General features: G+C 33.4%; 1 protein-coding gene across 3 annotated transcripts; it reads right to left on the reverse strand.

Moving 5' to 3' along the window:
- Positions 1–1,419: 1,419 nt before the first annotated feature.
- LOC145296789 (uncharacterized) lies at positions 1,420–59,476 on the reverse strand. Of its 3 annotated transcripts, none has more exons than XM_080142855.1 (8): positions 59,319–59,476; positions 51,893–51,932; positions 43,259–43,311; positions 42,989–43,050; positions 39,054–39,181; positions 37,511–37,689; positions 4,093–4,247; positions 1,420–2,400 (listed from the first exon to the last, which is right to left on the reverse strand). In XM_080142855.1, the coding sequence occupies exons 2-8, from the start codon at positions 51,920–51,922 to the stop codon at positions 1,496–1,498; spliced, it is 1,512 nt and encodes a 503-aa protein (XP_079998981.1). In that variant the 5' UTR covers positions 51,923–51,932; positions 59,319–59,476; the 3' UTR covers positions 1,420–1,495. The 3 variants fall into 3 exon arrangements, with proteins under 3 accessions (XP_079998981.1, XP_079998980.1, XP_079998979.1); XM_080142854.1 differs by lacking the exon at positions 59,319–59,476 and adding an exon at positions 58,892–59,006; XM_080142853.1 differs by lacking the exon at positions 59,319–59,476 and adding an exon at positions 58,888–59,000.
- Between the last annotated feature and the right edge of the window lie 11,360 nt (positions 59,477–70,836).

The raw sequence follows: 70,836 nt of genomic DNA on the forward strand, positions 1-70,836 counted from the left end.
GGATGGTCATCAAGAATTTGTTTACATTGAACTTGAAAACAACCATATGTAGTCAGCTGGAATGTAGGGAAATGTAAGAGTTCCATAGGTGTGTAGTTCTAAGAAAGAAGCTTTCTTCATGGAATCTATGTTTAGGTTTAGGCACCGATAAAGAGTGGGGGGAATTATTGATAGTGGTTTCAGCTAGATGAGTGTTTTTCGTGAAAGTTTGGCGAGGGAGGACCATAGATTGGAGCTCAGATGAGCACTTGCCATGAAAATACTGATAAAGCAGAGACAGGCTCGCAACGTCTCTTCTGTGGGAAAGAGGTTGTAAGGAAGAGAAAAGGGCATCCCCTACTAGGTCATAAAGTCTATTTTGAACTCTTGGAAAGGAAGGATAAGGTCTTTCTAGCAGCTTCTGCCCAGATGTGGCAACAGAATACTCCATCCTTGGATGTATTTGGTTCTTATACAGGTATAGAATTGCATCAGCAGTGAGATATCTACTGGAGCGATAGAAGGATCGCACCATTTTTCTAGCGATCTTGGAAATAGATTTGATGTACATGTTCCATTTCAGATCAGAAGTAAATGTCAGACCTAGAAGCTAGTCAAAACATGGAGACTCCCCAAGAGGGGAGCCATTCATTTCAATTGATGCCAGACAGAGATCAGAGCATTTATGATGTAAAGATAGATACTTGATTTTAGATGCATTAAAATCACCTTTTTCACCATTGTATCACATGCTCAAGATCAGAGGAGAGAGAATCAGAGAACTTGGTCATTTATGGCCTTTGAAGTGTTGCCATAGATGAGGGTCATCAGCATAAATGTTTACAAATGATCTTAGGATGTGATTTGGAACATCGTTGATGTAGATCAGGAAGAGAGTTGGGCCCAGGATGGATCCTTGAGGGACTCCAGCATTAATACTGTAAACTTCTGATTTCTGCCCATCAACCACTATTCTTAAGAACCTATCAGAGAGAAATGATTTAATAATTAAGAAGTCATTTCCAGCTATACCATAGCTGGAGATCTTTATGCCATACCCTATCAAAGGCCTTTGATATGTCAAGTAACATATCTTCATAGTTCTTCCAATTTTGGAGTTAAAAAAAAAAGTAGGTAGCTTTATTTTGGAACAATCCTTGTATGACAAAGCGTGCTCCAGACGTCCATACACAGCCATCATTCATCGCTGGGAAAGAGCATTGAGAATGGTGGTGACTATGTAGGAAAAATAAGTTCTAGACCACAGAAATTTGCTAGTTTTAATGGTAATACTCCTGTCTTCATAGCTCTTCAACTTTTTGGGTTAAAAAAAGAATTTGGAGGCTTTACTTTTGAAATAACCCTTGTAGCATTTTTTTTTGGGGGGGGGTGAGATTGTTAGAAAAAAGATAAAATGAAGAAACACTAGAAAGATGAAAATGTGATGAAAAATATTATTTAATTAAAAAAAAAAGATGATAAATGAAATATTATGAGTACAAGTTTCAAATCTAGATTAGTCGTCAGTTTCTGAAGTGGCCATCACTGTACCATTGTCATTGTTTGCAATATCAGTGGGCATATTATTTTTGTTACTTGCCAAATTGTGGACCTCTGATTCTTCTGTAGCCGACTCAACATCATCTATCAAACACTGATCCATCTCCATCAATTCATACTCGACTTCTTGCCCATTTTTGGGACTCCATGCTTCGTTAGAAACATCAGAATTATCAGAAGGGTTCAAATTGGCATTTTGATTTTCTGAGGGCGAAGATACAAGTTCGGTTAGCCCTCCTTCCTCTTCCTCCTCCTCCTCTTCTTCTTCCACTTCTTCTTCGACATCGCTCGACCCAACTATTTCTGCGGTCGAAGAAGGCAGGTCGGAGATTGGCGGCAAATTATTTTCAGATTTCTCTTCCTCTTGTGATTCATGGTTTTCCGAGTCAACGTCTTGTGCACGAGAACCTTCCTCGGTTGAATTCATTCCAGTAGCACTCGTCTCAGATATAGGAGCTGGGTTTTCATCAGTAGTTCCGTTAAAATTAACATTCTCATTGTCGGACATTGATTGGTTAACGTCATCGTCATTTGGTTGCAATCTTTGATGGGTAGCTTTTTTGTCAGTCTGTGATACACTTTCATTATCAGGTGACGAAGATGTCGCCGCTTGGTTGCTATCGTGATGCGATATTGTTTCTTGGGAGAATGGTTGCGGACTAGATTGCAAATTACAGTTCGTAGCGGCAGCGTTGTCTTCTGTGGGACTAGGTTTGCTCACAGACATTTTTAACTGTTTATTTTCTTCTTTTAGCACAGCGATTTGTTCTTTCGACTCTTTCAACTGTTGTTGGAGGAGGTACATCATACTCTGCATGCCTTCAACGTCTTCATCGATTTCAGCTAAGAATTCATCCAAGTCTAAAAAAGAAAAGAAGACATTTTTAATAAATTACATTGAAAACTTTTACATAAGATTTTAAATTTCACTGATACTATTCACACCTCCCCTCAACCAAAATGTCAGAAATTAAACAAAAAAAAAAAAAAAAGAGGAAATAAGTTTATTGACAGAACAAAAGTATAGAAAGTTATTCCCTAATGCACACAAAGGAAACTAAAATAGAATTGTTAATCAAGGTGTGGCAGCAACAGGAACAAAAGGATGGAACAACGGAGGTCAATATGTTTACAATTAGTTTACGACCAGTTTTAGGAGTGTCAATAAGTTGAAGAACAATTTATAGACAGTCTTGGGTTTGAAACAGTTCATGACAATTTCTAGTTAGGCACAGTCGAATGCAAGTCGTGGCTTGGACCAGATCAAAAGAGCTTAAGATCAAGAATACCATTTTTTCGCATATGTTACGTTTATATATGATTTCTGAATCAATTCATTGATATATATATATAGCCATGTTATATATCATTTTGAAGCGCATTTTTCGTTCTATCTAATCATGTTATTCGTTACCATTCTCAATCTCTTCATTCAGTTTTTGCAGGCTTTTCGATAGCATGGACAAAATTCAAATCTGCACAAATTTCTTGTTCCAAGTCAAACTAGATCGAAAAGCTGCCAAGGCAGCTCGTGATATTAATGTGTTTGGCCCAGGAACCATTAACGAGCCTGTGGCATAATGGTGGTTCAAGAAATTTTGCAATGGTGACGAGAGTCTCAAAGACGAAGACAGTCATGGACGGCCGACTGTGGTTGATAATAAATATTTGAAAGCCTTAATTGAAGCCGATCCTTGCAAAACCACACATGAAGTTGCTGTTGAACTCGAGGTCAACCACTCAACAGTTGTTCGACATTTAAAGCAAATAAGTCAAAAAAGTTGGATAAATTGTTGCCGCATGAATTGAACAATAATCAAAAACATTGTAATTTTGAGGTGTCTTCTACGCTCCTTCTGCACAACAAAAACGACCTATTTCTCGAGCAGATTGTGACATGTGATGAGGAGTGGATCCTCTACGATAACCAGCAACGTTCAGCACAGTGGTTGGATGCCGGAGAAGCTCCATAACACTTCTCGAAGTCGAAATTGTACCAAAAAAATGTTATGGTGATTGTTTGATCGTCTCATTCATCACAGTTTCTTGAATTCAGGCAAAACAATTACGGTGGAGAAGTACGACCGACAAATTGACAAAATGCACCAGAAGCTCCGAGATTGGGCGATATGAAGGAACCAATTCTCCTCTATGACAATACTCGCCCGCATGTTGCTCTACTGACTCTGCAGAAGCTGAACAAATTGTGATACGAGATTGTCTCATCCACCATATTCACCAGACCTCTCGCCCACCGATTATCATCTTTCAAGCATCTTAACAACTTCCTGCGCGAAAAATGCTTCAAAAGCCGAGATGATGCCAAATCGGCCTTCGATGACTTCATCGCTTCAAGAACTCCGGATTTCTATGCTAATGGGATAAATACACTTGTTTCTCGTTGGCAAAAATGTGTCGATTCTAACGGTTCTTATTTCAATTAATATTTCAATAATTATGAAACGAGTTATGACCTTTTGAAGTTGAATGTCAAAAAACGTAATATAATCGTGAATCAAAACCATCCAATCACGTCAACATATCAAAACATACCAGCTTGATTTTTTTTCATCTCTTGGACGAGAGTTTTTTCCAGTGCGATCTCGCCTTCCAATTTTGCAGTTCGTCCAGATGCTATCAGTTTCCCAAGGTCTTCATTCTCTTGCAGCAACATCCGACATTTTGCCATTAGCCGTTTTCCAGTTTGGCTGTAACAGATAATAACAAAAGAAAAGAAAAAAAAACAAAAAAACTGTGAGATCAATTTTTCTAAGTTGAAAAGAATGACAAATCTTTAATTAACAAACTTTGATTTAGTATTCACTAGCCTGGGTGCCCGGCATAGCCCAGGTGTTTGGAGGTGTGTGTTGAGCAGAAAAAAAAAAAAAAGTGGTAGTAGACAGGCAGGCTTGAACCCGTGACACGAAAGTGGAAAAGAAAGTGAAAGAAAACCCGACATCTTACCCCTACTCCATGATGCAACCGGATGTTCAGAACATTGAAATTAATAAAGTCATCCCAACCGATATGATCACTTGCAAAAATGGCGGCGAAAAAAAACAAAAAAAAACGGCAGTCCTTGTAGAAAACTACCCAATTGAGGGTGAAGGAAATTATGTTTTTAGCCAATTTTTAAACAGACAGGTGAGATTTATATTATAGATTTATTAAGTGGAGAGGGGGGTCGTTCATTTGGAGTGAATGATTGATAATTTATATTATTTGGATTATTCGGACTACTATCAACTACTAACAACCAAGATTAGAATAATCCAATTCATATTTAAATTATTAATATTTAAATTGTATAAGAGCCAAGTACGTCCAGGGATGGAGTACTGTTGCCACATCTGGGTAGAAGCTGCTAGGAGCAGTTTTACCTGCCTTAACAGGGTTTAAAATAAACTTCATAGCCTAGTGGGGGATGCCCCTTTCTCTTCCCTGCAACCTCTTTCCCACAGAAGAGACGTTGCGAGCCTGTCTCTGTTTTATCGTTATTTTCATGGCAAGTGCTCATCTGAGCTCCAATCTATGATCGCTCCTCTTGCCAAACTTTCACGAAAAACACTTATCTAGATTAAACCACTATCGATAATTTTCGCCACTCTTTATCTGTGCCTAAACCTAAACATAGATTCCATGAAGAAAGCTTCTTTCTTAGAACTGCATATCTGTGGAACTCTTTTCCATTTTTCTGCTTTTTTAACTGATTACAATAGAGTTGTCTTCAAGTCCAACGTAAACAAATTCTCAATGAGCCATCCTCTTAAGTAATCTAATTTACCAAATTTCCACTATTAACAATGACTACGACATGTTCCCCTCGACCACTGTACACTCATTAACCCTTATCCTCAAGTGGCCTCTGGACCTTGATAAGTGGTTCCTCCTCTGTAAAAATAAATAAAACTAAAAAAAATAAAAATAAATTGCAAATAACTTAGTTTGAATCGAATCATTACTAGAAATTGTTTAGTTTTTCGCTAAACTTTCTAATGTTGTCAATTGGACAATTGGTATCAGTTTTGCTAATATATCACTAGAAAGGAGAAGGCAATCCCTGGATGGATGGTACCAGGACCACAAAACATATGTTACTCTCCCTTCTTATCCCCCCAAAAAAGAAGAGGTAACATCTGGGAGGGTAATATTATAATGAATAAACATATTATAATGCTCCCCCTCTCCACAAAGAGGAGGTAATCCCTAGGAAGGTGGTATCATGACGAATGAATTTATACTATACTACCCTCTCACCAAAGGAGAAAATAATGCTTGGGAGGATGGTTTCATGACAGCAGAACAAGTTGAGACAGACAAATACCAAATTCCCATTAGTAATAGATATAAATCCACAAACAACGCTGCGTTTTTGGCCTTTGGGTCAAAATCAAAGTGTAGTAATATCTGTTCTTCAGATGCTACACTTCAATTTCTTGTACTCTGTCAGTGGATGAGAAATCCTTCACGACTGAGACAATTTTTATTTTTTGTTCATTTTCTCCACATTAAAAAACGACCCTGGTGTCTAACTCTGTCCCGTGGGGAGGCATTGTAAATAGGAACAACGCTGCGTTGTTCAGCTAGTTGAAAACCAATTTGTATTTACATCTTATTTTCCACAAAGTAAGGACAATTATGATGGGGAAATATATAAAGAGTGTTTTTTTTTTTTTAGAGGTAGTGAATTTTAAATCAAAATAAATCACAGAAAAATATTTTTATCATACAAATATGCAGTTTATTCCAAAGATTAATTTTTGGCATTGATAATTTAAATACAAGTTGTGTATCATGTGTATATAGTATAATCGAGGTTCGATTTTCACAAACTATGTATTAAATTAGGTTGTATTTTGCCAATAACATGTTGAATATTGTCTTCCAAGTAGTCTATTGTGTCTGGTTTACCAGCATAGACATGGGACATTACATATCCCCAAAGAAAATAATCTAATGGGGTTAAGAGTCTATGACAATTTTAAATGCCTGCACAAAAAAGTCTGGAAACTTATTGATGGCACATTGTATCTGATTTTTATGTAGGGAGCGGATTTCATCAAGGGTCAGATACTTTCTGAAGTGTTATCTGAAGGCAACAAAACATAATATAAACACCTGCTAAAAGTGAAAGAAAGAAGGGAAGAAAAAGAAAGGTGCTATCCAAGTCTAACGACAACTTATGTTTATCCTTTAATCTGCAGATTTAAGAGGATTATTTTAAATGCTATCACAGAAAACTATGATGTATATTTAAGCTTTTTAAAGCGATTTCTTTTTATCTAAAATTTGACTTTCATAACGTGTGATTTATTAGATTAACGGCAAAAGGGCTGAGTGGATTGAGAAGAAACAAGATTAAGTCAGAAAATGGGTTGGAATAACCAGTGCTCACATGTCATAAGCAATGATGATGATGATAACAGCATTAAACTGACTTAACTTTAGAGAATTGGCCATCCATTGGTAGGTCATGTCAATGAATACTGGATTTCAATACTATCTGGATTTACCCAGCATCATCTAGTGAAAAGCTCAGAGAAAAATTAGAGAAAAGAAAAGAGAAAAAAAAAAGGTGACCCGTTTGGTCACAGATTGTGCTTGGATTAGATTGTTTGAATCAGGAAAGACATAGTTTGCAAAGCCTGCTAAATATAGTAAGTTATTATAACTAACAAGCTGCCCAGCATTGCCCGGTCGTTAGATAAGCTTAAATATGATATTTTAATTCACGCAGATTACCTATTTATTATTATAGAGACAATTCTCTATCGATTATTATATTAAACCTAATATATAGTAGTGAGATCAAACTAAAAACAAAATATATATATGACTTTGGTGCCATCAGCTAGAATTGAAACCAAAACATATAACTCTACACCCTCATCCTTTAGCCTCTGAGCCACACCTATATGCATATATATTAATTCACCTGTCATCCCTTTTTTTAAAAGATGGAATCGCCAGATCAACAAAGACAAGATGCAAGCAAGCAAGATCTATCGAGTTTCATAATTATATAATAAATAAAAAGATAAAATCCAAAACGAGTTCCTTTCTGCCCTTTTTTTTCTCTTTTTACTCAACTGAGCTTCATTCTAGGACCCCTCAGTAAAACATTCGCAACAAACACTTGTCTAACTAAAACCACTGTCAACAATTTCCCTTGCTCTCTATCTGTGCCAAAAACTAAACAAAAATTACATGAGGAAAGTTTCTTGCCTAGAACTACCCGTCTGTGAAACAACACCATGGGACTGCTTCTCAGCTGACTATAACATGGTTGTTTTCAAATTCAATATAAACAAGTTCTTGTTTCTTCGTCCTCTAAAATAATCAAATTCTATGCAATTTCCACCATTACTGATCGTCACGGTGTGGTTCTCATCGGCCACCTGAGATTCATTAACCCCAATACTTGAGTGATCGACCATTGGGCCTTGATAAGTGGTAACCCCCTTAGTAAAAAAAAAAATTACAGATTAAATATTATTACTGCTTGTAGTGATAATCTCTTTCGTTTATAATGGACTATTTCAAAGATTTTGAGAAAAAATAGGAACAAAGACAAATTAATTAGAGAAAAGCTACAAATTACAGTTTTATTTTTTTTTTTTATCTTCATCCAATTTTTAATGGGGGCAGGGAAATAATTAGAAGTGCGTATTAATATTTTGTCTACAAGCAAAGCATATGCGTATTACTACAATTTATTTTAAACCTTAGATGGACAAACAAACACTCCACAACAGAACAACAGCAAAATAATAACTGGTTGAGACAAATAAGTTTCAAAAAGGCGAAGTATTTATTTACCCCTTCTTCAGGAGGTTAGACAATAGGTTAGATGTGGGTTAAAAAGTGTTTCTGTGAAATGTACCGGATTTAAATCTGGCACACCCAATGTCATTAACCACTTAGCCACTGTCATGAGAAGCCACTAGCAAAAAGATGAATTTCTCAACATGGGGGTCAAGGCTCCTTATCTGTGTGTGTGGAGAGAGGACAACTTAAGCAACTCCAATTAGTTTCAACAAAGTGAGAATTAAGAAAAGACATTGAGTGTGTATATGGGTGCGTGAGAAACAGGAAGTCATTTTTTGATAAAAAGCAAAAGCCATCATTAATCGTTTGAAGTCTTAACCTTCACGGCAAAATTAACGTTTTTAGTTTTCATAAAAAAATTGCTATAAGAGGGGGGAAAAAAAAAATCAATATTTTTTTAAATGGATTTTTAAAAAAGTATTTAATAAAAAAGTAATAAAAAAAAATTTGTTTTTTAAAAAGTGAATTTTAAAAAAATATCTAAAAAAATTGATTTTAAAAAAATATTGAAGAAAAAGTGGATTTCAAAAAAAAAATACTTTTAAAAAGTGGGTTTAAAAAATTCTTAGAAAAAAGTGGATTTAAAAACAAAAATTGTTTAAATATTAAAAAAGAAAAGTGGATTTCAATCAAAAAGCTTAGGATTCTCACCTATGAGAAGAGGCTCTCACAGTTTAAGCAGAAATCCACTTTTTATAGATTTAAAACAGCAGAATTCTGCTAGAAAGTATACAACTCAAATTCCCAATATTCTGAAAGCAAATCTCATTTTTAATAAATGAGAGAAAGAATTGCTACTGATTTTTTTAATTTTGTTACTGATGAACGTCGTCCGAAAAGAAAAGAAAAAAATTTAATCAGTGCTTCTAACTAAAAAAAAAAAAAAAAGGCTGGTCAAAAATAAAAATGTAGAGAGTTGCAGTTTTCTGTAATTAATTTGTTTTATTTTTCTTATTCTAAAGGCCAATTCAGGCTGACAAGTGAAGTATAGATAAAATATTACACGCATAATGCATTCAAATTCAAATATAGATACTACTACTACTTCATCATCATCATCATGTGATGGTGGTGGTTTTAAGTCCATTTTACATGCTAGCATATCTTTGTTCTATTTTAACCTGTCTTTATTTATCCCTCAACCTCAAAGTGTAAGGGAGATAACAATAAAACTGAAGCATCTTCGTTACATTTTTAGTCTTTTATTTCCTTATTTGGAAATGTATTCATTGTAACAATCTTCCTTGCCAGAATAATCATCATGGAAAAAAAAACTAAAATGAATTACAAGTTTGGGGGCAAAGAACAACAACATGTAAGGATAAAAAGGAAGAAATGGCTAGTTAAAATCAAATATCGATTTGGCATCTACATTGATATTTAGATTTACATGGAAAATCCAACAATATAAATTAATATATTCAGCCTATTATTATATTTACTTAGGCAGCATTCTTTACGTTAAGCATGTTTCATTCAATAATATAGACAATTCTTGTCTACATATTTTGGTTTTCTTGCTGTCTTTCATATTTTTGACCTTACTAACCAACATTCTTGTCCCCATTCCCCATTCCAAAAACTTTTAGTGGACAACACATCTATTCTGGAAAAAAACAAGCAAAAAGTTTCATATACTAGAAGATCTACTAATTAAAGCAAAACAAAAATTAATTTTTATAACAGTGATAATATTCTTAAATTCCTTTAAAATAGCATAGAATTTATTAATGTAGTGGATAGCATGCAATTTACTAGGAGTCAAAAAAAAAAAATCACTTCCATAAATATTCCAACATCTCTATTGTTAACCACTCTTGAAGATGAGTCTGGATGGATCTGAAAGTACTCGGAGACTAAGCAACTATGGCAATTACATCAGCCAGTTTTTGTCAGAAACAACAAACCTACACTCTTCCATCCCTCTCTAACCACTTGAACATGTTTGGTTATCTCCCACTTTGCCATAAGGATTCAAACAACTAGAAGATGAGAATAATAGTCCAAATAATTAAATAAAATAAATTATACAAATTACTTATCTCCAAAATAATTCCAGATTAATTCAGGAATTGTCTATATATATATATATATATATATATATATATATATCTCAGAAGTAAATATACCAAACCAAAGATGCTTTTACATCACACTCATTTTATTTTATTACTAGCAGGGGTACCTGGCGTTGCCCGGGTCGACATAAAGTTCCGTTTTGAACACACCTAAGGATATTAATCATTTTCATCGTGGGTAACACCGATACCCCCCCCCCCGCCACACACACACACACAACAATTTCAAAAATAAAAGAACAGATAAAAACATGTAAATGTAATCGCCCAAAAAAAGAAGTATGTAATACCCTCTCCACCAGGTGAGATTCTAACAATAGTAAAAATCATTTATTTATGGGCGTCTGAAATGGCTACCCTTAAAAATATGCGAAGGGAATGCGGTATTATATCGGAGCACACTTACACATTTCCTTTACCCTATCTCCTCCCTTTTTGCTGTCGATGCCCATTCAACAGTCAATGGTCGTTCAACAGTCGACCAAAGTAAAAGATTCCAGTACTCTTGCATAATTTGACCCAAATTCTCGTGAATTTCCATCAAGCATGCATCGGACGAGACCGGCAATCATTGGAGTCAGCCAAGCGTTGTACAAATGTTGAAAAGCTAACTCGATTTTTTATTTTATTTATTTTATTTTTTATTTATTTTTTTTTCTGTGATGTTTTTGGTAATTTTTAAGGTGATGTTAAGGGGGGGGTGACTTTTTAATTTCTGATTAGTTCCTTATTTATCATTTATTTTATTTATTTATTTTTTTTCTTTTTGTAATTCAATTTCTGTGAGTTTGATTAGCCAATGAAAAAGTGCTATCTAAATGGAAGCAGAACCACATTCGAATTGGAAGAAAGCTACTAAACTAAACAAAAAAAAAAGCTGACAAACAAATATATTTTCAAACTCGCCAAACAGCAAAATGACAGGCAAGGAAATAAATCTATGCGTGTTAGAAAAAGAAATAAAAACGCCGATGCAGACAATCTCATATTGCTGTCCAAAAATATCAGGTGCAACAATTGTAAACACAAATGTTTGCTTAAAAAAAATTCTGTGTTGGAGATTCCAACCATAGAAAAAATCATTTATGGGTTTCAAAAATGGCAACCCTAAAAAATATTTCCTCAACCCCATCTCCCTCCCTCTTTGCAGTCAACGACCGTCGACTGAAGTAAAAGATTCCTAAGAAAATATTCCAATCTCAAGAAAGTTCTTCCACCGGCAATTAACAACCGGAAAAAAAAAAAAAAAAAAAGAAAATCTTAATTTTTCTGAAAAAAAAAAAAAAAAAAAAAAAATTTTTTTTTTAAATTTCTGTGCCCCCACCAAAAAAAGTTGTGAAAACAAAATACGGTTACAAAAAAAAAACTTGTACTTACACCTAACAATTATATGGTAAAAAATATTTTCTTGAAGAAAAAAGAAAACCTTTCTGTTGATAAATATTTGAAACCGGTTTGTTTTTAAAGCGTCTGTTAGAACGCTCGGCTTAAACCGATGATTGCCAGTCTCGCCCGATCCATGCTTGACGGGATGAAAGAGTATGTAATATTTAAGACTAAAGCAAAACATCTTTTTGTCTACACGAAATTAGTTTTTCACGCTAGAAACGTCTTGCGATTACCAAATTAATTTATTTGGAAAGAGTTTGTCTTTTTATCTTTCGAACTTCAGAACGTATGAAAAAAAAAAACTCATCAAGGGAAATAAGTCTACTCGTTTAATAAAAAAAAATCGATGTCGGAAGTAATAATTCCAAATAAATTTAATTAAATATATTATCAATATAATTGTTATTTAGAGTTGATGAAATAACAATCTTAAATAGAACAATTAAAACAACTCTCTCGCTAGAAACTTAAACTAAAATACAGCTATTTAGTACAATTGATTTTCTTTAGTACAATAAACAAATGAGGTGACCTCTTAATTGTATATTTTTAAAGAATCATACTATATATAGAAATAAATTAAATACTAAACTAACGGACCTTTCATATATTATATATTATTTTTATATATTAATCAAAAAACAGACAGGAATACAAATTTATATATATAGATTAGTATAATTTGTCTTACATGTGTTTCGTTGAATGGTAGAAATTCACCAAACAACTCATCAGAGACAAATTTATGTTCCTTAGAAAAAAGACAGATTTTTTTTCCTTAGTAAAAAAGGATAAAAAATGTAAAGAAATAGAAATCCTTAAAATTCATAAGAGAAAAAAAATCTTACTTGTTATATAATTTGTCTCTGATGAGTTGTTTGGTGAATATATTTCAGAAGTGTAAATTCAGTTTTATTGAGCTTAATTAATTATGGCAATTTATAAAAATATTTATTGAAATATATATTAAAAGTATATATTTCTTTATAATTATATATTAGTGGCCTGGCAGGAGCATAGGACAGACAACCGAAGCATCAAAACTGAAGCTGGCCTACGGGACACTATATATGCAAATGTAGGCAAATTTGGGCATATTTTATCTGGTTTGAAAATATAGGTTCTTTTTACCAATTGTCATACAATTTTAACTAGAGAATAGTATTATAATCTTCAAAAAGCCTGCAAATTTTCATGTAGTTTTGTCCCATAGAACCAAATATATGGGCATTTCAATATTCAATTTGGCTACCAGTATAGATATATTCATAGATACACAACCTTTTTTTGGTAATTTTATAATTTCCAAATCTCAGCGACTATTGATCAGAATTTAACAAATAAAGGCCCATTGGAAAGCTAATGACCTGAACTATGTAGTGGGCTATGTGACATTTGCCCTTAAGGTTGCACTTACAGGAGATCATCCATCATCCAGAGCTTATTTTTAGCATTTTTTTACAGTCATAAAATGTTTCAATCATAGTCATTTTTTTCCTAGTTTTGTATTTGAATTACAAAATATCTGATATTTTCCCAAAACCTCTGGTCTTGATGGGGGAGAGACTAAAACTTGCTGATATGGTTTCAAATGATCTGAAATAGAAGCAAGAGGAGACTTGATTCCAAATATTTCTCATATGTTTTATCTCCCCTCTTTGGTTTTCATACATAAAGTAAATTTCACAGTGCATAAGGCTTATTTGATACTGGAGATATTCATGATTGTACCCTATTTCCAAAAGATGATTGTACTCTATTTCCAAAAGATGATTGCACCCTATTTCCAAAAAAGGGGAGATATAACATATGAGAAATATTTGGAATCAAATCCTCCTTTGCTGTTATTTCAGATCATCTGAAACCATAGCAGCATGTTTTAGTCTCCCCTCCATCAAGGCCAGAGGTTTGGGGGAATATATATATATATATATATTATATATATAATGATTTTTTTCTAAGGGGGGGGGGATACAGAATTTTAATATTGCATTTATGAAGTCAAGATTTGGTTTTTGCTTTTTTATAACAGTCATAATTAAAAGAGAGAATAAAGTCAGCTGACCAGTTTCGCCCTCATTCCTTAAGAGCTAAAATTTTTCCCCCTTTATTAAATCATAATACTGCTTGATTTTAAATATATATAGTTTCCGCTTGTTTTTCCCCCCACCCCATTTAATAATTAAAAAAAATAATCCTTCGATTCAGCTCTTGAGAAGTGAGGGTGAAACCAGTCAGCTGACTTTTGTTTCTGTTTCTCTTTTAATCATGAAATCATGAATGTTAAAAAAATAAGTCTTTTCTTTGTAATTGCAATAAATATATATATATATATATATATATATATACACACACACACACACACAAACATATATGATTATTAAAAATGGATAAAATCCAACGGTATGAAATTTGAAATGGAGGCGGAGAGACCTAAAGGTTCAACATTTTGTCCGTCTTATGCAGGCTTTTTCAAGAGAGATGGTCCCTCTAGGCCTCTCCGCCTCCATTTTAAATTTCATATTTATCTCCTATATATAATATTTTGATTGCAGAAATTCCCCTCTGGACCAAATTACGCTAGGTTTCCAATAACAGATGGCACATACAAATTTATTACGTCTAAACTTTTTACCCACCATCTTACGCAACTTTTGAACGCCGTTACAGACACATAATAAAATCCTACCTTTCTTCCTATGAGCGACATCATCACGATTGCCAAGATCTATAGATGGAGTAGTTCGTATTTTCCCCTCTACCTGCAAAGTCTTCCAACTCTCCCAGCCAAGATCAGGTAAACATATAACCATTATAACTATATTGACCTGACACCCTTATTAACTGGATTACACACTCATATACATACAACTACCATTACACTTCACTATTTGAAAATAATGATTTCTCCCCATTAACATTCTTGCCTATTCTAATTGGCTGTGGACATGAAATTCTATTATTCCGGATTATACACAATCATACAAAAAAAAAACAACACATCATTCCTAATTCAATATGGCCGCTCAATCGCCGTACATTGTTTTAAATCTTTGATACTTTCCTATCGTCGCTTTTCCTCTATTTTAAAGTTACACCAACAAAATAGTGTAACTTTCATATAAGTTAGCGCATCTACCTCTCTGGTGATGGTTTCATCTACTGCAAATACCATTAAGCTGCGGCAACTATTTCGTTTTTTCCCCCTTTTTAACAATATTGGTAAAACATTTGTCTTCTAAATAAAAAGAACAAAAATCACCCCAGCTTTGTTCCCTTAATGATTTGATTCCACAATTTACACTTTATTCACGTTAATCTTTTCAATTACAAACTTACCTACTGGATTAAAAATTTTCTTATGACTTTTATCATCAGGGATCAGTTTTCAATTATAACGTTCTACTAAATTTAACACATACTTTGTGACCATCACCAAGAAAAATATTGCAACAATATTTTTCTCGGCGATGAAAAAACAAAAAATTATTTTGCACTTTCAAAATCATAAGAACTATTTCTTTTTATATAAAACACAGTTTTACACTGACATACATAGATAAACTATCATTTTCATTACTTTTCGTTCAGTTTGTATTTGACTACATTTACGCCACATTTTCTTTTTACTTTCTTTGTCTGTCAAATAATTTACGCTGAAGTACAAATTTCACTTTTATTACATTGCCTACAGATATATTTATTCAGTTTTTTTTTTTTTGTACTATATTTGTCTTTGGTTTAGTTCTCAGCAATCATTTCTACATTGCTTAGATATTAACTTTTTTTTTTAATACTTTTTTTTTACCTTAGCACCAACTACACTATTTCCTTTAAACTGAAAACTTCTATAAAGAATAGATATAATGACATGCATTATGCACTGTAATTCACTGTTCTACACATGCGCAATAAAAAAGTGTACTTCTCTCCGCACGACACTGCCACCCACAACTAATTTTTTGCGGGAGGAGGGGGTTAAAGTCTTTGCAGGTGGGTATCTTGACAACATATATCAAGGTTTTAAATGGGTGTCTATTCCGAAAACCGTTCTTACCATGGCAAGGTTGATTGTGTCTATTCCATATGACATTCTTAACATGAGGAGGTCAGGGATGTCTACTCCGAAACCCATTCTTAATATTAGGAAATTGTGGATTAGCCATCACCAACCACCATAATTTATTTTTTTACGAGGTGGGTGCATGTTTCCACCGGGCAACGCTGGTAAACGGGTTCCGCTAATATATAAGTGAATCTTGTCTGTGTGCAAAATGGTCTTTACGAAACTACTGTCATATTTTCGGTCTACAGATTTGAAACTTGATATACAGAGGATTTGGCTTTTGGAACAAATTTGATTTAGTTTTTAGCCAGTAAAAATTTGATTTAGTTTTTAGTAAAAATAGCTGCAAAGAGGTCAAAATTGAATAAACTTGAAACTTTATTCTAGTTTTTGTTTTTACTTTTGAAATTACTATTGAAATCATTATATAATAAGCAATAGAATATTGGCTCTATAATAATATGAAATTTGCATAAATTAAAATATCATATGTAAGCATATTTTACGACCGAATGGCCCATTAGCATAACAAAGTAAAAAGGTTAAAAAAAACAAAAAAAAAAAAAAAAAAAACAACCAAACTAAAGAACTCTTTCTCTGACGAAGGATTTTAAATCTGAAATTAATTATTTCAACTTATAAAAAGGAACAAAATAAAATTCTGTTTTTTGAATCTAAATGTGCCTTAAAACAGTTTGTCTGTTTGTTCTATACTTTTTATTTATTTCAAGTGCTTCTACTGGCCAACACATTTTCAATTAAAATATATATATATATATATATATATATATATATATATACACACACACACACACACAAACACAAGATTGTTGAATTTTTTATTTATATTTTTATTAGCGATTCCGTACTAATTTCTACCTGAGCGTTTATTATAAGAAAGGAGTTATTTGCCCTTTGTTTACATTTCCCCCCACCCAAATTTTTAGGACGTATTACTTTTTTTTATTTATTTAAATATTATTTATTAATAATTATTACGTGCATAAAAGTCATATATATATACATGCATGTTTCAGAGTTTACTCCTGATCAGTATACTAGTATACTGATCAGGAGTAAACTCTGAAACATGCAGGTATATAGATGACTTTTATGCACGTAATAATTATTAATATATATATAATGTATTAACTGAAAATGTGTTGGCCAGCAGAAGCACTTGAAATATATATATATATATATATATATATATATATATATAAATGCATATATGTATGTACACGTATATACATATATATATATATGTATACATGCATATATATATATATATATATATATATACATATATGTATGCATATATATATATATGTATGCATACATATATATATATGTACACATACATACATTATATATATATTTATATCACACAGTCTATTTTTATATTGGATAACAATTAATAAATACTAGTTCAAATTTATAACCTTTGAACAGTGAAATGTTGTCTTAGCTACATAAAGGTTATGAAAAAATACCAATGAATTTCATTAAAAATTATCAATAGAATTTTCTTAATGTAACAGCTGTCCGCTTGAGTTATAGGTCAAAACTAACAATGGATATTGTAGAAAAAAAATGTATGCAGAGATAAATGGGAAAAGTGTGGATACCAAATCAACGCATACAACTTTTATATTTCATTCTTAAAAGACTTCCTCAGTACTGCATGAAGAAAATGTTATTTTTAATTTTTAATAAAATACTAGCTGTAATTATTCAGTGCTGCATGGGGAATCTGATTTTATTTTACTTTTTTTTTGTTAAATATGCATACCATTTTTCTTTTTAGGATTTTGTAAATTAAATTTAATTATTACAGTAGAATTTAGTGGTTAAATTATTAATTAAACAGAATTGTTATCTATATAAAGGTTAGTTTTTTTTGTTTTCTCGCTCTGCTCTGACATTGATATTAAAAACCCAGTTTTTCTATTTATAAATTATTAAAACAAACTTCTTAATATACTCAGTTATGGATATGTGAATGCCTTTATGAAGCTTAACTAATTTGCATATTTCTTTAAAAATGAGTGTTAATTAATTATTCATTTTTTTATGGTTTCTTAGTTGATTGGTTTTATTTGCGAATTACAGTTAATTTTTTTATGCAATGTGCATAATTACATAGAATTTAGAATGAAAACATTCTAGTGCACGGACATGTCTTTATATAATCTTTGCATATGAGTGAAGCATCTCTACCAAACTCTTCTCTGAATATTAGGTTTACAGGCTTGAAACTTGATATATAGGGTATTTGGACCTCGGGAACACTTTCAATTTTGGTTTTTAACCTATACAAAGAGCCGTTAAAGAGTCAAAATTGAAAAAAAAAAAAAGAAAGAAAAAAAAACAGTTGACCTTGGCAGTAGTAAATCGACTCACTTCTGAGCATGCGTACATATATATTTTTAGCTTGAAGTCACTTAATTTTTAGATATTTTTATCCACCTAATGATAGCTCAAACAGTAATAATGAAGGCTAAATAACAATGAAGGCTGGAGCAGTGAATGTTTTGGTTTCGATTCCAGCTGATGGTACTGAAGTCATTATTTTTTTTAACTTTTGAAATCATTATTATATATATTAAGTACAATATAATAATCAATAGAGAATTGGCTCTATAATAATAAATAATAATAAATACGAAATTTGCATGAATTGAAATATCATATTTAAGCATATTTTATGACCGGGCAATGCTGGGCTGCCTGCTAGTAAAACTATAACTTTATTAAGTTGTTCTTTTTTTTATTTTAACTCTTATTCATTCCAAACAAGGCAAAATGCCACGGAAGTAAAGGGCTACTATTTGGGACCATATTTACAAGGACACTATGTAGGGAGTTAAGCAGCAAGATGTCTGTTTACATTACATTTAAGTTTCTGCGTGGGTATACAGTCAGGGAACCAAGAGACCGGGAGGAAATTCCAAAGTCTAGCAATTCAAGGGAAGTAACTATTAAGAGTAGAAGGCTTTCTAGCATGTAGTGATCTAGCTTAACAAGAATTTGATAACATTGAACTTGAAAATGACTATATTGTAGTCAGTTGGGAAGCAGCTTCATGGTATTGTGTTCCACTGACAAGTTGTTCTTGGAAATAAAGTTATCTAATGAAAGTTCCATTTAGTCTGATCATAAACTGCCCCACCCCTCCTGCCAATAAAAATAAAAGGGATGGCACCAGCCCCGCCTGATCACACAAATAGGGTCAAGGAGGATAGAAAAACTGAGGACGGAGAGCACTAATCAAACCTCTACTAGAAAGATGCAAAGAGTTCTGAGATCTTAGGAAGGCTTATTGCTATTCAAACTCCAGAAAACATAAATGGTCGTTGCCAGTAAGTAATTAATGGTAAACAGCTGTTGTGATAACACAAAACGGTCAAGATTACAGGAAATCTGAGAAGACTTGTTGTCACTTAAACTCCAGAGAACATCACCAATTATTGTTGGTGAACTTAATGACCACCTGTGAAAGAACTCCTAGTGAGTTGATATTTATAAAGATAATATAGAAGTATCATTATTTTTAGTTATGTCTTAAAAGATGTCACTATTAATAAATGCCAGAACAGGTACCAGGCCTGTGTGAGAGTGGGTATTTCTCGTGTAAACGTAACTTTACACATAGAATTTAAAAACATTTTTATTTACTATTAATCAATTATTTCTGGAAGTAAAATGCATGATCTTGTTCAGAATTCCCTGTATGTTAAAGAAAACAAAGAAAAATCTGTAGGATGTACATACCTGTGATGAAAGAAAAATATCATATTCCAAAAATCACGTTAATTGATCAAGGGGCTCGATTTTTAAATAAGAAAACCATTTTTGACATTACAACATAAACCTAGTAAGTATGAATTATTGTTCAGTTATCTCCCCTGTTTCTTGAGATTTTCTGATTTTTTTCAAAATGGTGAGCAAGACAGCCACTTCTTGGATTCTCATAAATTTTATTTTCTTTTTTAAAAATAAAAGTATGTGATCAATTTACATGATTTTTGGAATACGATATTTTCCTTTTATCATGAATATGTGCACCATACAGATTGTATAAATTGGGTGCTTGCCCATAATTCCCCCTTATATGAAAAAAATAAAACTAAAGAAAAAGTTGTATGATGTATGTAGCCGTGACAGAAAAAAATATCATACACCAAAAATCATATTAATTGATCAAATAGTTTCATTTTTGAATAAGAAAATAAAATTTTATTGCGACGATCACACAACGCCATCTTGAAAACAGCCCAAAAAAGCAAGGGAGAGAACTCCAAATTGAGATTTTGAAAAGACATTCTTAACATGAGTAAATGAGGAGGGCATTGGAAAAACTCAAATTCGTTTAAAAATGATTTTCTTTATAAAAATAAAACTACTTGATTAATTTACATAATTTTTGGAATATGATATTTTCTTTCGCAGATTTTTTCTTTATTTTCGTTTTTTTATATGAGGTAAACTCTGGGCAAGTGCCATAAATTATCTATCTGTATAATAATATGTTAAGGAAGAAATTTCATGTTTGTACATACGTTATCACCTTTCACACATATAACTCCAGTGAATAAAGTGAAAATTGCAAGCAAGATATATAAAAAAAAAAAAAAAAATGGATATTCCTCCTTACAATTCAGTATATTTCCACATTGTTATGGCTTTCTATAAATTATTTTTTTTTTATAAAGTAATTTAATATTTACTAGAAAATGTATCCAGTGTTGCCTGGTATTAAACGTAATGTTAAATTCCATTAAAAATATGAAGTAAAAAAAAAAAAAAACAGCAAAAAACTGAGACATGTGCATGCGAGTATGTTTTTTCTAAACCGTTCACTTCTTGTAGTAAAAAAAAAAAAAAAAAATACTCGAGCTAAAACCAAAACCTAAAGAGAGTGAGTCAAGTACGATAACCATTAGGCCAGCTTGACACAATCTTTAAAAAGTGTTTTCAAACCTACTTGTCCTTAACATAAGGAAGCTGTTATGTGAACGATTCATGCATGCGCACTCATGAAACAGTTGACAAACAGATAAAAATCCAATGACCCTCCCCACGTACCAATTTTTTTCAATTTTGACCCCCTTAGCAGCCCTTTCTTCCAGATGAAAACCAATTAAAAAGTTTTCCACATGTCTGAATAACGTATATACCAAATTTCAAATCTGTAGATCAAAAATTTGTTGAGTGTATAGGTTGAAAAGTGTCCTCACGCACACATTTTCACTTTTATAGATATATACATTTTTTCTAGCTCAATGATTAAAAAGAAGAATAAAAAAAATTCATCAAAAACAAATAAAAAAGCATCAAATGATATGATTCATCCGTAATTCTCCAAATTTTCGATCAATCTTTATCATTCTGAAAATAAAATATTGCAGAGCAGTTCAACAGTTATATTCAACACGAACACATGTCAGCATGTATAAAGGTCCTATACATCCTAAGATGGAGTACCGTTGCCACATTTGATGAGGAGCTGCTAATGTTATGTTTGTTTACTTGTTTTACGGCATATCAACTCTTTTCAAGTTATTTAATGCCAAATCCAGTGATTTTGAAGAACATTTTTTTAATAGAGTATATTTGTTATTTTTTTCTTAAGTCAGTTTCTATTTAACCCATAGTTGTGACCCTAACAGGTACTACCACTCCGGGTCAGAGTGGACCTGGGAGCAATGGCAATTAAAGGGTGGTTCCACACTCCCCAAAGCTCGCAAGCTGGGGCCTCACCATCAGATATAGTTTAAGGTCATATCCAGGAGCGCTAATGTTATGAAAAGGGATGGACCCCAGTAAGTTGATAGCGTGTTTTTTTGTTTTTTTTTTGCATGACATGGTCTGTAGGTTCAAACTCCGCACGTAAATTTCTTTATTTTTTTTTTTCATTAACTGTAAATGTTATGAAAAGGGACAGACCATAGTAAGTAAGAAAGCAAAACTAGATAAGTTTGAAAATGATATTAGGAAAAGGCTAGAATCGAACCCAGTGGGCAAGAATAAAAAGATAAGATATTAAAATCCTAGGAATGCAGAAGGATTGTCATTGTTCTCGTAAATAACTAAATATTATTTATGTCAGAAATAGATACTTTACAGTTGATTGTTCATTCTTTTAGAAATAACTGGATATTAAATATGTCAGTTACAAAAATGAACAATACGAGTTTTAGAAATAATTAACAAAATAAGTTAAAAGAAATACAATTAAATTTAGAAATTTCTTTTGTTTATCAGAGGGTGCAGATACACGTGTAAAGGGTATGGATAAATTGAAACGTGATAAAGTCATATTGGTTGACCACACCGCTGATGTCATAAGGAAAGGAGATTCTCAATATATTGAGACAGGGTTCCAAGTTAGAGACAAGAGTTAGAGTCAGTCAGACAGACAGTGAGAAACAGAGCTAGGGCGAGCTAGAGTCGGCCACACTGGGAGCTGACGCCCTCTTGGAGGCGAGAGGGGGAAGATAGGACAATGTAATTGAGAAGGCTTGAATCCCTGACAATCATCATCATCCAGCTGGCATGAATAAAGTATCATCTAATATTTGTAAACTTGTCTTCGTCTGTTGTCATTCCACCAAATGAAAAGGTAAATGTGTTTTGTCTGTCATCTCTTATAAACGAACTTTGTATAGCCCCCCCCCTTCAAGTATTGTCTGCCTCCTCCATCATCAGTAATGATTCTCCCCCTCCGATGCAAGAGAACTGTATTACACATTCCCTTCCTTCAATAATGAATTCGCATCTCCTATGTGTTATAAATATGAACTGTGTGTAATGTATATAAATGTCATTATCATCCTCTATTTAGAATCCCCGTTATATGTTCTATGATATATACACACTCCAATATGAACCCCCGTCATTCTTCCAATATGTACCTGCTACATAACACTAAGAGTACCCTTTCCTGCCTTGACAGGGTACAAAACCGGATTTGAAATCTAGTGAGAGAAGCCCTTTTCTGCATCCTACTTCCTCTTTTTCACAGAAGAGACGTTGCAAGTCTATCTTTACTTTATCACTATTTTCATGGCAAGTGCTCAACTGAACTCCTATGCTCCCCACACCTCACGTAGAATATTCGCAGGAAGCACTCGTCTAGTTACTACAACTGCCAACAATTTCTGTTATTTACTCTATCTGTGCCTACAACTAAACATAAATTCCATGAGCAAAGTTTCTTTCTTAGAACTAACCATCTATGAACATAATACTACGGTGCTGCTTCCCAGCTGACTATAACATGGCCATTTTCAAGCCTAATGTGAACAAGTTACCAGGGTTGGATCAAATACTGACTTTTAACAATTGAAATACAAATACAAATACTTTCGTTAAGGTTACCAGAAATACAAATACAAATACTTTTATTCCTAACTCTAAAAATACAAATACTAATGCTAAAAATACAAATACAAATACTTTTATTCCTCAATCTCAAAATACAAATAAAAATACAATAACTGATTTAAACAATCTGAAAATATGCGAAGAAAAGAAGAAAAAAGAAGAAATATTTCCTTCCAAATTTGACATCTACATTACACTCTATATCATGTCCTCATTGCATTTTATCATCATTAGAGCTCTGAAAGTTTCCGATAAAGTTAGGTCATCAGAGCAGGTACTACACTTTAATGTAAGCATTGATTGACAACGGGGACAGATTACATAAAAGAGATGTTTATAAATGTTTTTTTTTTTACGATTATGATATTAGTAACCATTTGGAGTTACAATCTATTTAGTATTACACATGAAATCTGAAGAAAACACTTACAATGAGTAAACATGCGAGTATAATCGACAGATTTCTAAGATGACAGCATAATTGAAAAGTAGTTGGTTATTATCTTAGACTCCACATCTACTTACCATTTTTACTAGTGCCATTTTTTCCATACCATATTTATTGGTACAATTTGTAAATAAGTTTCTATTTGTCAATCATATTCTTAAAAGAATTATGTCAGTTGTCAGAAGACCAAATTTACTCAGGGGATTGGAGGTATCAACTTAAAATATCTCTAAAATATTGATAAATTTAATTTTAGTCATAACTCTAAAACTAGACTTTGTTTCCAAGAACAATCTATGCGTCATTATTAAGGCAAATGTGTCTATTAATCCAAGATAGTTAGAAAATCTATAATTATTGACTTTTAATTAAACTTTTGGGACTACTCAGCAAAAAGTATATGAATACTTAAAAATATTCATTTTAAATACAACTTTAAATAGCTATAGTTATAAGTTTTCAAATTTCTATAAATTGAAAATAAATTAATTCAATTAATTTCAAAACACTACTTTTAAAGAATTTCAAACGAAAAATACAAGAATTAATTATTTCAGAGGAAATATACTCAGTGACCTAATTGGCAGGGACAAGGCGCCAGCACTAAAAAATGTCCCCAAAATGGTTTCATATTCAACTGTGAACTCTTTGAAAGGGTCCATATAGACATTTAGTAAGTAACTGTGAAACCGGATTAAACATTTAGGTGTGAGATTCGCTTAGTGCGAGAGGGTGTAAATCCATGAATGGGAGTGGGAGGTCAAAAGTTTTTTTTTTTAAATCTACAAGTTTAGACATCCAAACAACTGTTTAAATTACTTTATTATAACTTTTTCTTTAATAATCCATATTTAATAAATATTTATATAAAATTATCCGAAAAAGGCCAAATTTGAAGCATAAATTTGAAAAAAAAACAAACAAAAATTTTGAAAGCCAAACTGCTTCAAAAAAAGCCAAATTCGCGAAATTTGGCCTTAAAAAAGCCAAGCTGGCAACCCTGAATTGAAGCTACTTGACTCACAGACTTATCGTCACTCAACTAGCAGCAGCGTGTGTGACTGGAAGTGGACAGGGCTGGTAGACTGGTACACGTATGCAACATGTATGTGAACAGGGTTGGATCAAATACTGACTTTTAACAATTGAAATGCAAATACTTTCGTTTAGGTTACCAGAAATACAAATACAAATACTTTTACTCCTAAGTCTAAAAATACAAATACAAATACATTTATTCCTAAATCTAAAAATACAAATACAAATACAATTACATTAAAATTGTATTTAAATACAATTGAAATACAAATACAATTGTATTTGATCCAACACTACAAGTTACTACTCATCACAGTTTTGTCTGAATTGTCTGACACTCATTGACCCATATCCAAGTGACCTTCTGGTCTTGATAAGCCTTATTAAAAAAAAAAAAAAAAAAAAAAAAAAAAAAAAAAAAACAGACATCAATCAAACTATTCATCATCACCTTCTACATAATAATGCATTAAAATGTTAATTTTTTTTTCCTCTATTCTATACCTGGAGCTAAACAGAACTTCGATGAGCAGAGTTTCTTTCCAAGAAATATGCATGTGTGGAACACAATACCATAAAGCTGCTTCCCACCTGACTACAACATGATTGTTTTCAAGTCCAATGTTAACAAATTCTGATTGAGGCGTCCTTATTTTTTGACCTCGAAGTAGTATTCTTTTTAGCTCCTTACATTAAGTGGTTTCATACCTTGTCCAGAGCGATTTCTATTTAAAAAAAAAAAAAAAAAAAAAAAAAAATCAAATTCTACTCAGTTTCAAACCATCATTTTCAATCCTCAACATGTTTGTCTCGCCATCCACCTGGCAAACTCATTAACCCTTATCCTCGAGTGGTCTTTTGGTCTTGACAAGACATAACTCATTAGTACTAAAAAACAAAAAAAAAAAACAATAATAATGATGATCATTTTTCTATTTATTTTACTAAAAAGGATCGCTGCATATCAAGGCGAAAAGCCACGCGAGGATACGGATTAATAAGATGAAATGATTGCTAGTTGAGATAGACAAAAACCTTGCGAGAGGACTCGGAAAAATTGATCAGATGAACTAAACTCTTAATTACTTGTGGGGATCGTGCAACATAGTGCATATGAACGCGTGGGGAAATATCAGCAGCAGTGAAGGATGGCTGGCTTGTGAAGAGATCAGCAGTAGCAACAGTAGCCGAAAAACACACATATGCAAATGAAGACGTGTGCACGAGAAGAAAAAGGAAAAAAAAAGGAGAAAAAATGAACCACGTGGTCGGTGGAAGAAGTTGACGTCAAAGAAAATGGACATGCAAAGACAAAGACGAGAATGGGCCGGCTGTTACTGGCATGTGGTCAGAGGATGAAGAAAAGTGTACATCGGGCAAGATGGACAATGGTGAGAAACTTTTAAAGTCGTGTCGAGATGGGAAAGTATCGGTAATAAAACCTTTTGTTTAAAAAAAAAAAAAAAAAAAAAAAATGCCGACCAGGATTTTAATTTCTTTCCAGTTTTATTTTTATGAATTAGTAAAGTGTAGCACCTTGCATCGTTACAATCGTTTGAAATAGAAATTTGTTGACATTAGATTTGGAGACGACCACGTCACAATCTGGTATACATTCTTTCAGTTCAGGGGATTCGAAAATTAAATAAAATACTGATAAAAACTTATCCAATAATAAGCTTTGTATGGTTTAACTTTATTTTGTAATGTCACAGTGACATTACAAAATAAAGTTAAACCATGCAAAACTTATCCAGGTAGGTAAAAGTGTATCTTATCTTGTCTTTGGTAACATTTGTTATGTATTTGTCTTTTACCAATTTTTCACTTTGCTGCCTATAAAAATAATTTTCCCTGATTCCCGTCTTTCACGAGAAACACCCGTCTGGCTGAAACTACTGTCAATAATTTTCCCCACTCTTTATCTGTGCCTAAATCCAAACGTAGATTCCATGAGCAAAGCTTCTTTCTTAGAACTGCACGCCAGTGGAACTCTCTGCCGCTTGCTTGTTTCCCACCTGACTACAACTTGGACGTCCAACATAAACAAACTCCTGACAAACCGCCTCCTTAAGTAAGACACTCTATCAAAACCCCTAATACTAATGATTACTACAATACTATCTCATTGATTACTGTACACGCAATAACCCTTATCCCTGAGTGGCCTTCGGGCCTTGATAAGTGGTGACCCACATGTAAAAAAAGAAAAAAAAACAAAAAAACACTGATTTGATAAAACCGCATGCCCAAAAAAGATCTGAGGAATGGATAGATTGAATCCAATCGATCATTCACGTTCATCGATTTGGAAAGTGACAGTTCAGCTACCCTCGGACAATTAGTGTGCAATGATAGTTGCACCATGTTGGGACACACCATACATAAATCACAAGATTTTGTGCACGTCATAATTTGAAATCAGAATTCAATTCGAAATTTACATTTGAAAGTTTTCAATTGCATCAAAACAAACACTTGTTTTACGCACACCCTGCATATTTTATCTAACCAACAAAATATATTAGAATATATAGATCAAATTCTTTTGAAGGAATTTATTTCTCTTGTACGGTAAAGAATGTGATACTAGGGTCAGAAAGTGCCCAGAGGAGGGGCACTCTGACCCTGCAAAAGATGTCTGAGAAGTCCTGTCGGTATTCCCGGTAGAGGCACTTTAGGCAATTAACAATAAACTAACCCCTTCTCAAAGAAAGAAGGCGGAGTCTGGGAAGGTGGACCACCTAGAACTACACAAATCCAGCATTACAATGCAATCAAGAGGGAAATAGTCATTACAAGAATGATCTAATCTAGACTAGTTAATTTGGAGGCAGAAGGAAAAAATCCCCGACCTAGTCAAATCCTTTGGAATATTTCATCAATGGTGCTAGTTCATTCTTCCACAATAATTTCTGAATTTATTTAGATGATTCTTAGAATTGTATACAACAAAACCTTGGCAGCTTGAGAACTTTCCAATATCAAATGTCTTTTCAGAGGGTGGAAGCTTATCTCTAAATTGCCACATTTAAAGTGTGTTTTTATGTTTTTTGATTTGCAATTTTTCCCATCTTTTTAAGCACCTTTCTTCCTTCTAATTTGTTTTTGCACACTGTTAGTTTTTTTTTTATTTATTATTTATATTTGATCATCTCTGAAGAGCAGCCAGATAGACTAAAGACCACATAAAATAGTAAAAAAGTAAATATAGGTATTCACCAAAATAAAAAAATAAATTAACATTGTGGACAAATTATCTCCTTTGGTTATTGGAATGCAATCAATTGGTATATTATTATTAAATAACTAGCCTGGGTGCCCGGCATTGCCCGGATGTTTGGAGGTGTGTGTTGAGCAAAAAAAAAAAAGTGGTAGTAGGCAGACTCGAATCCATACCGCGAAGGAGGAAAATAATGTGGAAGGTGCAAAGGTTTAAATTAAGGCTAGTCAATCAAAAAGAGGGGATGACTTTCGAAAATATTGACAAAAAAAGCGACCCTCTCCTTGTAGAAAAGTGCCCAGTTGAGGATGAAGGAATTAATGTTTTTGGCCAATTTTTCAATATTTGTCGTCCGAAGCGTCAAGCTTCAAAACGATACCTATCTTGTGAAAATCCGTCGCCTCTCTCGAAAGTTTTAGGCAGACATACAAACATTCATACATACATACATACATACATACACTTAAACAGACAGATGAGATTTCTATTATAAACTAGCGGGGGGTACCCGGCGTTGCTTGGGTGTTTGGAGGTGCGTGTGATTTTGGGTAAATCAAATAAAAAAAAATTTTTTTTTAATTTGGGTAGATAAGTAGGAAGAATCGAAGTTGAAGCCTTGAGGCGCAGTTGGAAAATAATAAAGTGTGAAAAAAAAAGAAAAACGTGTGACGTCAACCGTTCGCCGACCAAGAAATAGTAACGAAAAGATGTTTGAATTGACAGGTGCCCACAATAAAGTTAACTCCGTTACTTTTATCTGACCTCATTAATGAGGTCAAATAGAAGTAACGGAGTTAACATTTACTGCGGGGCAGTTTTTTTTTTTTTTGGTTTGTTTACTCAACGTTGGCTGGTTTTGTTTCCCCAAGATGTTGGGGAGAAACCAGCTCCCCATAAAAAGGGATTGTCCAAATTGAATAGCAATCGTCTGGTATAAGGAATTTTCCTCGCATTAAAGCTGGACGTTCCCGGCGATTGCCTACCGAGAACAATGTCTTAGCTTCGAATTAGTTTTGCTTTTTATACGAAAAAGCCAAATCAACATGTGAGAAGCCAAAATAGCAATAATTTTGTAAAAGTCGCTGTAAATTGACACACGACGCACGTTCCCAAATCCTAGATATTATTATCTAGGCGGTATATAAACACTTCTAAACAATAGTAAGTGAAGTGTAGTATCTGTTCTGATACTACACTTCACCTTTTCTGCCCTCGGCCAGTGAAGAAGAAATCTGAGGCAATTTCTATTTTTGTTCCTATCCAGAGTTCCCCTTTTTGGGGAGCTGGATTTTTTCCTACACTAAAAACCGACCTTGTGTCTAACTCTGCCTTCGTGAGGAGGCAAGTAAATAGAAATAACCTCAATGGATGTTAATGTTTTTTAACACCAGAGCATGCATAAATAAACCTAATCGAATGTCCAAAGAAGATTCAACCTGCATATATAATTGCTTTAAAATGTTAGTGTTGTTAATATTGGTTTTATTATATGATGTTTTCAAACATGTTTTTTTCTTTTTGAGACATTCCTTATGAAGAGTCACACTTATAGAAGATCCAGGGTATATAGCTATATTTTGGTTGTGTGAAATGGTTTGAAATTGTAACGAAATGGTTTGTCAAGTAACTGGATGTTTTTTTCTGAAAGTTACTGGAATCTAATTTCATATTATATATATATATATATATATATATATATTTTTACACAGTGATCACCACTTATCAAGGCCCAGAAGCCACTCAGGGATAAGGGTTATTGCAAGTACATTACGTTAGTGTGGAGATTTGATGAAGTGTTTAATTAAGGCGGTTCATTAGGAATTTGTTAACATTGGACTTAAAGACATCCAAGTTGTAGTCTGGAGGGAAGCAGGCAGACGGAATAGAGTTCCACAGGCGTGCAGTTCTAAGAAAGAAGCTTTGTTCATGGAATCCGCGTTTTGATTTAGGCACAGATATAGAGTGGGGGAAATTTTTGACAGTGAATTCAGCTAGACGGATGTTTTTCGTGAAAGATTGGCGAGGGGGGACCAGAGATTGGAGTTCAGACGAGCACCTGCCATGGAAATAACGATAAAACAAGGATAGGCTCGCAATGTCTCTTCTGTGGGAGAGAGGTTGCAGGGTAGAGAAAAGGGCATCCCCCACTAAGCCACGAAGTCTATTTTGTACTCTGTCAAGGCAGGATAGGCTGTTTTTAGCAGCTCCTGCCCAGATATGACAACAGTATTCCATCCTTGGACGTACTTGGCTTTTATATAGATAGAGAATTGCATCAGTAGTGAGATATCTTCTGGAGCGGTAGAAGGATCCCACCATCTTTCCAGTGACCTTGGCAACAGACTTGATGTACGTGTTCCATTTCAGATCAGGAGTAAAGGTCAAACCCAGAAGCTTGTCAAAACACGGGGCCTCACCCAGACGAGAGCCATCCATTTTAATTGATGCCAGCTGGGGATCAGAGCGTTGATGATGTAAGGATAGGAGTTTGGTTTTGGATGCATTAAAGGTAACCAGCCACATCTTCCTCCACTGAACCATGCGCTCGAGATCAGAGGAGAGAGAATCAGAGAGAACTTTGTCATTTACAGCCTTTGATGTGTTGCCGTAGATGGTCGTGTCATCAGCATAGATGTCAACGAATGATTTAAGTATGTGTTTAGGGAGGTCATTGATGTAGATCAAGAAGATATATATATAAAATCTTTGTTGATTTGCGTGATATTTTTGAACAAATTCAATTATTTATACAAAAAAAACATTTTTACCTTAATTCTAGTTAGGAATAATTTTCCCTTCATTAACGTAATGTCCCAAATGGGTTAGATTCCATTTGATTTAGCTTAATGCAAAGGTGGTAAAGATGGATTGAAGCCCTTTATGAAAATTCAGATACATTTGATTTGGGCAAAATTTTAATAATAGGTATTAAACAAATTTCCAAATTTCAGTTTTTTTTTTGGAATATTTGGACATTCCCAAATTTCATTTTTTTTGGAATATTTTAAAAGGTTTAAGAGGCATAATTTGGACACAACCTTCCAATTGAATATTCAAATATTTCAGATTTGCATTGACTTGATCCACACTTATTTGATACCAATATAGCAAAATTCCTGGAATTTCAATTTCTTCATAAAACCCCTAAGCTTAAGCCTTACATTTTAGATATTTTGTAGACTCCAAATCATGTAATAGATTTTGATTAAAATTAGAGTAAGGAGTCTAAACATAAGGTTTAGTATCATTATATATTGATTTTAATCTTTGTAAGGTGACATAGAAATGGTGCAAAATCCTTCTATCTTATTTGGGAGGGGGTAGTTTTCAAGAATATACATATATAAACTTTTCTTCATTATTATTGTTGCGAATACTGTTTAGTATTACTATGTACTACTTGCTATAAAACAAGCTGAGCATGCATCCCCCCTCCCTCCGCGAGTGAAAAATTTACTTTCACCATGACTAATGTTTGTGCAAAATTTCAGAAAAATCTAAGGTGTGGTTATTGAGAAAGGCGCAAAGAAATGAACAGATGAATGATTTGGAGGCAATTTCACCCCTACAATGCCCAATAGGGGGGCAACCAGAGTTATCTTGGAAAATCCGTTTTGGCAAAGATTTACTTTCACCATGACTAATGTTTGTGCAAAATTTCTGAAAAAATCCAAGGTGTGGTTATTGAGAAAAGTGTGAAGAAATGAACAGATGAATTAAATTACTAAATTATGATTTATTTGCTCTATCTGGTATATTGAGCAATTTTTATTTAGCTAGGATTGTCTTTATAAAATATTACAGCCAATAATATTTTGTAATAAAAAATAATCACCAGATTTCCATAACAATAGATCTATTGCATTACACTATCCTGAAGTGTGTGTGTGTGTGTATATATATATATATATATATATATATATATATATATATATATATATAGACACACACATTTCATTGAATCCTATTATTTGACTACATCTTCATACGTGGACATCAATTTGAATATCCTTTTTGCATCTGTATATATTCTTATATGATTTTCTAAATATTACCTTCTTTTGAACTTTGAAGCTTTCAATGTTTTGAGCCAACCAGCAATGTTATAGCAAGTCTATAAAGTTCTTTTGTTATACGTTTTCCTCAGAAGAAAAACACCAAATTTTTGAAACACCTTAGAATAAGGAAACAATTCACTTTATCTTGTATTCCTTGTTTATGAACAATAAATGTTGTAAATTATATTTTGCATAATTTACCCCCCCCCATATATATGTATGTATATATATATTAGTGATTCCAATATTTTTCCCGGTCCCGATACAATTACAGATTCTGTTCTAGATTCCAATTCTTTTATAACATCTAAATATTTTAGACATAGAGTTGTTCTTTTTTATTTTCTATTTTTTTCCAGATTACCACAAACACCCATGTACAAACTTAAAATACACTTATGTGTGTATGGGAGGTGGAGGGATTTATAAATTTTAATTTTACTGGTAGTTTAATATCAATAAATATTGATCACTTTATCATTATTACCAGCAATGGAGTGTGTGTGTGTGTGTGTGTGTGTGTGTATATAAGTTGAAAGATGGGTTCTGCTATAGAATTCAACCTAATAAAAATGAAAAAACAAATATACAGAAATATCTTTATGATGTACGTACCCATCATGGAATGAAGATGTCATATGCCAAAAAACATGTAAATTGATCAAGTAGTTTTATTTCTAACTAAGAAAATAAAATTTTATAAGTATCTGAGAAGTAATTGTCTCGCCTGTCATTATGAAAAAAGTCAAAATCAAAGGGAAATAACTCAACAATAATTCAATAATTTAAATTATAATGCCGATAAATTCCCATTAATCACTTAAAAATTTTCTTTATAAAAATGAAATTACTTGGTCAAGTTACATAATTTTTGGAATATGATATTTCTGTTCAATGACGGATATGCAAATCAAATATTTTTCTGTAGTTACATTTTTTTGGTTAGATTGAATTTTAAATAAGAACCGAAAGATAAAATGATGTTTTAAATAAGAACCGAAAGATAAAATGATTTTTTTTCTAAATTTTAGATATAGATTACTTGACCATGGATCAAACTTTTAAATTTGATTTGAGTCCAAAACAATAAATGTTAAGGGGTCATAATTAGGGTCAAAGTTAAAATTTTTTGGACTTTTTACGGTCTCTACCAAATTACTCAACCACTTTTTAGTCTAAATATGTGAAATTTTACATAAAGTGTATTCAGACATAGGGCAAGCTTTTAATCAGTTTTTGGCCAAAAATTTGGCTGTCAAGGAGTCAAAGTTCAAAAGATTTGACCTTTGCAGTTTATAGCAAACTATTCAGCAAATTTCAGGTCTAAACATTTGAAATTTTACATAAAGGGTATTCAGACATGAAGCAAACTTGGAGGGGGGGGCGAAAATTTGGCTGCCAAGAGATCAAAGTTTAAAGAGTTGACCTTTGCAGACTCTACTAAACTCCTCCGCTACTACTAACAAGAAACATGCCCCACTTGGTTTTAACCATACCTAATGAGATATAGATGTACCAAAAACTATAATTGTTATAATCAGTTATAAGTTATCTCCCTTGCAGTAGTTATTTCTTTATTAGAACCCTTCACTGCTGTCATGCCAGAAATAGAAATGAGGCTTCATCTTCATTTCCTCAAGAACAGTGTCTTAATTAACACAATAAAAACAGCAGTGAACATCATGCATGTCATCTTAATTTCTGACTTCAACTTTATTTCAATATGTTGCAATAATGAGCTTCCTCACTTGTTCTTCAGATGCTGCACTTCTCTGTAAGTGGAGAAGAAATCCTTCACGACTGAGACAATTTTTTATTTTTGTTTTTTTTCTCCACATTAAAAATAAAACGACCCTGATGTCGAACTCTCTCCCGTGAAGAGGCATTGCAAATAGGTACTCTTTAAGATGCGGCAAAAACATTGTGGCACTCGGTATTGTATTCTGTACGACATGATATAGGTTCTATTCCTAAGAGTTGGAGGTAACAAACATCACGTGAGTTCTGTTGCGCAACAGTTCTGTACCCACATAGATTTCAAATTTGTGAACTTATTGACACTGGTGGTCCAAACGTTTTTGTTGGGGGAGAGAGTTGTCTTTTCATATTAAAAGTTGTTTCTTGGTTTCAGGGGACAAAAAATGAGTCTGCTGACCGAAAGTAAATTATTGGGTATAAAAATCGCTAAAACATGTCTTGAATGCTTGTTAAGGCTCTACAGATCAATTTTTTTTTTAATATCTCGTTTTAAGCAAAAAAAACAAGATTACATACTTAATTGTCATGTCGAAAGTAGTAATATATCCAAAAATTACAAAAATTCATCAAATAGAACAACTGCTATTGTGTAAAAAAAAAAAAAAAAAAAAAGTCGATCATTATAGACAACAAATATTACACACCATAAACAAGCCATTTAAAATATTCGTTCAGAGTTATGGTCCCCTGTGTGTGAACTCTCTATCATCTACTTTATAACATCTAGGAAAAATGTAATTTTACCCAATTTTCCATAAAAATTACTTTTAACTTTCTACTCAATGAATTTTTGAATATATTACTATTTTTAACATGACAATTAAGTATGTAATATTGTTTTTGCTTAAAATAACATTAAAAAAAAATCGATCTGTCAAATTTATCTTAACAAGCACACATTTTTGTCTTTAAAAAAGTATATGATTTATTTTTTTTGTACTTAAATCCATTCATCAGTTAAATCCAACTCTACATATGACATAATCTCATTAGATCACCAAAGTAATATTGAGCCTGGTCAGTATTAGATGGATGACTATTTGGAATACAAGATGCTGTATGTGGGGAGACATCAACACGTCCATGCAAGAACTGCAAAAACCTAATGCCATCATCTTCCCTGACTGCGATATACATGCGACCGAGGATTGTTTGTAAACTTAATACTCCCTTGACACTTTCTCCTTTCAGAGAAAGCTGGTTCAACTCACCTAGGGTGAATGCCACTGATATATATTATAAGCTTCTACAAAGCCTGTAGCTCTACAAGGGCATTTAGTTTGTGCAGTCACTGTGCATTGTGGGAATTTTTAATTGAAGTACAAAGTTGAAAGGTATTTTTGTTTTAAGAAATTAAGTTTTGAATGGATTAAAAATAGGAACAAAAGGCACAAAATGAAATTTTAAATGGTTTAAAATCAATGAACATAAGATTTGGGCCATAATTATCTCTATATCTATGAAAGTGAAATTGTTTCTATGTGTGTCTGTGTCTGCATACATTTCCCTACCAAACTACTCTGTCAATTTTCAGTCTACAGACTCGAGATTTGACATAGGGGATATTGAGATTTGGGAACATCTTTTTAATCAGTTTTCGGCCAGAAATTTGGCTGTCAAGAGGTCAAAGTTCAACAATTTGGTCTTTGAAAACTCTACCAAACTCCTCCACCAATTTTGGGTCTAAACCCTTGAAATTTTAGATGTAGGTTACTTGGACATGGATTAAACTTTTAAATTTGATTTGAACCCAAAACAATAAATGTTAAGGAGTCAAAATTAAGGTCAAAGTTTTTAAAAATTTGACCTCTGAGGTCGCTACCAAATTAGTCTGCCAATTTTTGCTCTAAACATTTGAAATTTTACATAAAGTGTATTCAGATATAGGGTAAGCTTTTTAATCGATTTTTGCCCGAAAATTTGGCTGTCAAGGGGTCAAAGTTCAAAAGTAAACTATTTAGCAAATTTTGTGTCTAAACATTTAAAATTATACATAAAAGGTATTCAGACATGCACCTTTTTTTTATTCAGTTTTGTGGCAAAAATTTGGCTGCCAAGAGCTCAAAGTTGAAAGAGTTGATCTTTGCAGACTCTACCAAACTCCTCTGCCAATTTTGGATCTAAACACTTGAAATTTTAAATGTAGATTACCTGGACAGGAGTTAAACTTTTTAATATATATATACATATGCACATAAAGTTATGAACAGTACATAGGGCCCAAGCAAAGACAGGCTGAACTGCTAGTAAATTTATACAAATCAATGTTTGTACATTATAGAAATTGATCTGTCAACAGAACATTCAAGTAAGTTTCAATAAGTGTTAAATTTTTCATAGAACCTAAAGATAAGATTGAAATTTTCTTGCAATTTAATTTGAGGTCACTAGGAGCAATTATCAGATAAGTTTATAAAATAACTGAAATAGAATCTAAAGAAACAAAATTCATTTTTTTTTTTTTATTAGTTTTTCTGCATTTTATAAAACAAAAATAAAATTAAACAATCATTGTAACAGTGGAAAATGTATTTAAGAAAAAGAAAAATAGTTTTAAACATTTAAATAATTATTCTCATTGGTATTTTTAAGATTTAAAAGAAATTAAAAAATTTTTTTTTTGATTCATTAAATCCATTTGCTGTTTTACGGTTGTCAACAAGTTTTTTTTTTTGTTTGTTTGTTTTTTTTTTTAAATGCCATATGCTAACATTTCTTTTTTTTAATTACTTAACCAAAAGTTATTTTCAACTTTTTCTTTCCACATAAAACTTGTAAACATGACTAAATTTGAAATTATTTCCGACTTGCAATATATCTCCACACGAGTAACGCTGGGTGAATAACGCTAGTGTAACAATAAAAGTCAGACAGTGCGATATTTCATTATCATATATAACATCTTGTCATCATATGTACTGGGAGCATTCATTAAGTAAGACTGTTTTTGTATCGTTCTGCTGTCAGTAGAAATTCAAAGCAGCAATAATATGCATAACAAAGATAAGGTGACAGTATGCAATATAAGGCAACAGCTTGGTGCACACGTTAAAAATCACATCCCTGAGTGACGTTTCTTTTTTTTTTTTTTTCTTGCTTCCTCCTTAGTGTCTCCCTTAATTCACAACAGCCCCTTATATCTCAGTGGCTCTGTGTTTTCTTTGGGGTGAATAGAAGTAAGGAGAATAAAAAGTGAACCTTAGCTTTACTTTCAGAAGCGCTGTAACTCTTGCTCCCCTTGCTTTGTCCTTTAGTCCTCATATTCCGTGAACGATGTTTCTGACAAAGGGGGAAGAATTTCCATTTTCTGGGTCCATTTCACACTTATTGTTGGCTAATTCTTTTTTTTTTTTTAACCTTGACGGAGTATTTATTTTCTTTAGCTCCTCACTTAAAGTAGCTTCATGCCTTGTCTGGAGCGATTTCCATAAAAAATTTTTTAATTTTAAAAACATTTTTAAATATCAACATTCTCGTCAGCAACAATGGCTTTTATATAGGTATGTTGCGCACCTACTGTTGCATCATCATCATCATCACCTCTTGCCGTTGCTGCTGTCAGCATCATCACCACCACGACCTCTCGTAGCTAAGAGCGATGACACACGTTGTGAGTACAGAAGATAGGTTCTGATTGCGTCAACATAATTCTAGGTTAGAAACATTACCGGATTTAAGATGGGGAAAATAGCGCACCTGTCTGCCGTGAACTTCCAAGCGCTCAGTTCATTCTGTGTTTGCTTCTGTCTCTCCTTGCATTCCTCCATTTCTTTGGCCATGTGCTGAAATACTAAGTTGATGGCTGGATCCAGAAGCATCGAGCGAAGCTGATTTGTAGTAGGGATTTGAGCAGCTTTGAATTCTTGAATCTGATTCTGAAAATAAAAATGAATTCTATCATTTTTTTTAATTCTAAGAAATCAAACATGTCTTCAAATTAAGATATTCCAAAGTAACATTTTAATTTCATTACATCTAAAAACTTTAGTTCTTGTTCAAAAGTCCACCTATATTAAAAAAAAAAAATCTATATGATATATGAACTTATTACAAAATGAAAATATCATATTTCAAAAATGATGTAAATTGATCAAGTAGTTTTATTCTTAAAAAGGAAAATCAAATTTTACAAATAACCAAGGAGTGACTGTCTTGTCCACCATTTTGACAAAAAAATCTAAAAGAAAAAAATCAACAGTACTTACTAGATGTTGTAATGCCTACAAATTTCCATTAATCACTTAAAATGATTTTCTCAATAAAAATAAAAGTACTTGATCAATTTATGTGATTTTTGGAACATAATATTTTTATTTTGTCACAGATACATATATCATGCGCATTTTCTTCAGTTTTATTTTTAATGTAAAAGGAATTATGGATATGAACAAAAAATTTTAATATGACTATCTTTGCAAAATACAATGATAGCAAAATACAATAATAGCAAAATCTATTTGCCATCAAATTATGACGATTCAAAGTTTGTTGGAAATCAGAAAGTTTACAATTTTCAGTGTATAAATAAAAATACAGGCTTTAAACAAATCTTAGCAAATCTAATATCATTATGTAGTCAATGAAAATTTATCATAATGGAAGCTATAATTATTAGATCAGAGCAAAATTTCATTACCTTTTGAAAACTGTACAAAAATGATATCAAAGTGCAGTTTTGTTCATATAAGATTAATTTCAACAGTTAACACATTGAATCTTCTTAATATGATTCAGAGAAGAGTAGAAATCAACTTAAATTTTACTTTTAATAATAACTCAAAATAAAAAAAAAACATTTCAATCAAGTAAAAACAGATGGAAACAATTTGATAATAGGATAAAGATTAAATTCACCAAAGTTTGGAATGTTTTTTTTTTTACAGGAGGGGAGCGGCAATTCAAGAGTCTATATCAAGCTCACCATATTGAAAACTTGCCTCTGCTTTATGCTGCAGTTATTTTTAAACAGAAACATACAACATTGTGCAAAATAAGTTGAAAAATACAGTTTGAAGGAACAAGGATAAACTATAAATAATTCAAACTTTTGCAAGATTTTAGAAAGCCATTCTTAACATGAGGGGGGAGGCATCGAAATAACTCAAATTCATCTAAACTAACTACTTGATCAATTTACGTATTTTTACGTATTTTTTAAAATTTTTTGTTTATTCATGGGAAGAGGGGGGGGGGGTCTGGACGAGTACCAAAATTTCTAAAACTATTTTCTACTACATACCAAATAATCTTGTAGTTCTTGCTCCTTTGTTGTCAAACGGAGAACAAGTGTATTTTCGCGCCGTGCTGCTTCAATATGTTGTTGCTTTAGTTTCTCCTCAGACTCTTTCATTTCAAAATCATCACCGCCTGGAAGGGAAAAAAAAAAAAAAAAACTCAAAACATTAATTACAAAAAGTTTAATATAATTTCTGTTTGAGACAACTACATTTAATATTCACAATGGATAATTTTCTTTTCTCTACAATAGTTATTTCTGTGCTTCTTAAGATATAGTCGACAGATATTTTTTTAATGCCGTTTTAAGCAAAAACAACATTACTTACTTGATTGGCATATCGAAAATAGTAATATATCCAAAAATTAATCAAATAGAAAATTATTATCAGTTAGAAGTAATTTTTACAGAAAATTGAAGGAAAGTGCATTTTCCTTAGAAGTAAACACATTGAAGATTGCAAATATAGGGGACATACTTATCTCCTTTTTTGACACTTTAATGATGATGTTTTTAGATATAGTTTTTTTTTTAACTAAAAAACAATAGCAGTTGTTCTACTCAATGAATTTTCCTAAGTTTTCGATATATTACTATTTTCGACATGACAATTAAGTACTGTTGTTTTTGCTTAAAACGACATATTTAAAAAATCAATCTGTTCACTATTTCGTTATTTCTTTTACCATCCCTTTTGGGATTATTTTCCTATTACAAGAAAATAGTTCTCAACTCAAGAACCCAAGCTTCACGAATGACTCAACGTTCTCCAAAACAGCACCATTCAGATATAGCAGTCTCTTGACCTCTGGAGAAATCAAGGAGACAACCCTGACTTCAGTCGTGATGTTCCTAGATAAAAGTAGGTTTTGTTTTTTTCTTTTTACCCCACACAAAGCACAACGTGATTAAGAGGTTAAGGGTAAGAGGTTACTGTGAATTAGGATCATCCTAATCGGGGAGTTGAGCAGTGAGATGCTTGTTTACATTACATTTATACAGCTGCATGTTAGTACAATCAGGGAAGCAAGAAGGGAATTCTAAAGGCATGCAGTTCAAGTAAAAAAAGCTATTGGAATATATAGTTCTCTGGCATCTGCAATCTTGCGGACTGACAGTTTGATTGAAGGTATGAGGTGCCTTCAATAAGTTTCCAAATTTTTTTTTTTTTTTTTTTTGTACAGGCATTTGAAATTGTTGTAGACCGTTGAACATTCAGTATGTTATTGCTACACATGAGATGACTGACCAATTTTTATGATTTCAGGTTCAAATGAACAACTACAGCAGGAATTAGAATACACCTTACTAAAACCTGATTGTCACAGCTGGTGAATTTCAAAAATGCAATCTGGACGTGAGGACACTTTAGAAGAACGATATGCAATAAAATTCTGTTTTAAACTTGGAAAAAATGCCACAGAAACATATGTAATGTATGTTTTTGGACTAGCTTGCATAAATCGAATCGAGCATCAGGTTTTTAGTAGCATAAGAGATTCAAGGAAGGCAAGGAGTCTGAGAGAGATGATGAAAGGCTGTTGTTATGAGACAACTGAGGAGATGAAAGAGGATGTGGCAAGAGTCATAGACACGCACACACAAGAGGACTTCCATGGAGCCTTTCAGAAGTTGTTGGAACAGTACAATAAGTGCATTGCAGCCAGAGGAGATTACTTCAAAGGAAACTAGAGTTTTATGTGTGTACTATCAATAATAAAGATGCTTATATGAAAAAAAAGTCTGGAAACTTATTGAAGGCACCTTGTATTTACATGAAGGGCACCAGTGCAGAACATTCCATTAAAGTACTTGCAAAACAAACAAAGAAACATCTATATATATATAAGCGAAAATGTGTGTATGTATGTTTGCTTTTTCTGTATGTCCAAGAAAGGCTTTTTTCAGAGAAGCGGTCGGTCGGCTCGCAACTTCTTCAAACTGTTTATATCACATATAAATTGTAATATCTCCAAGTTAACAATGGAGCTCGCCTGTCTATTTAATTTGCTCAACTCCAGGAAGATAAATATTCAACAGTTTTCGCTCGCCACGTGTGGATTAGGCTTTTTCCTATAATAAAAGCGACACTAATTCTGGTGGTATTTTTCCGGTGGCGATCGCCAGAAATGTCCGAAAGCAATCAAGCTTTGATCAATGTGGAAATATTTTCCTTATATCAAACAATTGCTATTTAAATTGGACAAAGGGAGCTGGTCTCCCCACCCCAACACACATCTTGGGAAAATAAAAATAAAAACCTCGCAGTCAAAGCTGACCTCATTAAAACGTGCACCTAAAAAAAGCGTTCTCGCAGTAAATGAAAAACCCCGCAATCAAAGTTGACCTCATTAAGTCATTAAGATGTGCATCTGCTAAATCTAAGTAATTAAATAAATTCAAACGTGCTTCCGTTTGTATGTCGCGGTAGCCCAATGGTTAATATCACACGTTTTTTTGTTTTTTTTTTTCACACTTTGCCTCAAGGTTCCGGAGTTTTGATTTACCTCCAAACACCCAGGCAACGCCGGGTACCCCCCACTAGTTTATATATATAAAAGGCAAATGCGCCGCGCATATTTCTGTATGTCTCGAAAAGGCTTTTTTCGTTGATGGTTCCGAGGGGAGGTTACTATCGCTTAGAAGTGTTTATATACCCCCTAGATAATAATATCTATGATTTGGGAATACACATCGCCTCTAGATTTATTTACGTCGATTTTTACAAAATTCTTGCTATTTCAGCCCGTCTTGTGTTCGTTCAGCCTTTTTGTATAAAACCGAAACTAATTCAAAGCTAAGAATTGTTCCTGGCAATCGCACTGGGGGAACATCCAGTAGCAATCAGCTTTGATCAATGTGGGGGCAAACTCCTTATATCAGACAATTGCTATTCAATCTGGATAATCCCCTTTTTATGGGGAGCTGGTCCCCCCCTCCCAACATCTTGGGGAAACAACCAGCCAAAGTTGGGTAAACAAACCCAAAAACTGCCCCGCAGCAAAAGTTAACTCTGCTACTTCTATTTTGCCTCATTAATGAGGTCAAATAGAAGTAGCAGAGTTAACTTTTATTGCGGGCACGTGTCAATTCTGTTTTTAATACTTAAATAAATAAATTCAAACGTGTTTTAGTTGCTCTTTATTGGCCGAGCGGGTAACGTGTCAGGTTTTTTGCACACTTCCTTTTCCACTTTCGCCTCAAGGCTTCGGGTTCGATCCTAACTACTTACCAAAACTGTTTTTTTTTTTTAAGACCACCCACCCACCCAACATAAACACCTGGGCAATGATTTTTTTTTTAAGTTTTAACATTGTTTTTATATATATATATATATATATATAAAATATTTAAACAGGGTTCTTACTTCGCTTATTCTTTTATTTTGATCCCCCCCCCCTGCCCAACACGCACACCTCTAAACACCCGGGCAATGCTGGGTACCCCCACTAGTCTATAATATAGATGTCACCTGTCTGTTTAAATGTATGCATGTTTGTATGTCTGCCTAAAACTTTTGACAGAGGCGACAGATTTTCATGAGATTGGTATCGTTTTGAAGCTCGACCCTTTCGATGACAAATATCAAAAGTTTACCTAAAAGCATTAATTCCTTCACCCTTGGGAACTTTTTCTACAGGGAAGGGTTGCTTTTTTCGACGATATTTCCGAAAGTCATCCTCTCTTTTCGATTGACTAGCCTTAATTTAAACCTATGTCACTTCCGGTTTGGCGATGGATGCAACAGCAAAGACGTCACATTTTTTTTTTCACATTCTTTTCCTCCTTCGCGGTATAGGTTCGAGCCTGCCTACTACCACTTTTTTTTTTTTGCTCAACACACAGCTCCAAACACCCGAGCAACACCGGGCACCCAGGCTAGTTTAATAATAAATAGATCTAATATCTAATAAAAATTTAATAGATGAAAATCATACCTTCAGTTTGTAATTTTGGTTTTTCTTCCAAATATTTTATGTACTTTTCCTGTTCTCTGAACCTAAAGAGAAAAATGCGATTACATTTATAATTCTATTAAAACAAAATGATGATGGCAGTAATGAAGTGGACAACAAACAATTCCTGCCATGCAAATTCAAACAAACTTTATTAAAACAAATAATTTCTATTTCATTTATAAATTAACTAGCATTATTACTGGCCTGCAAGGCCACATCAGAAATATTAAAAGAAAAAAAAAAACTTACTTTTCCAGTAAATCTTCTTTGGACATGTTCTCAATATCATCATCTAATTTTATCTGAAAAAATAAATAAAGATTTGAAGTTATTATATCTGAAAATATAAAAAAACATAACACTTAATTTTAATCCCAGATTTTGAATTGCACAAAGGTTGGTTGGTTGGTGGGTTGTTTTTGTTTTACGGCATATCAACCCTTTTCGGGTTATTTAATGCCGAATCCAAAGATTTAAGAAAAATTTTTTAATAGAATATATTTGTTGTTTTCAAGTTGGTTTCTATTTAACCCATAGTTGGGATCCTAACAGATACTACCACTCCGGGTCAGAGTGAACCTGGGAGCAATGGCAATTAAAGGGTGGCTCCACACTCCCCAAAGCCCGCAAGCTGGGGCCTCACCATTGGATATAGTTTAAGGTCATATCTAGGACAGAATTGCTTCTTACAATTTAACTTTAGGTAGGCAATGTTTTTGCTTCTGAGGGTCTAGATAACATAATTGGTTGGAGTAGAACAAATATTTTTTTAACTCTATACTACTTTAATAAGAAAACAAATTAAAAATAATATGGATGTACAGTTGTGGATAAACATGAAATCTACTACACACTAATTTTATAAGAAAAAAATAACTGTAGATTCTCACAATTTGACATAATGGACTTTTAGCCATTCCTATATGACCAAAACTATTCTAATTAAGGCTTTAGATTTATGGATATAAAATAAACATAATGAACACAATGTAATTGTTTTTATTTTATGACAAAAAAGATGGAGTAAAACAAACCAACTCTGAAAATTCATTTGATGTTGCAATAGGATCATATGATAGTACCTACATCTTTAAACTAGTTGGATTATTCATCCTAAACACACTAAAAGATAATTTTTATAATGGAAAAGTCCAGCACCTGTCTAACATTGAAAGGTTAGTTAGTTGTGAGAGACGATGATTGAAAAAAAAAAAAAAAGATGGAAGAGTTTGACAGACGGATGGAGGAAGACGAAAAAAGAAACTCCACGCATATTGTCAGCATAATACTCTTCCACACTTACCAACCTATATATATATATATATATATATATATATATATATATATATATATTATATACACATATATACTTCATTGGACTATATTCTTGTTTCGTACTATTTGTATAATAAACCTCATTATGTTACCAAAATCATTGTCCGATTAATTATTCCACCTCGGATTTATTATTTTGCTTGTATAAAAATTCATGATATAACGATAATAATCACCAACCAGCACCAGTTAGGGCTTAAAAATCACTGTAGACATCGTAATCATATTTTGTTTTATATCCACTTTATATATTGGCATGTGTTGGAAAGTTTTAAGAAATTGGCTTCCAAACTAATCTATTTTGGACCAGGTCTTTACTATTCCCTCTTTTAAGTCAATATTTATCACTTCCTCCCATGTTTTCCTTGACCTTCCCCTGTGGACAGGACATGTTATCTTAACTCTTCTACATCTACTGAGCCAAGAATTTTCATGCATTCTTCCAAAATGGCCACACCATCAAAGTCTCATGTTCTGCTCAAGTCTCCCTATATTATTCAGATTTAATCCTCTAAGGACCGGAGGTTATCTCGTCAGCATCAGACAAGGCCAAACTATTTGCCAAGAACTTTGTAGCTAATTCTACCCTATGCGACCAAGGCCATCAACTCCCCATATTTCATCCTATAACAGACAACATGCTATGCAACATACAAATATCTGTGCATGAGGTCGCCAAGCTAATCAAGAACCTTGATTCCAGTAAAGCAACTGACCCTGACGGTATTCCAATTATAGTGTTAAAAAAGCTACAACCGGAACTTGCCCCTATACTTACAAAACTGTTTAAACGTTGCCTTAAGAAATGCTTTCCGACTCCCTTGAAAACCTCATCAGTATGCCCTGCATTTAAGAATTCAGATGATAAATCATCTCCCTCTCAGTACAGACCAATAAGTCTCCTGTGTGTCACAGTAAGTTGCTGGAATTTATATTAAATAAAGTATTAGTCAACCACCTCAGCAGAAATAACATCCTTAGTGACATGCAATATGGTTTCCGTTCTGCTAAATCTACAGCAGATATGCTAACGGTTATATCTCATAGGATTAATGAATCTTTCGATAAAGGCTTCCTTTCTAGGGCAATTGTTCTTGACATATCAAAGGCTTTCGATAAGGTATTGCATAAAAGCCTACTTGACAAGACTTCCAGCTACAGTATAACTGGAAATGTTTTCTCAATTATTAAATCATTTCTCTCTGATAGGCTCGTAAGAGTAATGGTTGATGGGCAGAAATCAGAGGCCCACAGTATTAATGCTGGAGTCCCTCAGGGGTCCATTTTGGGGCCAACTCTCTTCCTGATCTACATCAATGATCTCCCAAAATACATACTTAAATCATCCATTGACATCTATGCTGATGACACAACCATCTATGGCAACACATCAAAGGCTGTAAATGACAAAGTTCTCTCTGATTCTCTCTCCTCTGATCTTGAGCACGTGGTACAGTGGGGGAAGAGGTGGCTGGTTACTTTTAATGCATCTAAAACCAAGCTCATATCTTTACATCATCAACGCTCTGATTCCCATCTGGCATCAATTGAAATGGATGGCTCTCATCTTGGGGAGGCTCTATGTTTTGACAAGCTTCTGGGTTTGGCCTTTACTCCTGATCTGAAATGGAACACATACATCAAGTCTGTTGCCAAGGTCACTGGGAAAATGGTGGGATCCTTCTACCGCTCCAGAAGATATCTCACTACTGATACAATTCTCTATTTGTATAAAAGCCAAGTACGTCCAAGGATGGAGTACTGCTGCCACATCTGGGCAGGAGCTGCTAAAAACAGCCTATCCTGCATTGACAGATTACAAAATAGACTTCGTGGCTTAGTGGGGGATGCTCTTTTCTCGTCCCGGCAACCTCTCTCCTACAGAAAAGACGTTGCGAGCCTGTCTTTGTTTTAACGTTATTTCCATGGCAAGTGCTCGTCTGAGCTTCAATCTCTCGTCCCCTCTCGCCAATCTTTCACAATAAACACCTTTCTAGCTGAAACCACTGTCATTAATTTTCCCCACTCTTTATCTGTGCCTAAATCAAAGCGTAAATTCCATGAACAAAGCTTCTTTCTTAGAAGTGCATGACTGTGGAACTCTCTTCCGTTTGCCTGTTTCCCACCTGATTACAACTTGGATGTCTTCAAGTCCAACATAAACAAATTCCTGATGTTAAGTAAGACACTTTATCAAATCTTCAATACTAACAATTACTACGATACTATCCCATTGATTACTGTACATGCAATAACTCTTATCCCCAAGTGGCTTCTGGACCTTGATAAGTGGTGACCTCCATGTAAAAAAAAAAAAAAAAAAAAAAAGGTCATCAGATCTAATCCTGTCTTTCAGACTTAGATTACACATCCATCATATCATTTTCAAATTATCTCTCTCCATGCAACGCATGTTCTCAACCCTCCCTAGCCAGGTTTTACTTCCATACATTATCACACTGCATACACATGCCATATAGACTCTTTCTCTAACCTCTGCAATGTTAACTTTCTTAATCTTAAACCTAACTAGTGGTCCAGATATCAAAGCCTCCATTCGGTCTCGAAAGACAAAGGATACCCCCTGTAGAGGTAGCTGCGCTTGTAATTGTTAGGCAGGGGTTGCGCAATCCCCAACCACACCTCTTCTGAAAAGCACTGTTTGAGTCCAGTAGCAAGAAGAAGTTCAGGACGACTGGAAACAATGCCGAGATAAGCGGAAAGCACATACAGCACCTGGAAGTCCCAAATGGTCACCCATTTAGTACTGACTAGGTTCAACGTTGCTTAACTTCGGTGATCCAGTAGGAACTGGTGTGTTAACGTGATTATGCCGTACTGGTCCGGATATGCCAAACTATAAAACCAATGAAAGACTAAAATATATTAATATAGAAACATGCCACCCACCAAATTTAACATTAGCAACAGAATTTCAAATCTGTCATCCAACTTATTTTTAACCATGCTGTTTCTTATTCCAATGTAGCACTCCATAAAAGCTGATTAAAGAACAGATTCACAGATTCATTCCACATCCTAAGCATACTGCATAATCACATTGACACACGGGTTTTCATTAGATCTCCAAAGTTAAGCAAAGGGTGACTACTTGGGAACACCATACATTGACACCTCCATGCAAGAACTGTACAAACTTAATGTCATTGTCTCCTCTGACAGGATAAACATGCGATTGGGGACTGCTTGTAAATTTGGTATTATCTAGAAACTTCCTCCTTTGGAGGAAGCTAGTTCAAACTGCCTAGGATGAATGCCACTTCTAAATGAATAAATAAAAAAAAAAAACATTCCAACCTTAATAAGAAAAATAGGATAAGAAATATCATCTGGTTTAAACCCCCCCCCCTTCCCATTTTCACTCAATGTTAAAACTAATGTAACTGTTATTTACAGATCTGATAGATAAACACTTCCTACTGCAACAGTCACTCTAAATCTATATAAATAAAACAGAAGATCCATTTATGTGCGTAAATATTTAACCAATAAACTATTAAACACATAACACAGAAATTAACAGGAAATAGTAATCATATACCAAAGATGATTTATAACAAGTAAAATCTTTGTTTTGATTGATGAATAACGCATACAGAAGTTTGCAAGTTGAAATGCAAAATGTTCATTTTAACTTGCTGACATATTTGTATTAGTTCCCACATGTGTAAAATTAATCATAGCTAAAAATGGTTTAATTTTAAAACTTTCTTATCCGTTTGTTGGGTTAGCTCAAACAGTAGGGAACGCAGCTGGATCACTAAATTTTTTAGTTTTGATTCTAGCTGATGACATCAAAGTCATTTTTTGTTTTACTTTTGAAATCATTACTATATATTAGGTACAATATAATATTCAACAGAGAATTGGTTGTGTAATAATAAATACAAAATCTGCAAGAATTAAAATATATTTAAACATATTTTATAACTGGCAAGATCGAGTGCCCCCTGCTAGTTATTCAATAAAAAATAGTCCAAACAAACTACTACTGCAAACCATCCATGAAATCTAAGATCACCACTAAACCTAAACCCACACATATTCCTGCTAAACTGTAGACAGCTCTCTGCAGATGAAGTGCATAATATCTGGCCAGATCTGGGCAGGAGCTGCTCGGAACACCCTATCCTTTTGTAATCTAGTAGGGGATGCTCTTTTCTGCAACTGCTTTCCCAGTGAAGAGACATTGCGAGCCTGTTTCTGTTCTATCGTTATTTTCATGACAAGTGCTCGTCTGAGTTCCAATTTAATAAAAACTTGTTTATGTTGGTCTTGAAGACGACAAAAAGCAGACCAGCGGAACACAGAGTTCCACAGGCAGACAGTTCTACGAAAGAAGCTTTTTCATGGAATCCATGTTTATGTTTAGGCACAGATAAAGAATGATGGAAATTATTGATAGTGGTTTCAACTAGACGAGTGTTTTTTGTGGCAGTTTAGCAAGAGGGGTGCATACATTGGAACTCAGACGAGCACTTGCCATGAAAATAACAATAGAGCAGAGACATGCTCGCAATGTTTCTTCTGTGCGAAAGAGGTTGCAGTTTGTTTCGTTGATGATACCATTGGAGCACAAGATGGAACAGGTGCTAGTGTGACTGCAAGAATTCTGCCATTACTAACCAGCAGAGCTGGTTATGACTGTCAAGCAAAGAAAGAGTCTATGGGGCAAGTGCATGCAGTGGGATGGAAGTGAAATCTAGCCATTGAGGGTTAGAATGAAAAAAAATAATGGCGCCATTGCATGCAGTCTCAATAATCACTCAACAATTGAACAAAAATACTGGTAATAAAAATATTCAATTCGGTTGCATAATTGGGGAAATTTATTAGCTGCATTTGATTTTTAAATTTTGAGCTATTATCAAAATTACATGTGCTGCATAATGGTGATTATTATTTTTTTAGTTGAACAGACTTGAACATATTTCTCATATTGAACTAAAATATGCTTTATAATAAGTTAAAATGAACAAAAAACTTATTCATCTAGGTAGAAGGGTAACTTACCTTGTCTTTGGTACAATTTATTTGCTGGCTATTTGTTTTTGTTTTTTTTTGTCACCCATTTTTTTTTAATCTCTTAGATATAGTAAAAAGAAAAAGTTACCCAAAATTGAAAGCAAAAAAAAAAAAAAAAAAAAAAAAGAAAACTTTAAGCAGCCCATGTAGATATATATATATAATACTAACAGACTGCCCAGCGTTACCTGCTTGTAAAATATACATAATATATATTAATTCATACAGAAACTGAGACATATACATGTGAGTATTATGTTTTTTCTAAACAGTTCACATTTTGTAAGTAAAATAAAAAATACTTGAATTGAGATCAAAACCAAAACCTAAAGACAGTAAGTATGATAACCATTAGACCAGCTTAACACGATCTTTAAAAAGTGTTTTCAAACCTACCTAGTTTTAATATAATGAACCTGTCATGTATGAATCATTCACGCATACACATTTGTGAAACAGTTGGCAAATAGATAAAAATCCAACGACCCCCCCCCCATGTAACAATTTTTCAATTTTGACCCCTGAGTAGCCTGTTTTTCCGGATTAAAACCGATTAAAAACTTTTCCACATGTCTGAATACCCTATATACCAAATTTCAAGTCTGTAGATCAAAAATCCGTTGAGTATATAGGTTGAGAATTGACTTCACACACACATTCTCACCTTTATAGATATACTAGCGAGGGTACCCGGTGTTGCCCGGGTGTTTGTATGTGTGTGTTTGGAGGGGGGGGGGTAGATCCAAACCCTATATTAAACTTCCTTTGAAAAATCGGAAAAACAAAAAAATAACAACGAACATGATATAAAAAGAAAAAGAAAAAAAATTTTTTTTATTAATTTTGGTTGGTAGGTGGGATCGAATCCGGAACACTGAGGCTAAAAACTAGCTAAGTTACTAGCTCGCACATGAAAGGAACTTAAAACAATTTCAATTTACCGTTTATAAATGGCAGGTGCACAACGAATGTAATTAGGTCAAAGGAAAGTAAATTCCGTACTTAATTTTAACTGCGGGATAGTTGTTTTGGGTTTGTTTTTTACCCAACTTTGTCTGGTTTTGTTTCCGCAACGTGTTGGGGAAAACCAGCTCTCCCTTTATTAGGGGAGTGTGTCCAAATGAAAGCAATTGTCTGATGTGATGGTGAAAACCAACATTGACCAAACGTCTACTGCTTTCTGGACGCTCCTAGCCCGTAGCCCGAGAACTGCACCATAGTTTTACATCAGTTTCACTTTTATACGAAAAAGCCGAATCAACACAAGAGGGGCCAAAATAGCAAGAATTGAGTAAAACTCGATGTAAACAAATATAGCCGTGACCCGCATTTGCAATTCATACATATTATGATCTACAGGATATATAAGAAGTTCTAAGCGATAGTAACCCCCCCCCCCGAAAAATAAGCCTTTCTTGGACATACAAATACTCTTGCACGTTTTTTGCCTTTTATATATATATATAGAAGATAATATATAGTTATCTTGACAAACTTTGGAAGTCAAACCCAAATAGTAATTCATTTTACATATTGATAATTGATTGGAAGTAAATTATTGGGGGGGGGGGCCTTCCACTATTTTATTGAATATATTTTCTTTGTTGCAGTTTTTGTTGAAAATACTTATTTCAGCTAAAAAAACTATTAGGGTGGAGATATCTTCCATCACTTACCAGATCCAGAAAAAATGGAAATTATTCTGTGTGTGTGTGTGTGTGTGTGTGTGTGTGTGTGTGTGCGCGCAATTATACAGAGTTCATTCCCTTGAATTCTTCAAAACTAAATATATATATTAATTAAATTATATGTGACCCAAGGGTGCATTGAGAAAATCAGCAGCGCCAACCGAAAGCTATCAAAATATTAGCACAGCCATTAAAACACGTTTACAAATTAGCAGGGGGGGGGGGCATGTTGTGGTCAAGAGAGAAGCAAAGTGCACGCCGGGAAGATGGACATGTAAATACGAGGGCAAGAAAGCATGGCAAGTGCCAACATGAGGGGAGAAGGAAGTTGCATTCTGGGAAAGATGGATGTATTAAAGTTGAGGACGAGAAAGGGCTGGTGAGCACCAGCATGATGTGGTGGTGACAGACTTTTAAAAAGCACATATATGTGCAAAAACACTTTAGAACTATAATGAAACATGTTATTTTGGAGGAACTGCGAATAAATGCATTTCATTTGCACTTAAAAAAATGCTGAATCAAATTTTTATTTCTTTCTTTTGTTTTTTTCTTTGTGGCGGTACCAGACAGCGTGTTGGTCAGAGAGGTTTGAAGTGTAACGAAATCAGATAAAAAATAACGGCCACGTTACATATGCAACTTCAAGCATGTCTGGGTTCATCTTTCTTGCATTCACATTAATTTACACGGGAGCGGGATTCCATGGAAATTCCACAGAGTGTTCTAGATTAGTGTTTATAGGTATAAACAATACAGTGTGTTTCTAACAAAATTATTTTCATAAAAATTGTCAACAACATGTTAAACTTACCCTTTTAGGGATAATTGGGCTGTCAGCCATTTTCTTAAATCTATAAAAATAGAAATGAAAAAAAATTTTAAATGTACATTACAAATTGGAAATACAGGAGTTTCGTCACATCTTTAAAAACTTTATTTCATAAGGTTACTTAGAAAATATTGGAAAATAATATTATGAAATAAATGATTAAAATCATTGGTGTTTAAGCACTTATGTTACTGTGCTATTTTCAAAAATCATATTTTCAAGTTAAATTCAAGTTTTCCGATATCTTTATTAAATTATTAGGTGGAAGTACAGAATAATTACAAAACACCCTCTCCTCCCCATCTTAAAAATGGCTTTCAAAATAATAACATTATTTCAGCATGACTACATAAGTGCATGAGTACCAAATCATATTTTTTGCTGAAACTTTTGGTGTAAACACCTTTTTAAAAAAAAAAAGGTAGTATATATATATTTTTTTCTCTTCATTTTTCTGGTGATATTAGTCCAGAGCTATAACCAAGGGGTTGAACCTGCTGGACTAATACCACCAGAAAAATGAAGAGAAAAAAAAAAAAAAATACAAATCTTCTTTAAAAAAGGTGTCTACAGTGAAAGTCTCAAAAAAAGAATCATTTTAATCATTTAATTAACATTATTTGGTTCGCTCACTTAAGCTCACATGCGCAGATCATGTTATAATCATAAGATCATTTTCACCATCTTAAAAATTTTATAATCGTTAATTTCAACTGTATTTCAGGCGATTAGCGTTGGCCATGTGGTGTGTTCCTTGCTCATGGAGTCAGAGATGGTTTCGTAGCCAGGTTCGAATCTCCCGACCGGCTGTAATCATAAATCCCTGCACTGATGATTCCCGAAATATGACTATCATAAATTGTAGTTTCATCCAATGCCTCAACCAGCAAATTCTAGCCAAGCTACAAATATAATTTGCTGATTTCTTTCTGTCCTCTGATGAGAAGAATAGCAAGAATCGCATTCTTTGAAAATTAGAAAATCTTAGCAAATTATAATTGTAGCTAGGCTAGAATTTGCTGGTTGAGGCATTGGATAAAACTACAATTGTATATTTTAATTTACAGTTTTAATTTCTTTTCTCATATATATATATATATATATATATATATATATATATATATATATATATATATAGAAGAGAAAAGAAATTAAAACTGTAAATTAAAATATACAATTAAATTTATTATTCGACAGAATACTCCTGAAAACAATTTTCAAAGTCCTTATTCCACAGATTTTCAAAGAATGTGGTTCTTGCTATTCTTATATATATATATATATACTAGCAAAAGTACCCGTCGTTGACTGGGTTCAAAAGCAGCCTGCAGAAAATGGACTCTGATTTATGAAAGTATGAGAGGTTATGAAAAGGAAGGGTTGTAAAGAGATACCAAAGCAAAATATGATGAAAGTAAAAATAAAATAGATAAACCCCATAATTTATTATACCATACCTGTTCACACTGAAACACTTATCACAATATTCTGTGGATCTATATTAAAAAACCTTGTTAAACTTTGTGACATATTTCCATTCTATGGAGTTCAGGCGAGAACACCCCATAATTTTGTTATACAATATTTCTTCAAACTGAAACAATTATCAAAGTATACTTATGCAGAGAGATATGAAAAGTCTTTATTAAAGTTTGTGCCTATTTCCATTCTATGGAGGCCAGGTGCGAACGCAAACCCTACAATTTTATTATACCATCCCTATTTAAGTTAAAACATACTTATCAAAGTATTCTTATGTACATCTATATCAAAAACACTTGTAAACGGTTTTTTTTTTAATTTTTAAATTTTTTATTTTCATACTTTGTGGACCAGGCACGAACGCAGACCCCACAATTTTAATGAACCACCGTTCTGCCAGATCAAACATACCCATTCCTGTGTCTCGATATATCTTCTATCATTATATGTAATCAGTTTTTTAAAATAGTCAACCATATAGGAGCCTATTCGTGACCAGACACACACACACACACACACACATTCAGCTTTATATTATAGATATATATATATATACATACTTCAGAATATTTTTTATTTAACAATCAGTTGGTATGGAAACCTGTGATTATAAAATATTACTGGCAGTAATATTCTTGCTACAGGAGTTCTGACTAATTAATTATTTTGCCTTTGACTTTCCATGTCTCACTGACTTTATAAATATTTGCTAATATTTTCTCTCCTCTGATGAGATGGTAGACATCGAAACCCTATAGGTTAAGGAGATTAATTTTCTAAAGTATTCTGTGTCTTGCTTAGAATAATAAAAATCTTTGATATGAAACTCAAACACTTCATTTCAATAAGGTTTTTTTTCAAAATTCATTGAATCACTATATATATATATATATATATATATATATATATATATATTTAAATCGTGTTATTGAAAATTTATTCAATTATTTATTGTAAAAAAGGTATACAAAATTTTAATTATCCGACAAGGAGTATGAATAAAGAAAAACCTTATTCCATGGAATTTCGAAGAATGCAATTCTTCTCATCAGAGGGAAGAAGTTTGCAAAATATTCAATAAATTTTGCAGGTTAATGCATTAAAGGAAACAAATATGAAATTAATCATACTCAGTTTTAATGCCTATTTTATTTGCTCTCCGCTGCCAATTTTTGGTGTAAAATATCTTCTTTGTTATGGATATGTATATCAGAGATTTTTCTTTATTTTTTTGTTTGCATGGAGGGAATTCTGGACAAGCACTGAAAATGGACACCTCTAGTTTCTGATGAAAGTAAGCTGAGAAAAAAATGACTTCTCTCATTTCCGGGAAAAGTATATTCGACAAATGTTGGTGGTTAGGAAAGAAAACGAATCATAGTGAAAGGTTGGTTGGTTGGTTGTTTTTCTTTTACGGCATATCAACCCTTTTCGGGTTATTTAATGCCGAATCCAAAGATTTTGAAGAAAAAATTTTTAATAGAATATATTTGTTGTTTTCAAGTCAGTTTCTATTTAACCCATAGTTGGAACCCTAACAGTTACTACCACTCCGGGTCAGAGTGGACCTGGGAGCAATGGTAATTAAAGGGTGGCTCCACACTCCCCAAAGCCCACAAGCTGGGCCTCACCACTGGATATAGTTTAAGGTCATATCCAGGACCCCCATTGAGGAACTTTTACCCTCTGCAGGGGGGGGGCAGTCGGTGTATTCTAATGCCCCATCGACAGGACCGCATAGTGAAAGGAGAATGAGCACTGCAGGAGACAAAGAAGAATCATAAGTTGAAGTCAAAAGATGAGAGATTTAGCTCAGATGTAGAAACTTGCAACAAAAATACCAACAGCATACATTCTGTTCAGCAAGTCAATTGCATACAATGTCTATATGACATAGACCATATCAGTGTGTTATTTTTATTAGGTAGGTATACTGTGGACTATGGCTTCCTATTCATCAAGACTGAAATCTAGACATGGTCCATGCAGATGAAGAACCATGGTACATGTTTGAGATTAAGCAGTTAGTCAAGGCATGGGCATGGTCCGACAATTAACTCAAAGACTAATTCTAAATTCGAGAGAAAATTAAGCTTTGCCTCATATACAGATTGTAAAGGCAGTCAAAAGAAACTTTTTAGCACTGTGTGGCATAATGGGTGAGTGAGAAACTCTTTTGGGGGAGCCTTGAGGTCCCCAACATTTTGGGCCTTATGTCAAACACACACATCTCAGTGAGTGCACATTTTTAAAGGTTGATGCTCTCGGCACATGAAGATTGATAGTTGTTTACAAACCTCAGCTGTGTCAAAATCAGCCGAGACTCCAGATGTCCAAAAGGTCAGCCTTGCATGCTGGCAGCTGAATTTGAAAAAAAAAAACAGAACATGTGCATTAAAACATATATTTCTCTCTTTCTTTCTCTCTCTTGCAAAGAGATAAGAATTGTATTGTTTAAACAGTTGAAGCCGAGATGCTGAACAGATGGGACGTATATCCGCTCATAACAGTTTTGTTCTGGTTGTAGGTGACAGACGTGAGTTGATAATCACTGAATTAAAAATGCTTCTGTTAATTGTTAAGAATAAATAATTTTTTTATAAAAAAATGATGCCTTGTTCACTTATTCTATGCAGCATTTAATTGTTAATTCTTTTATTTTTTTCCATGCATATCTATTGCTAGAAATTCAACAATTACATCATGTCTTCCATTGTATTTGTTTTGGACCAATCAGATTGGTCGATAGACTTTAAAGCCTAAATAATTAAGCTCAGTCATATTATGTGTCTCCCAGAGACTTTAAGGTCAGAATTGTCGACCTGTCATTAAGGACATTTCCTTCAGATGAACATTAGATATGAACTCTTGTAAGGTCGACTCAAGACGAGAATTGAATCCTTTCATCAGGAGGAATCATACCAACCCCCTTCTAGCAGCTCTATTCACACATCTTCGAAGACAGATAAACCTGCTTCCAGTTCCTGTTGAAGATAAAAGACTATCACCTTTTGAGGTTGTTAACAGCTCTTTTTCAGAGGCAAAAAACGGGCATTCCTTTTTTGCAACCGAGGATCTAATAAAATTTGTATTGAATGTTAAGGTAGGCCTTGTTGTGTTTGTCTTATTTTGCCAATGTTTTGGAGTTAAAACGTGTGAGAATCATTTCTCTAACACTATTTTACCCTGTTATTATTTTAGTAAGAATGAATTACTATTTCATTATCTTTCATACTAAAATGAAATAAAATGAAAGTAAATATCTTTTTCGCAATAGGCCAGTCACCCATCAAAAATCACTTTGCTTCAAATTCTGTAGAAGTTATCAACATTTTAAAGTGCTTGACAAATATTGCTAGAGATGGAATTTGACAATACTAGTAGAACATTACATTTCCGACCGATTTTATTTTCGTTCTAACTCGACAGACTTGACACTACCTCACTTGGAACTTTTCATCCCCTTTGGAACTTTAAAGAAAAAATTCAATATTTAGACATTTGAAAAGGGGTGCTCATTTTGGTCCATAGTGGTAACAAGAGAATGAATATTATTTACCATATTTCCATAACAGGCCGAGTTCACACTGAATCTCATACATTTTTTTGTAATTGTATTTTGTGTAGTTTCTGACTTTTAGCCAAGATATGTATTCACACACTTCTGTTAAGATTTTATTTTATATAAATAGATTAGTTACACTGCATTTTTTCATATTTTATCATTCTGTATTTATCTATAATATAAATCTCACCTGTCTGTCTAAATATATGTATGTATGCTTCTATTTCTCATTTTGAAACTCGGCCCTTCAAACGACAAATCTCGAAAAATTGGCCAAAAACATTAATTCCTTCACCCACAACTGGGCACTTTTCTACAGGAAGGTGTCGCTTTTTTGCCGATATTTTCGAAGTCATCCCCTCTTTTTGATTGTCTAGCCTTAATTTAAACCTATGTCACTTCCGGTTTGGTGATGGGCACAACAACTAACGCGTCACGTTTTTTTTTTACTTTCTTTTCTGCCTTCGCATCACGGATTCAAGCCCGTCTACCACAACTTTTTTTTTTTTTGCTCAACACACCCGGGCATGTTTTTCATAAAATTCAAATTAACAAAAGTAGTGTCAAGTCTGTTGAATTAGAACGAAAAGAAAATTGGTCGAAATTCGTATAAATTCCAAAAATTACGAAAAACGATCCAGTAGAAAAGGTGCTAGATGTATTTTTAACATAGGAATCAGCCACATACGTTTCCAGATATCGTGTTTAAAAATGACGCGCCTTAATTTAAGTCAAGGAAAATAAGTCAATTTGTCACACTGAATTGGTTGCATAATTCTTCCACATTAAAATATATGGTAAATTTTTACTTACTTTTCAGCTTAACAATCACCTTTAACATGACGCATATTTGTTGTGCGCGGGATACAACAATGGCCATCACTTATAACACGGAATTAGATTGCTTAATATCCGAAAAAAAAAAAAAAATATTATTTGTCTGCAGAAAATTTAAATACGATATTCGTTTTCACCATACTCGAAAACCTATAAAAGCCGTCATTTTAAAGGTTAATTCTAAGATGGAACGTAAGTAAAAATTTACCAAACATACGATAAAATTTGATAAATTACTTATAATTATTTTTCTACTGGACCATTTTTCGTGGTGAAAATGCACTGGCGGACCACCACCTAAAGACTTACCTTTAAGAAGTTGATTACGAGGAAGTTGTAAACTAAGAAAATGCTTTTCGGAATAAATACCCCCAACATCCCCATATTAAGAACAGTTTTCGGAATAAACACCTTTTGCAGGTTGGACAACTAGTCTACATTGACCCTTTTCGTAATGTTTGGAATGTATACTAATTTCGCGAATTAAAAACAGACAGGATTGATCTTCCATACCAAAATGGAAATGGTTTGGTTAACTGCCCTAAAAAAATAGAATGGCATGGAAATAAGTATCGTTTTATGTTAAATTTATGCAAGAAACTGATCCCATACTTTAAATTCTATAATTGTTTTATTTTTATTTATTTTCTGTCAATTTTTTTTTTTTTTTTTTTTTTCAGAGTAATCACTTGGGTCATTTAGTGAAGGGTATATTTACTGATGTGATCGGAGAAGGCATTGTCACAAAACCAATGTTTTGAACATACTATGCTTATATAATTAAAAAATAAATTGTAATAAATGAATTCATGGTATTATTTAGTCGCAATCCTAAATTAAACTTCGATAATAAATGCAGTGAAAATGGTTGCCATTTATTCAATTTTCCGAAAATGAGAAAAAACATTTTACCGCTGATTTATGGAGATTTTTTTTTTTTTTTTTATCAAAACGTGCGTGATTCACAGATTGATTTCACACTTATTTATTTTTATACGCCAAGAAAATCCACACATCGATGCAAAAAATAAAAAACGTAAAATGCTGGCATCATTAATTTCAGGATTATAGGTATAAAGAAATAAGTACTTACTTACTTTTGTTTCTTTTTTTGTTAAAGTAATGTTTGAATAGTTGCGGGGGAAAAGAATAAGCTAATAACAACATTAAAAAGACGGAAGGAAGAAAATATAATTTCTGCGAACCACTTCTTTCGATAACATTAAAAATAAATAACATAAAAATTATTTTTAAAAAAATGCAAAATTGTATTCATAATCATGAGAAAAAATATATAAAACGAAGTATTTCAAATATTTTTAATTAAAAAAATAATTAGTATATATTTCGTTCAACGTGACATAAGGAATACTTCCGTTGAATGCTGCGTTCCTACACTATTTAACCGGAACTCAATTACGTAAAAAAAATTTTTTAAAATAAAAACAAAAATGAAAGACCATAAGCAAATGAATAACAAAAAATGCTAACAATTTTCACTTTAACTTCAACTAAAACACTTGCCTTTAAAATAACGACGTTTAAGTTTCCAGATCTGCTGAAAACGGATAGCAAATTCAAATTTAGGGCAAACGAGTGACGTTTTCTGGCCGACATACATGTATGTACGCTATCCCACTAGCGAAATACGCATCGGTTCCGATGTTGAACGTTGTTCGATTGAGGGAGAATTTATTATTTTTACAAGGAAAGAATTTTTGCGTGTGTGACCTAGTTTGTTTTATTTAGTTTGGCTTGAAATTTGCGCATGATTTTTATGATTTTATCTGTTTTTTTTTTGTTTTTTTTTATGGATATTTTATTTTGCTGGAGTTTATGTAATTATGAACAGGAAAATTGGTGAAATCAAAATGGAATCCGCGCTATTTTTAAATATTATTTTCAAGTTTAATGAAAGTTTTACGATACCTGCGTTATTTTTTATTTAAAAATAAAAAATAAAGCATTCAAGTTACTTTTCTTCTCTTTTTTTTTTTGCCGGATTTAACAAACAAAATGAAAACAAAACGAAACAAAAATTTGGTGCTCATCATGCACGTATGTTACCGTTATCTGTTCTTATTAAATTGTTAGGTGAAAGTACCCGCGCTATTTTTAAATATTTTCAAGTTTAATTAAAGTTTTACGATACTTTATTTATTTATTTTTGTCGGATTTAACAAACAAAATGAAAGCAAAACAAAACAACAAAAATTTGGTGCATGCAGCGCGAATTCCATTATTTTGACTTTCACTAATTTTCCTGTGATTAATTACATCATAAACTCCGGCAAAAATATATATATATATATATATATATATATATATATATATATATTTATATATATATATCCCCCCCCCAAAAAAAAAACAAACATAAAATCATAACAAAAATCATGCGCAAAATTCAAGCCAAAATAAATAAACCAAAAACTAGGTCACACACGCAAAAATTCTTTCTTTGTAAAAATAATGCATTCTCCCTCAATCGAACGACGTTCAACATCGGAATCGATGCGTATTTCGCTCGTGGGGTAGTACTCGTGTACGTCGGCCCGTTTTCTGTATATCAAGAAATTTTTTTCCAATCTATTACTTAATGAATGTCGGTGGCGGTCGCCATTCTTAACGTAGGGAACAGGAGGATGTTTTGTAACACGCATGCGCATTTGTTCAGTCGGAATGGCCGCCAGTGAAAACATGTGTGAATTACATTGGATAATAAAGATATTAATATCCAGGAAACTACTTGCATGCCCCAAATTTAAATGTGATATTCGTTTTCAGCATACCTGACAATCTATAAAAGTCGTCAATTTAACGGTGACTGCTGAGTTGCCGTTAAAGTAAAAAAAAAAAAAACATATAGCAAAATGTATTTCGTTCGTGTGATTATTTAAAAAATATAATGTGAAAAAATAAAAATTTTAAATGTCTGTTCATTTTGCAGTCGATAGCTCTACACAAAATACCATTGCCAACACAGAGTGAAGAAAGTTGATGATTATCAGCATTTTACAATTGTATTTTTTTTTTCGCTTCTATTTGATTTACTGTCCACAATTAACATTCATTTAATCAAAAGTGAACGAAAATGATTACATTAAAACTTCGAATCTACTTATGACAACCGAATGTGATGGCAGCACTTTTAGGCTCGATCGATGTACTATGTTACTGTTAATTTGAACAAAAAATATCCAAGCTTATTAAGCCTGGCAAATAGTAATTTGGGTATTTTTTTTCTTTTCACCTCAGCAAAATTAAAATTAAATTGACGACTTTTAAAGATTTTTGGTTATGCTGAAAACGAATATCACATTTAAATTTGAGGCAGATAAGTAGTTTTCTGTATATTAAGACCTTCATTATCCAATGTAATCCCTTATGTTTTTACTGGAGGCCATGGTTTTTTTTTTTTCCAACTAAAAAGTACTAATGCGTATGCGTGTTACAAAACGCCCCCTCTCCCCATGTTAAGAATGGCGAACGCCATTGACATTTATTACATTTTTACATTGGAAAAAATGCCTGAATATCTAGAAAACTATTTTTCTGCCCAAAATTTGTGTGCAATATTCGTTTTCAGCATACCCAAAAACCTCCAAAAGTTTTCATTTTAAAGGTTTTATGTTAAAGTGGAAAGAAAGTAAAAATTCACTGTAATTTGTTTTCGGTGCTTGTTTGGAATAATCGCGAAAATTGAAACTCGAAATATTGAATTTCAACTACAAACCGATATTATCTATTTAATTTTCATGTCAATTTCAACAAAAAAGTAATGTTATCTATTTAACTTTAATCGTATTGCAATTAGTAACATATTTTTACATGAAACATTTAATTTCACAATCCATTGTTCCACCATTATTATTTTTGAAACGAACTTAAACAAGGAAAGTAACTCATAGTTTAATGTTCTTTAATTAAATTGAAGATACTCTCAAATGTGAAGAAAATCCACTAATATCTCACTCCTGATGCAATTCTCTATATAAGAGTCAAGTACGTCCAATGGTAGAGTACTGTTGCCATATCTAGGCAGGAGCTGCTAATAGCCGCTTATCCTGCCTTAACAGAGTTCAAAATAGACTTTGTAGCTTAGTGGGGGATGGCCTCTTCTCTTCCTTGCAACCTCTTTCCCACAGAAGAGACGTTGCCAGCCTGTCTCTGCTTTATCGTTATTTCCATGGCAAGTGCTCGTCTGAGCTCCAATCTATGGTCCCCCCTCACCAATTTTTCACAAAAACACCTGTCTAGCTGAAACCACTGTCAATAATCTTCCTTACTCTTTATCTATGCCTAAACCGAAATGTAGATTCCATGAACAAAGTTTCTTTCTCAGAACTACATGCCTGTGGAACTCTCTTCCGTTAGTCTGTTTTCCAGCTGATTGCAATTTAGTTGTCTTCAAGTCCAACATAAACAAATTCTTGATGAACCATCCCATTAAATAATCCAATTTACCAAATTTCTACTACTAACGATTACTAAGAAGTTATCCCTTTGACCACTGTATTCAATAACCCTTATCCTCAAGTGGCCTCCGGGCCTTGATAGGTGATGACTCCTTTGGAAAAAAAAATGGACTTATTTCTCAATTCGATCTGTTGTTGCCTGCCAGAAGATGCCGACGCGAAGTTGTCTGTGATTAGGTCATAAACTGGATAATGTTATAGTACCACAAATACTGTCTTGAATTGCCTGGGACTCAAATATAACCCTTACCAGCCTAGCGCGCTCTCCTAAATAAAGTTGCTATCACACTTGCTCTATCGTTTGTCTCTAATTTCTTAATAAAATATCAACAACTATTATTTCATGGTGGCAGTGGTGGTGGTTTCCTTTATTTCTATCTTACCATGAACTAAAAATAAACAGCATAATATTTGGAAAACGTCAAAGTATTTTAGTGCATAAGTCTTCCGTATTATTTAATATGATTGGGCTTATTTTTGCTGATCTACTGATTTGCTGATTCTGCCTTGCACTGATAATCCAGCAGATAACATCAATGAGTATGCCAAAACAGTGTAAAAAATCTGCCCCAAGTATCAGAAAAGGGAGCTTCACTACCGTGAAAATCCATTAAAATGCATTTTAAACCTAGGTCTATTATCATCGATTTGTGACCGTAGGTTGGAATGGGGTAGTGGTTTGCGGCTATTGTGTTCATCGTTCCTTTATCAGCTCTCTTGGGATAATACTCACTTCTGCTCTTGTATCGACGAGAAAATGTATGCCGGAATTCCTGTCGGTGACGTTGAAAGTGCGATGTGTACAATGCCAGCCAGAGGTGTCAGTTACATTTATCACCTGGCTGTGTCATTTCCCAACGATTTAGATGTTTGTGTAAATGTACAGAGCTGTCGGAATCTTACAGATTTTCCCTGTAATGTCGATGATAATAGAATAATCGCATATCATCGCTATTGACTCAATGAGGGTATCTGTTCTGACAGAGTGTTGCCAACGAAAGTCGTCCTGTTGAGGACAGTATGACTTGTGCTGCCTCGTAGTTAGATTCCACGTCTTGTTGCTTAACTTCTGTTTTAAGCATCTTGACGTCCGTGGTGTTCAAGTAAATAATGAAGACAACGAAAGGAAGTCTCATTTTAACATTTGTTTATTTGTCATTTTCGTTAGTCGCTTTGGTGGAAGAGAGAAACGTATTAGTGAGAGAGTTCATAGAAAGAGAGAGAAAAAGTGTTCAATGTGTTTAAAGATAGATTTAATATCATGTCGGCTGGTTGAAGAAGAGAATAGTTCAGTGTTCGTGTGCGCATGTGTTTATAGCTAGTAGTCGCCAGGGCAAAAGAGAAAGAAAGGACAAAGTATTCAGTGTACTACTGTGTTGTCGTGCATGAGTATGAGTTGTATCGACGTGAGTAGTCTTGTAGAATGATGAATAAAGTTTGTGTGGGTACTGCATGTGGAAATAAATGGTAGTTTGAAGAGAGTCATAGCTATCTCGTTGTACTCATGTCCTGCTTGGGGCTGTGGCCCCAAGCAGTACTGCTCCCAGCCAGGGTCAGGATCAAAGAGGATTAATGGTTCATGATTTCGCCTTTTATATACTCGGTCATGTGATTGAGAGCTGACTTGTGATTGGACAAACCAGGGAAAAATGAATTTCAAATCTCAAAGTCATGAGAAGTAGTTTCTGCCTATTTGTAGCGGCTGCTACAGATATCCCCTTGTTGGGAAGGTTTTCGGAAGAAAACCAATAATGTTTATCGAGATAAAAGAAAGGTTCTTTTATGTGTGTCAGTTGTAATTTAGAAAATTCAAAGGAGTGAGGATTTTGTAATAGATTCGTCTGTGACAGTTGCTTGTAAAATCTGTTTTTTGTGTCAACACAAGGCTTGTTGCTTGTGACGGTGTTCAAATTTGTTTCGTAGAATTGAATATAATTTCTTTGAATTTGAACGATTCCAGTGGAATTTGAAGTCGTTAAGTTGCTCGTTGCTAAACGTCGGTGACAAATTGATTTGTTGACAAGTTTACTTCGGTGAAGGTTGTAAAAAAATGTGTCAAGTGTGTTCTTCTGTGAAGAGTATTTTGTATAACTAGACGCCAGTAACGCATTTTTGTTGGACTCGACTGTTGAGTAAACAGATACTTATTTTTTCTGTGAAAAAAAATGTTGCTTTTCTATGAAAAGGATTTTTTGTAAGATAATTTTGAGAGGGGAATGTTTTTTGTGGCAGAGGATGTTTTGCACCAAGTGTGTAAATGGAGTCGAGTTGACCCATGTTTTTGTGGTTTAGATATCCGAAGTGCACATTTAAGGCAGAGAGTTGGTAATAGAAATAGGTAGCATGTAAAACAATGAAAGTTCAGGCCAGATATTAGAAGTTTCCGTACACTAAGAAAGTGTTAACTCTTTTTGTAGGCTGGTGTTTTTTTTTATATGTAGCCGTTGTGAAAAAAAAAGACGTTTTTTTCTTCGTTTTGTTTTGTTTCGAGGAAACATATCCATTTGAAACGTTTTATTTATTTTCTGTGAAAATATGGGATGTATTTGAAGGGAAATGTATTTCCGCAAAGATGTTTTCAGCTTTGTTCATGTGACACGTGTCTTTGAACATGTTTCAGATTTTTAGTTTATCGTGTTTGACAAAAATGTTTTGTCTTTCTTTTCGGCGAAAACAATATTCAGTGTTAGAACAGTGTTCTAGAGAATTCCAGAGTGATGAGTAAGCGACATTTGAAGGTTGTTTTCTCTTGTCAGTATTTTGGCAGTTTTTGTTTCATGCTCCTTTGTTTTGTTTGTGCCGAGTATGCGGGCAAAATGAGTTTTTGAAAGGAAAGAATGCTGTAGCAAAGTGGAGTGTAGCGATACTGAAAGTTTGCTGTTTTTAAAGCATAACGAAAATAACCAAATAAAGCTCAGAAAGTTACATGTTCCGGGGGGTCACAATTTTAGTTAATAATGAAGACAACAAAAGGAAGTCGCATTTTAACATTTTAAAAAACAAACTTTATTCGTCATTTTCGTTAATCACTTTGGTAGGAGAGAGTTCATTAAAAGAGAGAAAAAGTGTTCAATGTGTTTTAAGATAGATTTAATATCATGTCGGCTGGTTGAAGAAGAGAATAGTTCAGTGTTCGTGCGCGCATGTGTTTATAGCTAGTAGTCGCCAGGGCAAAAGAGAAAGAAAGGACAAAGTATTCAGTGTACTACTGTGTTGTCGTGCATGAGTATGAGTTGTATCGACGTGAGTAGTCCTGTAGAATGATGAATAAAGTTTGTGTGTGTACTGCATGTGGAAATAAATGGTAGTTTGAAGAGAGTCATAGCTATCTCGTTGTACTCATGTCCTGCTTGGGGCTGTGGCCCCAAGCAGTACTGCTCCCAGCCAGGGTCAGGATCAAAGAGGATTAATGGTTCGTGATTTCGCCTTTTATATACTTGGTCATGTGATTGAGAGCTGACTTGTGATTGGACAAACCAGGGAAAAATGAATTTCAAATCTCAAAGTCATGAGTAGTAGTTTCTGCCTGTTTGTAGCGGCTGCTACAGTGTCTTTGTCATCTTCAGGTGTGGTAAGAGAGATGGCCAGGGCTGTAGTCTGGTTGACTGGGGAGACTGATGCTGTTGCCTCCCTAATTTTGTCAGCAAGGTCGGCCAAGCCTTCGACTGGTGTCATCTCCCAAGTGGACGTGAGTATCATTTGAACTCTGGATGGCAGTTTAATAGCTGTTTCAAAATGTCCGGTTGGAATGAGTTTTCACCTAGTAATTGCTTCAACCTTCTCAAAAGTTGAGAATACTTCCTATCACCAAGTTCGCCTTCCATGAGGACCAGGCGGAGGTATTTCTGTTGAAAATCCAATGTCTGTTTAAACAATTCGGTCTTAAAAATGTTGTACGTAAGTGATCCAGATGGGGGCCATGATTAAATCACGCACTTTGGCCAGTACATTGTGTGATAGGGACGCTATGACATGATTGAGTTTGGTGCGCTCACTGTGGATCCTTTACATATAAAATTGGGCCTCCACATGTGGGAACCAAAGCTTGGTATTATCTTCCCAAAAAGCCAGGACTTTAATCAATACCAGCATAGTCGTATTTGATAACACTGTGTTGGTCTCCATCATGTGCTGCGTGAGTGTTTTGGCCCACCGCTATTGTCTGGTAATTCCTCGGTCACAGTTCATACACTGCAGGAATTATGATTTACTGAATGTCACCGTCATTATTTATTCAGTGACGCTGTTCAAATTGAGCAGTCTACGTCCCCGTCCGAGTAGTCATCAGTTTCCTGATTCATGAAAGGGTCACCACTTGTGGGGGTGGTAGCTAAGCCACTACTTGCAAGGGTGTGGCGAGTAGGGATGTGAAGAGGTTGAGTGTCACTTTTGTAGTCAAGGTCGCCACGGCGAGGTTACTACTTGCAAGTGTGTGAGTTGGTGTCCATCAATTCATAATCAGGATCTATCAATTTTTAAGACCGAGGTTGCAGGTGCAGGAATCTCTAACAGTCGAAAGTTGTAGAGTATCTGCAGGACTGTTAAAGATAAATTTAACGAGATCGATGATTAACAGAAGGGTGTCACCAAATCACATCCTTGCATACGTAAAATAAAAATATAGAAATCAGGAAAATAACGACACCTGACAAAGAACTCAAGATCGCTGTATTAATGTGAAATAACAATATATATTTACGTATTAGAAATATTAGCTCAAAGTGTTCCAACGTAAGTGGTTTCTTGTAATGAATGTTAAGTGAGTATTTTGTTAAAAAAAGCATGAAGTTTAAAATTACTGACTTTTTATGAACAGAGTGTCACATGTGGTTTGAAGATAATGTGATTCTTTGCTGGGGAATTAAAACAGTCATAAATCATGAGTGCAAAAGCGTGCGTGTGTTCACCACATAAGAATAGTAATTCAAAATAAAATGTTTAAGAAGAAGAATTAAATTCTTGTTTGATGTGGTAATTTTCCATGGCGAGAAGTAAGGTTCATCTGCATAAATTCAAGATGGAGAATTTTAACGCCTCCTAATGGCAGAGTTATTTTTAGATCCAGTCCTGGGGAAGACAAGAAAGAAACTGAAACAAACTGATTAACTCATTTGATTTTCGCGGGTGAATCTTTATATACAGACGTTCTTGAATATTCCAGCCTGTTTGCTGTATCGCTACGCACAGAACGTAACATAGTTCCTTTATTCCATGTGTGCAGATGGTCAAGTCGCAACATTGTGTGCTTGCACGTTCTGATACACATGGATATTGAAACGGTGATTGCTTCGAAAATGTCTCTGCTGAAGATTTGTTTTGGCTGTATGTAGCGGTCGTTACACGATAAAGTGTTCATTATTTTTTGCTTTTTTCTCTTAAATAAGGGAAGCATTTTCCATTGGATAATTGGACAATAACTTCTTGATTATTGGCTATACAAAAGATAAACAACTTTTTCATTGGCTATTGGAATTTAATATTTTATTGATTTCGGCTACAGAACCATTACTGAAATTTTTTAGAATAGCATGTCAAATTTAGGACGTCCCCAACTTTCTAAAGAATGTATAGTGAATTATGTCTTCATTCCACTAGAAATTAGTGATTTAGGGAGAAGTATTCCTCCATATAATTATTGCCACCAGGTAGCAATATGTGATATGATTTTCTATTTTCGTTAATTAACAAGTTTACTTAATTTTTGTTGTTGATTAATTAGCATTGTTTCATTGTAACAGGTTGTTTACTTTTGTTTTATGTACGTTAATTGATAAGTTTATTTTGTTACTTAACATTGTTTTATTTTAAGTTTGTTAATTAACTAATTTTTTTTTAAAAACTGCTTTGGAAATTTCCAGAGCTAATTTCACCCAGTGCTTGCAGGTATAAAATTTGTGTATTTTTTTTTACTGCTTCAGCAATTTTGGGGACTAATCTCATTCAGGTATAGTTTGATCGCTAACTTGTTTCCTTCTCGTAAACTGTGTCAGCAATTTCCGGGATGCCTATAGTATTCGTGGGCACTTCTGCAGTATGCAGACGGCGGCCATTGTTACAGACGATAACTCCAATTTCTTCTTGGTCAAATAACACGGCAAATAAGTAAGAAACCAGAATTGTTTTTTCCAAACACCAAAACATTTCTTTTTCTGAAAACGAAAACATTAGGTACGGGCAAAAATGGATGGGCAAAAATAAGGGGGCATATTTTTGAAAGCCGATATATCATAATTTTTTATTTAGGTTTCCGACTACTTTTTGATTGTATTTGAAAGATTAAAGACTAAGCTTAATTTCCAAAAGGAAAAAAATATTTGTACACATGAAAAAAAAGTTATGAAAAATGTTTTCACGGCGAACTAACCAATTCAGTTAAATTTTGAAAGTTAAATAAATTCATTGTAAAAATCATTTAAAAGATAAATATTAGTTTTCTGGGTCTATTTCAAAGATAATTAGTAAAGTAAAGATATTGAATTAAAACAAAAAAAACAAAAAAGAAAGAAACACCTTGTTTGTACAAAAAATAGCTTAATTAGCCCAAAAAGCGAGGGATTCTTCACTTTGCAAAATCGAAACAAACTGAAGTTTTGTAAACACGAATTATACCAAAGCCCAAAATTTCAGCCACTTGAAAGGCGGTGTGAAATTGACGTTATGTAATTAAAAGGAGGTAAGGGGTGCTAGTTTTCTTTTTTTCCTCCAGACGTGCTTCCGTACATTTCTATCCTGAACGTTTGTATAATTTTTACCATTTTTTACTTTAATTATTTTTCTTTGTTTATGTTTTTAAATTAAATTTTAATTATTGTTCAAGATTATATAAAAATTATGTTACATTAAAAGTTTCACATTCAGGCAAGCAAGGAAAATATTAAAATCTTACATATAAAAATTATGCGAAACCTGTAATTTAAAAAAAAAAGTAGAAATATTTTTTGCTATTGTAATTTTTTTGTGTGAAAATATTAAATAAACAATGCTTGACTCAATAATAATATCAGCAGTTTGAGAAATTAATTTTTCTTCGAGTTATATCAAATTCATTAATATAAACTTTAGGGGCTTTTTTCGTAATGTTCTTGTAAAAATTAAATAATTTTTTTTACTGTTATAATTTACGATGCTTTATTTTAATAATAAAAAAAATAAATAAAATAAATTCATTCATTTATTTTTACTACAAAACACCATAACTTTAGTAAAGGTATTTTTTTGTTTAAACAAAATAATACATTTCCACTAGGATTTAAATAAAAATTATGGGTTCAATATATTTTGTGATCATTATTTGATAAATACTGAAAATTTCATTAAAACTAGCAGTTCAGCCTGGCTTTGCTCGTTCATAACTTGCCCTACGTATGAATACACTTTATGTAAGATTTTAAATGTTTAGACCAAAATTTGTCTGAATAATTTCGTAGAGACCGCAGAGGTCAATTTTTTTAAAATTTTAACCCTTTAATTTTTATTATTTTGGTTCCAAATCAAAATACAAAGTTTTACCCATGTCCAAGTTACCTACATCTAAAATTTCAAGTCTTTAGACCCAAAATTGGCGGAGGAATTTGGTAGAATCTGCAAAGGTCAACTCTGTCAACTTTCACCTTTTGGCAGCCAAATTTTCGCCCCAAAACTGATTAAATTGCTTGCCGCATGTCTGAATACCCTTCATGTATAAGTTTCAAATGTTTAGACCCAAAAGTGGCTGAGTAGTTTGCTAGACAATGCAAAGGTCAATTTTTTTTAACTTTGACCCCTTGGCAGTTCAAATTTTCGACCCAAACCGATTAAAAAGCTTGCCCTATATCTGAATACCCTTTATGTAAAATTTCAAATATTTAGGCTGAGTAATTTGGTAGAGACCGCAAAGGTCAACTTTTTTTTTTTAACTTTGACCCAAATTTATTTTTTGGGGCTCAAATCAATTAAAAAGTTTGATCTATGTCCACGTAACCTACATTTAAAATTTCAAGTGTTTAGACCCAAAATTGGCGGAGAAGTTTGGTAGTTTCCAAAGGTCAAATCGTTGAGCTTTGACACCTTGACAGCCAAAGTTCTAGCCGAAAACCGATTCAAAAGATTTTCCCAAATCTCAATACTCCTTATGTCAAATATCGGGTCTCTAGACCGAAAATTGACAGAGTTATTTGGTAAGGAAACGTACACAGACGCACACACATTTTCACTTTTATAGATATATAGATTGGTTAATTTCCTGATTTTTAGTGAATTTTTAAGTAAAGGGAGAGGGCAACATGTTTTTACATTTTGAGCATCGGCATTCATTTTGCACGTACCTACAAAATATTTATGTATCAATATATAATTGTAAAAACATTTATTTAAAAGTCTGCGTAAGTGGCAACCCTAGTTGAAGTCAGCGTCCCTAATGATTTAGCGGACGTTGGGAATCTGAGCCTTACCTTATAAATTACACAATTTTCACTTTTTTCTTGTTAATATCATCCAATAGAGACTTATGTATCAGATAATTAAAAAAAAAAAAAAATACTTTTTAAAATCATTTTTTATTTTATTTACTCTAAAATAACCGGACG

The sequence above is a fragment of the Euprymna scolopes genome, chromosome 17 (genome assembly GCF_053919585.1).
Source record: "Euprymna scolopes isolate OS-2025 chromosome 17, ASM5391958v1, whole genome shotgun sequence".
In the NCBI taxonomy this organism is placed as follows: Eukaryota; Metazoa; Mollusca; class Cephalopoda; order Sepiida; family Sepiolidae; genus Euprymna; species Euprymna scolopes.

Excerpts from the sequence above, each read along its gene's own strand:
- LOC145296789 (XM_080142853.1), bottom strand. The coding sequence starts at position 58,961 with ATGTTGTTATTAGCTTATTCTTTTCCCCCGCAACTATTCAAACATTAC. Across the intron at positions 51,933-58,887 it reads AAAAAAAGAAACAAAAGTAA|ATTTAAGAAAATGGCTGACA; the intron begins GTAAGTACTTAT and ends CTATTTTTATAG. Across the intron at positions 37,690-39,053 it reads AAGAACTACAAGATTATTTG|AATCAGATTCAAGAATTCAA; the intron begins GTATGTAGTAGA and ends TTTTATTTTCAG.